The 54,282-nt window shown below is 39.4% G+C and overlaps 6 non-coding genes across 6 annotated transcripts; all 6 read right to left on the reverse strand.

Annotated features, from left to right (window-relative positions):
* Positions 1–9,845: 9,845 nt before the first annotated feature.
* Positions 9,846–10,008, reverse strand: LOC135032012 (U1 spliceosomal RNA). The gene has a single exon (XR_010227580.1). It is a non-coding gene; the product is annotated as a U1 spliceosomal RNA (small nuclear RNA).
* Positions 10,009–10,160: 152 nt separating this feature from the next.
* On the reverse strand, positions 10,161–10,324 carry LOC135032104 (U1 spliceosomal RNA). The gene has a single exon (XR_010227660.1). It is a non-coding gene; the product is annotated as a U1 spliceosomal RNA (small nuclear RNA).
* A 10,994-nt stretch (positions 10,325–21,318) lies between these two features.
* On the reverse strand, positions 21,319–21,482 carry LOC135031988 (U1 spliceosomal RNA). The gene has a single exon (XR_010227559.1). It is a non-coding gene; the product is annotated as a U1 spliceosomal RNA (small nuclear RNA).
* Positions 21,483–21,632: 150 nt separating this feature from the next.
* LOC135032114 (U1 spliceosomal RNA) lies at positions 21,633–21,796 on the reverse strand. The gene has a single exon (XR_010227670.1). It is a non-coding gene; the product is annotated as a U1 spliceosomal RNA (small nuclear RNA).
* Positions 21,797–22,470: 674 nt separating this feature from the next.
* LOC135032017 (U1 spliceosomal RNA) lies at positions 22,471–22,633 on the reverse strand. The gene has a single exon (XR_010227584.1). It is a non-coding gene; the product is annotated as a U1 spliceosomal RNA (small nuclear RNA).
* Positions 22,634–22,785: 152 nt separating this feature from the next.
* Positions 22,786–22,949, reverse strand: LOC135032093 (U1 spliceosomal RNA). The gene has a single exon (XR_010227649.1). It is a non-coding gene; the product is annotated as a U1 spliceosomal RNA (small nuclear RNA).
* Between the last annotated feature and the right edge of the window lie 31,333 nt (positions 22,950–54,282).

Genomic DNA, 54,282 nt, shown 5'->3' on the forward strand with positions numbered 1-54,282 from the left:
TGCGAAATTTTTCACTGTTATTGACCTCTGCTCCGCTTTCTTTTCGGTACCTCTGCACCCTGACAGCCAATATTTGTTTGCATTCACATACAGAGGAGTCCAATACACATGGACTCGATTACCACAAGGTTTCATAGACAGTCCAAGTATATTTTCCCAGGCTTTGCATGATTGTTTACAGTCTTTCCAACCAGAGAGTGGATCAGTATTAATACAGTACGTGGATGATCTACTACTGTGTTCTGATTTATTGGAAGCATCCCTGAAGGATACGAAACAGCTCCTGTTTCATCTTTCAGACACAGGACACAAGGTTTCCAAAGACAAGTTGCAATTATGCCAAACTAAGGTAAAATATTTGGGACACTGTCTAACACAAGGACTGAGACACCTGACCACTGATAGAATTCAAGCAATTAGAGACATGACTCTGCCAAAAACCCAGCAACAGATCAGAACATTTTTAGGAATGTGTGGGTATTGCCGTAACTGGATCCCAGGGTTTTCCATTCTAGCGTTACCTCTGCAGGAGATGGTCTCCTCAAACAAACCTGATCGGATTTCGCATACAGACGAGTCCGAGATGGCATTTGAGAGACTTAAACAGTGCCTAACGCAGGCACCAGCATTAGGTATGCCAGACTATGGGAAACCCTTTGAGCTGTACGGAACAGAAAGTGCTGGTTGCGCGGCAGGCGTCTTAACCCAAAAGCACGGTGATGCCAGCAGGCCAGTAGCATACTACAGCGCTCAGCTAGACACGGTAGCGCGATCCCTCCCCACATGCTTGCGAAGCGTCGCTGCGATAGCATTGCTAGTAACGAAAAGCGAAGATGTAGTGCTAGGTCACAACCTCACAATTCATACACCACATGCAGTGTCAGCCTTGCTAAATTCTGCCCAAACCAGGCACGTCTCATCAGCGCGGTTTACAAGATGGGAATTGGCACTAATGGCCCCCGTAAACATCACCATAAGGAGATGCAGTGCATTAAATCCTGCAACATATCTCCCAGGTGTGCCTGGACAGGCACAAAGGGTGGAGGATGAGAGTGGTGGGGAAGGAGAATTTAACACACAGGAGGACACACATGATTGTATGGAATATTTGACCCAAAATTTTACCGCAAGGCCTGACATCAGTGACAACCCGCTGGAAAATGTAGATCTAACTTTCTACACGGACGGTAGTTGTCACAGACAGTCAGACTCGGGAGACTTGTGTACTGGATACGCAGTCGTAGATGACCAAGGCACCATAGAAGCGGAACCGCTAGGCCCACCTCACTCAGCCCAGGTTGCTGAACTGGTCGCCCTAACCAGAGCATGTGAATTGGCTAAGGGCAAATCAGCCAATATCTACACCGACTCTAGATACGCATTCGGGGTAGTCCATGATTTCGGAGCCCTATGGCGCCTCAGAAATTTCATGACGGCAGCTGGTACACCGGTAGCGCATGCAGCTCACATCAAAAGGCTTCTAACAGCGATACAGGAACCCGACAGAGTGGCTGTTATCAAGTGTAAAGCACACACATATAGCCAGGACCCAGTATCACTTGGTAACAGCCGAGCAGACGAAGCAGCTAAGTTAGCAGCTGGTACCCCCAGACAGACAGACACCACACAACTGATGGTATTTAATACCATCAACACACAGAAGTTGTGTGAAATGCAAAATTTGTGTTCCACACAGGAAAAGGCAGTCTGGAAGGCGAAGGGATATGGCCAGGAGTCCTCAGGACTCTGGACGGATGGACAAGGTAAACCGGTGGCCCCCAGAGCATATCTTCCATGTTTAGCTGAGGCAGCTCACGGGCTGACTCATCTGGGCAAGGAAGGAATGTGCAAATTGGTAAGAGCATATTGGTGCGCCCCAGGATTTTCATCTCATGCAAGTAAGAGAGCAATGTCATGCCTTACCTGTTTGAGAAAGAATATCGGAAAGGCAATACCAACAGAACCATCTCATATCCCACCTGCAGGCGGTCCTTTCCAGGCAATACAGATTGACTTCATTCAATTACCCCCTTGTCGAAATTTGAAATATGTACTTGTTTGTATAGATGTGTTCTCAAATTGGGTTGAAGCATTCCCGGCGGCCACAAATACCGCTATGTTTACTGCTAAGAAAATTGTGCAGGAATTTGTATGTAGATATGGTATCCCTAGAATTATCGAAAGTGATAGGGGTACCCATTTTACAGGTGATGTCTTTCAAGGAATGTGTAAGTTGATGGGAATTGATAGCAAGCTGCACACTCCATACCATCCACAGGCGAGTGCGAAGGTGGAAAGAGTGAATAGCACTATTAAAAATAATTTGAGCAAAGTTATGGCAGAAACAGGATTGACATGGCCAGAAGCTTTACCCATTGTACTGTACAGCATCAGAACCACTCCCAGGTCCCCTCTTAATCTGTCCCCTTTTGAAATCTTGTTTGGTCGACAACCGCATGTTATGATTAACCCTCAGGATGATTTGAAGTGTAACAATGAAGTGACTGTAAAGTACCTGGTTAATATGAGTAAACAGCTAAGGAATCAAAATAATAATTTGAAGTTGGTGATTCCTGATTTACCAGATAGTAATTGTCATGACATTGAACCTGGGGAGTATGTAATGATACGAAATTTTCTACGCTCATGTTGCCTTATTGACAGATGGGAAGGACCATACCAAGTCTTATTGACTAGCACTACAGCATTGAAAGTTGCCGAGAGAGAGACTTGGGTTCATTCGTCCCATTGTAAGAAGGTTGCTGATCCAGAGAGGTCCCGTGATAAGGAACAGACGGTAGAGGACGTTGTATCACTGGAGTGTCTGTTCCAGGAGGACTGAGGCGGCACCTGAGCATTGAAAATCACAAGATCAAAAGCAGTTGTCGATTCCCTGTTCCCTTTTATTGTTTTTCTCCAACTTCCCATCCCCTCTCCCTCAAATTATTTTCCCCCCCTTCTCATTCTTCTTCGTTTCCTCCTATAAGATGGACTTGCCCCAAGAGACTGTGATCCGGATTTTCCTGTTGACCATGATGTTGACCAGAGCAGTCTGTTCCGGCGAGAGTACCATGGAGGTCGAGAGAGGTTCTGGAATGGGTTCTGATGACAGAGATGGAGGCGTAGTTTTCCGAGAACAACATAATCAACAAGCAAAGGCGAGTATCAGAAAACGATCCGATAGCATTGACAATAGAAGGAATTGTGAAGGATTGTTAGCTGAAGAAAACTGTATCTGTAGGCTCTGTGACAACGTAGTCGAGGATGGGTGCATTAAGAAATGCCAATCCAGTTTTAATATCCACATGGACCGGCATCCCTTGAGTGACTATCACTCCTTAGTGGGTAGCGTGTTAAATCAAACAGATTGTTGGGTATGCTCTCAAGTACCTCAAGGTCATAGCAAATCAGGACTAGTACCATTTCCTTTAACGATAGGGGAGGTACTTGAGCTAAGTGGTGGGAGACCGGTGGACAGGAGGTTTAATATCTCCAGTCCTCCTAGTTTGAAGCTCCACCAATATCATGTGGATAGATCCCTCATATGTTTTAACATTTCCAATCCCCGAAAGCCGGGAAATTGGGAAGTGTCATGGAGTAACCAAACCATGACCTTTTCATATAGAGCAGATAGAATGCCGACAGATACAGAGCTTATACGCCACATAGCCAGTAGAGGAAAATCTTTCCGGTATAGGTATACCCTAGGAAGTAGGATTACGAGAGTTGGAGAGGTATCACCAGGATACTGTGCACATATCGTACAAGCTGATACGTGTACTAGACAGATGGGAGAATTAGGGTTAGGAGATTTCACATGGAAAATGTGTAATATGGTTATGTCCTACTCCGTCCCATATGTTCTCCCCGATGATGCATATTTCATATGCGGGAGGAAGGCGTATAAGTGGCTTGCCCCAAACTCTGAAGGATTGTGTTATATTGGAAAAGTATTGCCTGAGGTAATGACTGTATCACATGCCAAAATGAAAGACATACACCGTGTTGCCCAAACTCCTTATACTCACACCCATTACGAGCACGTAGTTAAACGGCACCTGATAGAAAGAACAGAGCACCCGGCCTCTGACATGATCCATGAATCCACCGGGATTCAGTTTCTACTTGCGTTAGACCTCACTCGCACCGCCAGAGGAGTGTTGAATTATAAATACATATCTGCGCTCGCAAATTTGTTAGACAATATCACAGAAATGTATGATGACACGTTTAGGTATACTGGAAGAGAACTTCAAGCTTATAAAACAGAACTAGTTCAGCATAGAATGATTCTCAATTATCTCACAGCAGTAACAGGTGGATATTGTGTCACACTGGCAACGCAGTACGGCGTGAAATGCTGCACATATATAACGAATAGTACCGAGGACCCGGTCGAGGTCATAGACCAAAAGATGGACGATATTCTCCAATTGAAGTGGGAATTTCGCAGGAGACACAATCTCACCCTTGCTGCTGTGAGTAATGAGCTGACTAGTTGGGTGTCATGGTTGAACCCGCGAAATTGGTTCTCCGGTTTAGGAGAATGGGCTCAAGGAGTTATAATGGATGTAGGGAAGTTTCTCCTATGTATCTTAGGTGTTATCATAACGATTGGCTTGATATTTAGATGCGGTCAGGCTTTAACGAAGTGCAAACGAAGTACCAGGGTGATGAGTTTAAGGAGTGAGGAAATTGTAATGCGATTTCTACGGTCCGTTTCTTTCACCTGTTTTTCCGTTTTCCTCTGAGGTAAAAAGACCCACTTGGACGAGGAATTTGATGAGCCGATATACAGACAACAGATGGATTAAAGAAGAAGTTTTGACAACCTTATACACAGATTTTTGATGAACTATGCCATAGATCCCCAGTTTCCCTAGAAATTTTAAAATTACTCTAGCACAACACTTTTGTAAATCTATGGACATTGACAAAGCTTTTTGCTCGCACCTTATGGGCAAAAGCACAAAGAAGACTGCATTCAACAGACACCAAACAAGACCTCAATCGACGAATGTTCATTAACCTGACATAGAATACCACTGCATTTACCGTAACTATGTATTTTCTTCATCTCTACAACCTTCAGGTAATTACACACATAGTATAGGGAATACAGGCACAGATATCAGCAATCACATATTCCCCCATTCATGTATCATCAACTAAAATGTGCTCCCCATTTTTGTTACAACCAAAATCCGAAAAAAGCTCGGTAAAGTTTGACAGCCCATCCACAGACCCGTACCACGGGATAAGAAGGAATTCAAATGTATACTTCGCAATACCTCAAAGCTTGATTTAAAACACGTACGGCACGATGATACATGACCCCCCAAACATGGATTCATACACACATGCTTCTGCTATCTCACTAGGTCATACCCTTTTCCTACCTTCTCCTCTCCTCCCCTACCCAACCATGTAAATGTATTAACCCCTGACATATATTTTTCTCTTTTTGAAATGTTTTAGGAAGTGGCAGTTATTGTTGACTGCCAAAGGGTGGACTGTCAAAGTCAGAAAAATATCACGATGCACACTGCCATATTTGCACCTCATATGTGTCCCTGCTGCGCATGCGTGCGCTCTACCGTGCATGCGCATACTCGCTGTTGCGGGCACCCGCAGGCGCACGGTATGCACATTTACGGTAGAGATTGTGTGCGTCTAGCGGGCGACTCTTTCGTTACATATTTTCACCATATAATGCATTTTGTAGATTATGGTCCCTTTGATAGATTCTGAAAGTTTAGTTAATGTAGTATGTTCCTGGACAGAGAGATCCCTCATTGTTTGATACGAAGGGTCAGACAGGAGTAATACAGTGGTGTTTAGTATCCATCGGAAGAGTATTTAATTAGCAATATTCCGGTGTTGGTTTGAAGCGGATCAATCGCTCGTGCGAATAGTTATGGACATAAGAAGTTTATGAACATTTACTGTATTTGCACTTACTTATCCATGCGGCGGGAAACCCAGTTTCCCTCCCACCTGAGCTGTTGGAAATAGTCACAGCCCACCTGTATGAATCAACCTATGACCTTTTGTTATAATGCGAAGACGAATTCCTGTGTCCAATGAACAATGAGATTGTAGGGACCATTGAATTGTATTGTGTGTGGGGCATAAATAGACAGGCCGATCACATCCAGCACTCACTCTTCATTGGTTATCATTGCTGAAAATCGGGAGCTGGATGTCCAGAGGCGCATGCGATCGTTTCCTTTGTGCGTAAGTTTTCTCCGTAATCATATTGTCTTTTCTTGTTATTATGGGCCATATCTTTCTCTCTCTCTCTTCTCTTTCTCTCATTTTCTCTTAAACGTACTTGTATTGTATTTACTGTGTAGTTACCTGGTTAGTTAGTCTATGTTATATTGTAGTGTATGACTTGTATTGTATTAATTCTTTTGCAAGTATAACATTCATAATATATATATTAGGCGTTGGACCCTAAGCACGGTATTTGTGTATTTCTTATAGTGTTAAGTATTCTCAGAGCGTCGGTGACGCTCGAACAGCTTTTGAGTTAATAAGGTTATACAGTGTTGCATTTACACCCTATCTCTACACTAAGGTTTTACAGCAAATTACATTGTTTGTGGTTTAGACATAAAGGTTTAACATTGTGAGCGTCGGCGCCGCTCGTGATCTCCTCGTGGTCTCGAGCGTCCGCTACGCTGATAGCGTAGCATTACGGTAGTCGCTCACCTATAAGTGTGCCCGATACCAACAGCGTATTCTCGTGAGCGTCTGTATCGCTCGAGCAGCCCGCTCCCGATACAGCGTCCGTTACGCTATAGCGAACCATTACGTTAGTCAGCAGCCAATAGCGTGCCTGCCTGTGATCTCTTGGCCGTGAGCGAACGTGACGCTTGAGCGTCTCGACCACGGCTAAGCGATTGTTACGCAACGAGCGTACCCTTACGGTACTCCATACGCAAATAGCGTACAGTGTTCTTAGACCTCACAAAGGGTTTTAAATAAGATAAATATTTAGCTTTATCAAAGCGCACTGTCAGCAGTGTTCATTCCGGGAGTGGACAACTGGGATGCAGACTTCCTCAGCAGACACGACCTACATCCAGGAGAGTGGGGACTCCATCAGGAAGTCTTCGCACAGATTGCAAGTCTGTGGGGACTGTTCCAGATAGACATGATGGCGTCCCGCCTCAACAAAAAGCTACAGAGGTATTGCAACAGGTCAAGAGACCCTCGGGCAGTAGCTGTAGACGCCCTAGTGACACCATGGGTGTTCCGGTCGGTCTATGTATTTCCTCCTCTACCTCTCATACCCAAGGTGTTGATAATAGTAAGAAAAAGAGGAGCAAGAACAATTCTCATTGTTCCAGATTGGCCGCGAAGGACCTGGTATCCAGATCTGCAGGAAATGCTCACAGAAGATCCGTGGCCACTTCCTCTAAGACAGGACCTGTTGCAACAGGGGCCCTGTCTGTTCCAAGACTTACCGCGGCTGCGTTTGACGGCATGGCGGTTGAACGCCGGATCCTAGCGGAAAAGGGTATTCCAGATGAGGTCATTCCTACGCTAATAAAGGCTAGGAAGGACGTGACATCTAAACATTATCACTGTATATGGCGAAAATATGTTTCTTTGTGTGAGGCCAGGAATGCTCATACGTAAGAATTCCACCTGGGCCACTTCCTTCACTTCCTACAAACTGGAGTGAATTTGGGCCTAAAATTAGGCTCTATTAAGGTTCAGATTTTGGCCTTATCCATTTTCTTTCAAAAGGAATTGGCCTCTCTTCCTGAAGTAAGTACAAACTTTTGTGAAGGGAGTACTGCATATTCAGCCTCCTTTTGTACCTCCGGTGGTCCCTTGGGACCTTAACGTGGTGTTAAGGTTATGGTTTGAACCACTTAAAATGGTGGAGTTTAAATATCTCACTTGGAAGGTGGTCATGTTATTAGCCTTGGCTTCCGCTAGGCGAGTGACGGAATTAGCAGCTTTATCACATAAAATCCCCTATCTGGTTTTCCATATGGATAGAGCGGAATTGCAGACCCGTCCTCAATTCCTGCTAAAAGTGGACTCATCCTTTCATATGAAGCAACCTATTGTGGTGCCTGTGGCTACGCGTGACTTGGAGGATTCCGAGTCCCTTGATGTGGTCAGGGCTTTGAAAATTTACGTGGCCAGAACGGCTAGAGTCAGAAAAACAGAAGCACTGTTTGTCCTGTATGCAGCCAACAAGATTGGCACCCCTGCTTCAAATCAGACTATTGCTCTCTGGATCTGTAACACGATTCAGCAGGCGCATTCTATGGCGGGATTGCCGTTGCCTAATTCAGTCAAGGCCCATTCCACTAGGAAGGTGGGCTCTTCTTGGGCAGCTGCCCGGGGGTCTCGGCACTACAGCTGTGCCGAGCTGCTACTTGGTCGGGTTCAAACACCTTTGCAAAGTTCTATAAGTTTGATACCCTGGCTGAGGAGGACCTCCTGTTTGCTCAATCGGTGCTGCAGAGTCATCCGCAGGAGCCCGTTTGGGAGCTTTGGTATAATCCCCATGGTCCTTACGGAGTCCCCAGCATCTTTTAGGACGTAAGAGAAAATAAGATTTTAAACCTACCGGTAAATCTTTTTCTCGTAGTCCGTAGAGGATGCTGGGTGCCCGTCCCAAGTGCGGACTACTTCTGCAAGACTTGTATATAGTTATTGCTTACATAAGGGTTATATGTTAGTTTTCATCGGTCTTGGACTGATGCTATGTTGTTTTCATACTGTTAACTGGGTAGTATATCACAAGTTATACGGTGTGATTGGTGTGGCTGGTATGAATCTTGACCTTGGATTAACAAAAATCCTTTCCTCGTACTGTCCGTCTCCTCTGGGCACAGTTTCTCTAACTGAGGTATGGAGGAGGGGCATAGAGGGAGGAGCCAGTGCACACCCAGATCTAAAGTCTTTCTTAAAGTGCCCATGTCTGCTGCGGAGCCCGTCTATCCCCCATGGTCCTTACGGAGTCCCCATCATCCTCTACGGACTACGAGAAAAAAAATTTACCGGTAGGTTTAAAATGTTATTTTTTTCTCTGCAACCCACTGCTAAATTGTGCTTCCTAGCTGTTTTTTATAAAATCACTTAATTAAATCTGGGAGAACAATCTTCATGACAATAGTATCTCCTATGCAAAATAAGTATGATTTGGGATAGGGCTGGGGAGGGCCGTTGCTCAGGCACATCTCTGTCAAGTAAAGGAGATTCAACTGAGGCAGCACAAGGGAACTCTCATCTGGGGACAACAACTGCAGGGAGAACACATATTTTCAGATGAACATGGGGTGGCAGAAGGCTGCCTAATACTGAAGCACCCCCAAACAACAAACCAAATGCAACAACTAGTGCAAGCATTCCTGGGGGATGGCCTGCAGCAGATGGATTTGAATATGGTGATGTCATCCAAGCAGTGGGTCAAAGTTGGCTTCAACCCTCGTCTGCATATGAAAAGAGAAAAGGAGCGTGCAGGGCATGGAGGCCTTTTGTGGTGCTTGGATGACCCCTAGTTCGCATTAAGCACCCCCACCCTCCTTCGGTGTGGGGCTCATGTTGGCCATTCCCCAGCCCCTGAAGCATTCAAGCTGATTTCTTGCAGCAGCTGGGCACTGTAACAGCTCCAGAGCTGCTCTGTAAAGCAAGTAAAAGGGTGTGGGCCCTGCAGCACTACCTGTAGTTTGCATTGTGCATTGGGAGGCACAAAGTAAGCAGACGGGAGGAGAAGTCAGGATAGTGCACAAGGGTATAGAAGGGAGGGGCTCAAGAAAAAAGAAGTGGAACCAGACAGCAAACTAGGCTGGAGAGAGACCTGAGACAAAGAGATCTGAATTACATGAGAGCCGACCAGGGAAAACTCAAATTATGCAGTCAAGTTTCCCACATTTGGGGAAATCGCAGGGGCAGCACACCCAGAGTGCAATGGGTGAGCCTTGCCCTGGGAGAAGCAACTTCATGATCATAGTATCTCTCCTGGCAGGTAAGTAGGAGTTGGGCTAGAGCTGGGGAGGGTCGCTGCTCGGGCACCCCCCTGTCAAGTGAAGGAGATCCAACTGAGGCAGCACAAGGGAACTCTCGAAAGAAGAACAAGGCTAGAGGAAGATCTGAGACAAAGAAATCTGACTTTTACCAGAGCTGACCAGAGGAAAGCACAAACACAGTCCCCCACTACCACAAATAATGCAGTCGAGTTTCCCACATTTGGGGAAATCACAGGGGTCAGCATACCCAGAATGCAATGAATGAACCTAACCCTGGGAGAACAATCTTCATGACCATGGTATCTCCTATGCAAAATAAGTATGATTTGGGATAGGGCTGGGGAGGGCCGTTGCTCAGGCACATCTCTGTCAAGTAAGTTGCATTTGATTTGTTGTTTGGGGGTGCTTCAGTATTAGGCAGCCTTCTGCCCTACCATGTTCATCTGAAAATATGTGTTCTCCCTGCAGTTGTTGTCCCCAGATGAGAGTTCCCTTGTGCTGCCTCAGTTGAATCTCCTTTTGGAGAAGACCTCAATAAGATTGTAGCTGATCTGGCTACTGCTAAAACAGCTTGCCTACCTAGTATGACTCCTACCACGCAGAAGGCTAAAAGTACTTTTCTTGGCCCTTTCATCCTCCAGGTAAAGCGTACCCAAGGTCAGGCATACCCAAAGCAAGCTCATGTTTCCAGACCTGCCAAGCCCAGACTGAAGCAATCCTGGGCTGCCCATCAGCCTGCTTCCAAAACGGACAAGCCTGCCGCATGACGGTGCAGGCCTCCCTCTGGGGGATCCCAGGGTGGGGGGCCCGACTTCTAGGTTTGGCAAAGAAAGGTATAATTCTAAGCTAGAGAATTCTGTTTGGAGCTCACCTTGTACTTTGTGAAGAAATAATCAGCATTGTGGCTGAGCAGATACATGTAGTGTGTGGCTGCAAACTGCATGGATCTGCTGCGTTGTAATGCTGATTCTTTTTTTTTGCAAAGTACCAATAGCTTCATATAATGTTCACAATTTTTATGCAGGATCAAATAGCTCAATAGGTAGGGTGTTTGATTAGAATTCAACAGGTTATAGGTTTGAATCCTGGGTATGGTAGTTTGAGATGTGTTATTTAATAAAGTATGTTGTTCTGACTGCCGGCATCCTATCACCTGGGATATCATACTAAATAAATGGAGTTGATAAAAAAAATTTTTTTTTTTTTTAACTAGGGACAATTTCCAGATACTTCTCTTTATAACTGAGATTGCCCCCTGGAACTTCACATCAGTTGACAACTATGCATGAGTGGGCAGTGCTTGCCCTGGATCTGTCCACCCATTTATGTGCCGCCATAAAATAAAGCATGACTAACAGTTATCCTGGGCGTACACTACACAATTATCTGTCAGGCTATCTATCCAGTCTGGATGGATGGAATGAAAATCTGGTAATGTATAGGAGCAAATGTCAATTAACCATTTGCTCCCAAACACTAGAAAAGTGGTCAAAAATGGTCATTACACAAATTGGTTAAACCCAAAATTTAACCAATTTGTTTAGGGGACCATTTTTGTCCATTTTTTAGTGTTTGAGAGTAAATCGTTGATGGTCATTTGCTCACATAGATAACCGGATTTCTATTCCAACCAGCCAGTGTTGGAGAGATGGTCTGCCAGATTACATAATGCATACCAGAGCCATAACTAGACTTTTTGGTGCCCTGTGACAGAGAATTATATGCCCTCCCCCCCATTTTTGCAATATGGACAAAAGGCGCATGCCTTGTGGGGAAGGGGCATAACAAGATTGGTCTCAGAGAAAGCACATGAGATATGAAGATATATCTAGTATACTTGACACTCAATGGTTTGTGGTATTGCAGGGGTGCCCTCCTTAAATGCATATACAGTCACACATGGCATGTTTGTGTAAATGGCATATCAGCAGTCAGCACTAACTGGTGACATGCCATTTGTACAAGTAAGCCATGTGTGACTAATATATAAACATACTTTATTAAATAACACCTCAAACTATCATACCCAGGATTCAAACCTATAACCTGTTAAATTCTAATCAAACACCCTACCCATTGAGCTACTTGATCCTGCATCTATTCTAACCTCCAAAAACAGATTCAGTTGCATTTTCCAGCGTGTTTTGTTTGCGCCTTTGCAAATGTCTTACATCGACAAACTTATTTAGTACTATTTTGCAAATAGGGTTACATTGTCGCAACATTGTGTTCCCTAATTGCTTGATTTTTTCAATGCAAAAATTGATAAAGACACCTGATAATTGCTCTGTGGAGTCTTCTTTTGTGTCTACTTCTTATCTACATTTAATTCCCTACCTATAATCAAGGCATTTTTAAATGCTGGGTGCTGCCAGGACGTGAGGCCTACCTAGTCTTTAGATCTGAATTTGAATGTACTTGTGAACTAACTTAATTTCCTACTTCTAAACTCATTCCTAAATTCACTACTTACATTAATCCTGTAGTTGGGCATTTTGAGCCTTCAATTGTGGGCATTGTTTTGTGTCCAGACCAGCAGCTGGTGGTGTGCATTTGCTGGAAAGGCATCGAAGACCTCCGATATGCTGCATCTCCTGATGTGTGTCTGCCTCAAGTGGCTGTCAGCAAATGCATGCTAGACACCCCATTCCAAGCTGATTGTGACATCACGGAACATGCATCATAGAACAGGCATGCTAGAACATGGGTCTTCAACCTGCGACCCTCCAGCTGCTGTGGAACTACATATCCCAGCATGCCCTGCCTCAGTTTTAGCATACCTTAATAGCAAAACTGTGGCAGGGCATGCTGGGATGTGTAGTTTCACAGCAGCTGGAGGGCCACAGGATGAAGACCCATGTGCTAGAACCAAACCGCAGGTACATTGAATGCTAGCAAGCTGAATGTTTAAATCCTTTTTGTTCCGCAGCATTCCAATGCGGAAGATTCCATGGAACCAGAGATTATTCCATTGAGAAGGACATGCTGCCTGGATGACTGCACTGTGCAAATTAAATCACGGAGCCAGTTGGCTTGTGGGTGGCTCTGGTGACTGGGTGGTTGGGTGGGCGGTGTGTCGGAGGTGGAGCACATGCAAATGAATGTGTATCATCCAGCTAGTGAGAGAGAAAACTCATGCCGGAGTGTGCCTGCTTGTCAGTGAGTTATGCACCTTGCCAGACGTCAAATCTACATGGAGCAACTGGAGGGGACAAGAGCAGGTTTGGAAAATATACACAGAAGAGCATATATGCTGGCGCATTCTCCATGATTGTGTCAGCTTATGTTTTGGTGCACTGCACTTTCCTCCACTAAGTTTTAGCCATTTTGTTTAAACGCAAGTGTAGTTGCTTCTCGCTCTTTTGGCTGTGATATTGTATTGTGGTTGAAGAGTCTGCTGGAGGGATTGTTTTCTTCATTGGCGAGAGACTGAAGATATTCCAGGATGGAAGGCTTGGGAACACTATCCGTTTTTCAGTTGTGGAAGAGTTGAAAGACCGGATTGGACTACATTCTATAGTAAAGGGTATCTTTGTATTTATTAATCCTCCCTTTATATGTGTCTGTCTTTCAATAAAGCTTTGGGCTTGTGATTCCGTCACCCTCTTACACTCCACACCCATAGCCTTATTAACTATTGTATTGTTTAAATGTATAGTGCAGTTCATGATTTATAGTGTAGGCTGACCTGTACTGTAGTTCTTGAACTGTACTATACCGACAGCATTTGTATTGTGTTTTGGCTGTGCTGCAACACAGTACTTATGTGTGTAATGTTTATGTATGTTTTTTTGCTTCTTTATGTCAATAAAGACTGCTTTTTCAATCCAATATCTGAAAACAATCAATGTTTATCTTTGATGGCAATAGAAGTGGTATGATATTTGCTGCTTTTGAAAGGCAATATCTGATATGTCCCCTATCTGGGAACCATATATTAAATGGCTTTTCAGAAAAGGGAGATGGGAGAAGAGCTTTCAGTACTTGTAGGACCGATGCACATTTCCTATTCTAGCCTCCAAAAACAGATTCAGTTGCATTTTCCAGCGTGTTTTGGATGCGCCTTTGCAAATGTCTTACATCGACAAACTTATTTAGTACTATTTTGCAAATAGGGTTACATTGTTGCAACATTGTGTTCCCTAATTGCTTGATTTTTTAAATGCAACAATTGATAAAAACACCTGATAACTGCTCTGCGGAGTCTTATTTTGTGTCTACTTCTTATCTACATTTAATTCCGTACCTCTAATCAAGGCATTTTTAAATGCTGGCGGCTGCCAGGACGTGAGGCCTACCTAGACTTTAGATCTGAATTTGAATGTACTTGTGAACTAACTTAATTTCCTACTTCTAAATTCATTCCTAAATTCACTACTTACATGAATCCTGTAGTTGGGCATTTTGGGACTTCGATTGTGGGCATTGTTTTGTGTCCAGACCAGCAGCAGGTGGTGTGCATTTGCTGGAAAGGCATCGAAGACCTCCGATATGCTGCATCTCCTGATGTGTGTCTCCCTCAAGTGGCTGTCAGCAAATGCCTGCTAGACACCCCATTCCAAGCTGATTGTGACATCACGGAACATGCATCATAGAACAGGCATGCTAAAACATGGGTCTTCAACCTGCGACCCTCCAGCTGCTGTGGAACTACACATCCCAGCATGCCCTGCCTCAGTTTTAGCATACCTTATAGCAAAACTGTGGCAGGGCGTGCTGGGATGTGTAGTTTCACAGCAGCTGGAGGGCCACAGGATGAAGACCCATGTGCTAGAGCCAAGCCGCAGGTACATTGAATGCTAGCAAGCTGAATATTTAAATCCTTTTTGTTCCGCAGCATTCCAATGCGGAAGATTCCATGGAACCAGAGATCCTTCCATTGAGAAGGACATGCTGCCTGGATGACTACACTGTGCAAATTAAATCACGGAGCCAGTTGGTTTGTGGGTGGCTCTGGTGACTGGGTGGTTGGGTGGGTGGTGTGTCGGAGGTGGAGCACATGCAAATGATTGTGTATCATCCAGCTAGTGAGAGTGAAAACTCATGCAGGAGTGTGCCTGCTTGTCAGTGGGTTATGCACCTTGCCAGACGTTAAATCTACATAGAGCAGCTGGAGGGGACAAGAGCATGTTTGCAAAATATAGATAGAAGAGCATATATGCTGGCGCATTCTCCATGATTGTGTCAGCTTATGTTTTGGTGCACTGCACTTTCCTCCACTAAGTTTTAGCCATTTTTGTTAAGCTCAAGTGTAGTTGCTTTTCGGCCTTTTGGCTGTGATCTTGTATTGTGGTTGAAGGGTCTGCTGGAGGGAGGGATTGCTTTCTTCATTGGCGAAAGACCAAAGATATTCCAGGATGGAAGGCTTGGGAACACTATCTGTTTTTCAGTTGTGGAAGAGCACAGAGGTCGGATTGGACTACATTCTATAGTAAAGGATGTCTTTCTATTTATTAAACCTCCCCTTATATGTGTCAGTCTTTCAATAAAGCTTCGGGCTTGTGATTCCCTCACCCTCTTACACTCCACACCCATAGCCTTATTAACTGTTGTATTATTGTACAGTTTAAATGTATAGTGCAGTTCATGATTTATAGTGTAGGCTGGCCTGTGCTGTAGTTCTTGAACTGTACTATACCATCAGCATTTCTATTGTGTTTTGGCTGTGCCGCAACGCGGTACTTATGTGTGTAATGTTTATGTATGTTTTTTTGCTTCTTTATGTGCATCGGTCCTACAAGTAATGAAAGCTCTTCTCCCATCTCCCTTTTCTGAAAAGCCATTTAATATATGGTTCCCAGATAGGGGACATATCAGATATTGGATTTCAAAAGCATCAAATATCATACCACTTTTATTGCCATCAAAGATAAACATTGATTGTTTTCAGATATTGGCTTGAAAAAGCAGTCTTTATTGACATAAAAAAAAAACATACATAAACATTGCACACATAAATACAGTGTTGCAGCACAGCCAAAACACAATACAAATGCTGACGGTATAGTACAGTTCAAGAACTACAGCACAGGCCAGTCTACACTATAAATCATGAACTGCACTATACATTTAAAGTATACAATAATACAACAGTTAATAAGGCTATGGGTGTGGAGTGTAAGAGGGTGAGGGATTCACAAAACCGAAGCTTTATTGTAACACAGACACATATAAGGGGAGGGTCAATAAATAGAAAGATATCCTTTACTATAGAATGTAGTCCAATCCGACCTCTGTGCTCTTCCACAACTGAAAAACAGATAGTGTTCCCAAGCCTTCCATCCTGGAATATCTTTGGTCTTTCGCCAATGAAGAAAACAATCCCTCCCTCCAGCAGACCCTTCAACCACGATACAAGATCACAGCCAAAAGGCCGAGAAGCAACTACACTTGAGCTTAACAAAAATGGCTAAAACTTAGTGGAGGAAAGTGCAGTGCACCAAAACATAAGCTGACACAATCATGGAGAATGCGCCAGCATATATGCTCTTCTATCTATATTTTGCAAACCTGCTCTTGTCCCCTCCAGCTGCTCTATGTAGATTTAACGTCTGGCAAGGTGCATAACCCACTGACAAGCAGGAACACTCCTGCATGAGTTTTCTCTCTCACTAGCTGGATGATACACAATCATTTGCATGCGCTCCACTTCCGACACACCACCCACCCAACCACCCAGTCACCAGAGCCACCCACAAGCCAACTGGCTCCGTGATTTAATTTGCACAGTGTAGTCATCCAGGCAGCATGTCCTTCTCAATGGAAGGATCTCTGGTTCCATGGAATCTTCCGCATTGGAATGCTGCGGAACAAAAAGGATTTAAATATTCAGCTTGCTAGCATTCAATGTACCTGCGGCTTGGCTCTAGCACATGGGTCTTCATCCTGTGGCCCTCCAGCTGCTGTGAAACTACACATCCCAGCATGCCCTGCCACAGTTTTGCTATTAAGGTATGCTAAAACTGAGGCAGGGCATGCTGGGATGTGTAGTTCCACAGCAGCTGGAGGGTCGCAGGTTGAAGACCCATGTTTTAGCATGCCTGTTCTATGATGCATGTTCCATGATGTCACAATCAGCTTGGAATGGGGTGTCTAGCAGGCATTTGCTGACAGCCACTTGAGGGAGACACACATCAGGAGATGCAGCATATCGGAGGTCTTCGATGCCTTTCCAGCAAATGCACACCACCTGCTGCTGGTCTGGACACAAAACAATGCCCACAATCGAAGTCCCAAAATGCCCAACTACAGGATTCATGTAAGTAGTGAATTTAGGAATGAATTTAGAAGTAGGAAATTAAGTTAGTTCACAAGTACATTCAAATTCAGATCTAAAGACTAAACACAAAACACAGAATAAGACTCCACAGAGCAATTATCAGGTGTCTTTATCAATTGTTGCATTTAAAAAATCAAGCAATTAGGGAACACAATGTTGCGACAATGTAACCCTATTTGCAAAATAGTACTAAATAAGTTTGTCGATGTAAGACATTTGCAAAGGCGCAAACAAAACACGCTGGAAAATGCAACTGAATCTGTTTTTGGAGGTTAGAAAAGATGCAGGATCAAGTAGCTCCATGGGTAGGGTGTTTGATTAGAATTCAACAGGTTATAGGTTTGAATCCTGGGTATGATAGTTTGAGGTGTTATTTAATAAAGCATGTTTATATATTAGTCACACATGGCTTACTTGTACAAATGGCATGTCACAAGTTAGTGCTGACTGCTGATATGCCATTTGCACTAAAACAAATTAAAATGGTAAAAGTTATTGTACTTTAAGTAAAAATAAAAGCTAAAATATCTATCCCAGTTTTGGATTACTTTAATGAACAAAAAAAAAATGCATATAGCAAAGGATAGTTTCAATCTGCCTACCTATGGGTTATGGACCCAGCATGCTTCCATTACAGTACTCTGCTGCACATGTAAGTGCAAGAGATCCTGAAGCACTCACTCATCATGGGAAAGTACCAATGTGTTTCTTCATTGGTTGATGGAAGAAACATCTTACAAAAACTCTCCACATTATTGACTTTTTAAAATGTTTCTAGGAATCGTTCTAGATGAATGCTTATTAGCCTTTGTCAGTATGGACTTTTACAAAGTGTTGCTGTGGCGCAATCAGTTACTGTGTAAGGCTATTAACTAAAAGGTTGGTGGTTCAATCCCACCCAGGGACGTAATTGAACTTGTTATCAGATTTTGGTGATCTTTATGTAGACAAGTGAAAATTTCAAACCCCCTCTTATGGTGTAGGGTACCTGGCCTTCTCTGATGTAATCAGAGTTAGATTTGATTAAGTGATTTTATAAAAACAGCTAGGAAGCACAATTTAGCAGTGGGTTGCAGAGAAAAAGAAATATGCTGGCAAAAAAATCCAATTGAGTGATTAAACAGCTTTTCATTTTCTGGCTTTATTTTTATGCTAACAAATTTGTTCTCTGAAAAGTGTCCACAAAGCCAAGTTTCTGATTAACACATTTGTAGGGATAGTTTTTAACCTATTACTAAATTAAACTTGCTTCATTGGAAAGGCAGCAAGATGCATCCTCATTTCAATATCTACTGAAATAATACAGGTTGACACCAGGAAACATTAACGCCACTGCATCCTTTGTGCTTTCTCATGTGGAAGTCTGTTTAATGTGAAAACAAGGTGATATCTAATTAGCACACAGGTAAGGAATTAAGAAAATCTTTATTTAAGGGTGAAGATGTTTCTCACAAAATCGTTGCCCCAATGCATCATTGAAATTCAAGCTGGAAAGATGATTTTAATATATCACTTGTACATTTTGTATTGCTCTTCTGGTGACAATGTAGTTTGTTTTTGTCAATTACCATTTTAATAATCGGGTAAAGAAAATTAAGTGGATTTTTGAAAGAAAACAATACTGTCAATATACTATTAAAACAAATGAAAATGGTAAAAGTTATTGTACTTTAAGTAAAAATAAAAGAGCAAAAATATCAATCCCAGTTTTGGATTACTTTAATTAACAAAAAAAAAACGCATATAGCAGAGGATAGTTTCAATCTGCCTACCTCTGGGCTATGGACCCAGCATGCTTCCATTACAGTACTCTGCTGCACATGTAATTGCAAGAGATCCTGAAGCACTCACTCATCATGGGAAAGTACCAATGTGTTTCTTCATTGGTTGATGGAAGAAACATCTTACAAAAACTCTCCAGATTATTGACTATTTAAAGTTTTTCTAGGAAACGTTCTAGATGAATGCTTATTAGCCTTTGTCAGTATGTACTTTTGCAAAGTGTCGCTGTGGCGCAATCAGTTAGTGTGTACAGCTATTAACCAAAAGGTTGGTGGTTCAATCCCACCCAGGGATGTAATTGACCTTGTTATCAGATTTTGGTGATCTTTAAGTAGACAAGTCAAAATTTCAAAAACCCCTGTTATGGTGTAGGGTACCTGGCCTTCTCTGATGTAATCAGAGTTAGATTTGATTCAGTGATTTTATAAAAACAGCTAGGAAGCACAATTTAGCAGTGGTTTGCAGAGAAAAAGAAATATGCTGGCAAAAAAATCAAATTGAGTGATTAAACAGCTCTTCATTTTCTGGCTTTATTTTTATGCTAACAAATTTGTTCTCTGAAAAGTGTCCACAAAGCCAAGTATCTGATTAACATCTTTGTAGGGATGGTTTTTCACCTATTACTAAATTAAACTTGCTTCATTGGAAAGGCAGCAAGATGCATCCTCATTTCAATATCTACTGAAATAATACAGGTTGACACCAGGAAACATTAACGCCACTGCATCCTTGCTGCTTTCTCATGTGGAAGTCTGTTTAATGTGAAAACAAGGTGATATCTAATTAGCACACAGGTAAGGAATTAAGAAAATCTTTATTTAAGGGTGAAGATGTTTCTCACAAAATCGTTGCCCCAATGCATCATTGAAATTCAAGCTGGAAAGATGATTTTAATATATCACTTGTACATTTTGTATTGCTCTTCTGGTGACAATGTAGTTTGTTTTTGTCAATTACCATTTTAATAATAGGGTAAAGAAAATTAAGTGGATTTTTGAAAGAAAACAATACTGTCAATATACTATTAAAACAAATTAAAATGGTAAAAGTTATTGTACTTTAAGTAAAAATAAAAGAGCAAAAATATCAATCCCAGTTTTGGATTACTTTAATTAACAAAAAAAAAAATGCATATAGCAGAGGATAGTTTCAATCTGCCTACCTCTGGGTTAAGGGGCCCAGCATGCTTCCATTGCAGTACTCTGCTGCACATGTAAGTGCAAGAGATCCTGAAGCACTCACTCATCATGGGAAAGTACCAATGCGTTTCTTCATTGGTTGATGGAAGAAACATCTTACAAAAACTCTCCAGATTATTGACTTTTTAAAGTTTTCTAGGAAACGTTCTAGATGAATGCTTATTAACCTTTGTCAGTATGTACTTTTGCAAAGTGTCTCGGTGGTGCAATCGGTTAGTGTGTTTGGTTATTAACCAAAGGGTTGGTGGTTCAATCCCACCCAGGGATGTTATTGACCTTGTCATCAGATTTTGGTGATCTTTAAGTAGACAAGTCAAAATTTCAAACCCCCTCTTATGGTGTAGGGTACCTGGCCTTCTCTGATGTAATCAGAGTTAGATTTGATTAAGTGATTTTATAAAAGAACAGCTAGGAAGCACAACTTAGCAGTGGGTTGCAGAGAAAAAGAAATACGCTTGCAGAAAAATCCAATTGAGTGATTAAACAGCTCTTCATTTTCTGGCTTTATTTTTATGCTAACTAATTTGTTCTCTGAAAAGTGTCCACAAAGCCAAGTATCTGATTAACACCTTTGTAGGGATGGTTTTTCACCTATTACTAAATTAAACTTGCTTCATTGGAAAGGCAGCAAGTGATGTCATCCAAGCAGTGGGTCAAAGTTGGCTTCAACCCTCGTCTGCTTATGAAAAGAGAAAAGGGATATGCAGGGCATGGCGGCCTTTTGCGACGCTTGGATGACCCCTAGTTCGCATTAAACACCCCCACCCTCCTTCGGTGTGGGGCTCATGTTGGCCATGCCCCAGCCCCTGAAGCATTCAAGCTGATTTCTTGCAGCAGCTGGGTACTGTAACAGCTCCAGAGCTGCTCTGTAAGGCAAGTAAAAGGGTGTGGGCCCTGCAGCACTACCTGTAGTTTGCATTGTGCATTGGAAGGCACAAAGTAAGCAGACGGGAGGAGAAGTCAGGATAGTGCACAAGGTTATAGAAGGGAGGGGCTCAAGAAAAGAGAAGTGGAAACAGACAGCATACTAGGCTGGAGAGAGACCTGAGACAAAGAGATCTGAATTATACGAGAGCCGTCCAGGGGAAACACAAATTATGCAGTCAAGTTTCCCACATTTGGGGAAATCGCAAGGGGCAGCACACCCAGAGTGCAATGGGTGAGCCTTGCCCTGGGAGAAGCACCTTCATGATCATAGTATCTCACCTGGCAGGTTAGTAGGAGTTGGGCTAGAGCTGGGGAGGGTCGCTGCTCGGGCACTACCTTTCAAGTGAAGGAGATCCAACTGAGGCAGCACAAGGGAACTCTCAAAAGAAGAACAAGGCTAGAGGAAGATCTGAGACAAAGAAATCTGACTTTACCAGAGCTGACCAGAGGAAAGCACAAACACAGTCCACCACTACCACAAATAATGCAGTCGAGTTTCCCACATTTGGGGAAATCACAGGGGTCAGCATACCCAGAATGCAATGAATGAACCTCACCCTGGGAAAACAATCTTCATGACAATAGTATCTCCTATGCAAAATAAGTATGATTTGGGATAGGGCTGGGCAGGGCCGCTGCTCAGGCACATCTCTGTCAAGTAAAGGAGATTCAACTGAGGCAGCACAAGGGAACTCTCATCTGGGGACAACAACTGCAGGGAGAACACATATTTTCAGATGAACATGGGGTGGCAGAAGGCTGCCTAATACTGAAGCACCCCCAAACAACAAACCAAATGCAACAACTAGTGCAAGCATTCCTGGGGGATGGCCTGCAGCAGATGGATTTGAATATGGTGATGTCATCCAAGCAGTGGGTCAAAGGTGGCTTCAACCCTTGTCTGCATATGAAAAGAGAAAAGGAGCGTGCAGGGCATGGAGGCCTTTTGTGGTGCTTGGATGACCCCTAGTTGGCATTAAGCACCCCCACCCTCCTTCGGTGTGGGGCTCATGTTGGCCATTCCCCAGCCCCTGAAGCATTCAAGCTGATTTCTTGCAGCAGCTGGGCACTGTAACAGCTCCAGAGCTGCTCTGTAAAGCAAGTAAAAGGGTGTGGGCCCTGCAGCACTACCCGTAGTTTGCATTGTGCATTGGGAGGCACAAAGTAAGCAGACGGGAGGAGAAGTCAGGATAGTGCACAAGGGTATAGAAGGGAGGGGCTCAAGAAAAAAGAAGTGGAACCAGACAGCAAACTAGGCTGGAGAGAGACCTGAGACAAAGAGATCTGAATTACATGAGAGCCGACCAGGGAAAACTCAAATTATGCAGTCAAGTTTCCCACATTTGGGGAAATCGCAGGGGCAGCACACCCAGAGTGCAATGGGTGAGCCTTGCCCTGGGAGAAGCAACTTCATGATCATAGTATCTCACCTGGCAGGTAAGTAGGAGTTGGGCTAGAGCTGGGGAGGGTCGCTGCTCGGGCACCCCCCTGTCAAGTGAAGGAGATCCAACTGAGGCAGCACAAGGGAACTCTCGAAAGAAGAACAAGGCTAGAGGAAGATCTGAGACAAAGAAATCTGAATTTTACCAGAGCTGACCAGAGGAAAGCACAAATACAGTCCCCCACTACCACAAATAATGCAGTCGAGTTTCCCACATTTGGGGAAATCACAGGGGTCAGCATACCCAGAATGCAATGAATGAACCTAACCCTGGGAGAACAATCTTCATGACCATGGTATCTCCTATGCAAAATAAGTATGATTTGGGATAGGGCTGGGGAGGGCCGTTGCTCAGGCACATCTCTGTCAAGTAAGTTGCATTTGATTTGTTGTTTGGGGGTGCTTCAGTATTAGGCAGCCTTCTGCCCTACCATGTTCATCTGAAAATATGTGTTCTCCCTGCAGTTGTTGTCCCCAGATGAGAGTTCCCTTGTGCTGCCTCAGTTGAATCTCCTTTTGGAGAAGACCTCAATAAGATTGTAGCTGATCTGGCTACTGCTAAAACAGCTTGCCTACCTAGTATGACTCCTACCACGCAGAAGGCTAAAAGTACTTTTCTTGGCCCTTTCATCCTCCAGGTAAAGCGTACCCAAGGTCAGGCATACCCAAAGCAAGCTCATGTTTCCAGACCTGCCAAGCCCAGACTGAAGCAATCCTGGGCTGCCCATCAGCCTGCTTCCAAAACGGACAAGCCTGCCGCATGACGGTGCAGGCCTCCCTCTGGGGGATCCCAGGGTGGGGGGCCCGACTTCTAGGTTTGGCAAAGAAAGGTATAATTCTAAGCTAGAGAATTCTGTTTGGAGCTCACCTTGTACTTTGTGAAGAAATAATCAGCATTGTGGCTGAGCAGATACATGTAGTGTGTGGCTGCAAACTGCATGGATCTGCTGCGTTGTAATGCTGATTCTTTTTTTTTGCAAAGTACCAATAGCTTCATATAATGTTCACAATTTTTATGCAGGATCAAATAGCTCAATAGGTAGGGTGTTTGATTAGAATTCAACAGGTTATAGGTTTGAATCCTGGGTATGGTAGTTTGAGATGTGTTATTTAATAAAGTATGTTGTTCTGACTGCCGGCATCCTATCACCTGGGATATCATACTAAATAAATGGAGTTGATCAAATTTTTTTTTTTTTTTTAACTAGGGACAATTTCCAGATACTTCCCTTTATAACTGAGATTGCCCCCTGGAACTTCACATCAGTTGACAACTATGCATGAGTGGGCAGTGCTTGCCCTGGATCTGTCCACCCATTTATGTGCCGCCATAAAATAAAGCATGACTAACAGTTATCCTGGGCGTACACTACACAATTATCTGTCAGGCTATCTATCCAGTCTGGATGGTTGGAATGAAAATCTGGTAATGTATAGGAGCAAATGTCAATTAACCATTTGCTCCCAAACACTAGAAAAGTGGTCAAAAATGGTCATTACACAAATTGGTTAAACCCAACATTTAACCAATTTGTTTAGGGGACCATTTTTGTCCATTTTTTAGTGTTTGAGAGTAAATCGTTGATGGTCATTTGCTCACATAGATAACCGGATTTCTATTCCAACCAGCCAGTGTTGGAGAGATGGTCTGCCAGATTACATAATGCATACCAGAGCCATAACTAGACTTTTTGGTGCCCTGTGACAGAGAATTATATGCCCTCCCCCCCATTTTTGCAATATGGACAAAAGGCGCATGCCTTGTGGGGAAGGGGCATAACAAGATTGGTCTCAGAGAAAGCACATGAGATATGAAGATATATCTAGTATACTTGACACTCAATGGTTTGTGGTATTGCAGGGGTGCCCTCCTTAAATGCATATACAGTCACACATGGCATGTTTGTGTAAATGGCATATCAGCAGTCAGCACTAACTGGTGACATGCCATTTGTACAAGTAAGCCATGTGTGACTAATATATAAACATACTTTATTAAATAACACCTCAAACTATCATACCCAGGATTCAAACCTAAAACCTGTTAAATTCTAATCAAACACCCTACCCATTGAGCTACTTGATCCTGCATCTATTCTAACCTCCAAAAACAGATTCAGTTGCATTTTCCAGCGTGTTTTGTTTGCGCCTTTGCAAATGTCTTACATCGACAAACTTATTTAGTACTATTTTGCAAATAGGGTTACATTGTCGCAACATTGTGTTCCCTAATTGCTTGATTTTTTAAATGCAAAAATTGATAAAGACACCTGATAATTGCTCTGTGGAGTCTTCTTTTGTGTCTACTTCTTATCTACATTTACTTCCCTACCTATAATCAAGGCATTTTTAAATGCTGGGTGCTGCCAGGACGTGAGGCCTACCTAGTCTTTAGATCTGAATTTGAATGTACTTGTGAACTAACTTAATTTCCTACTTCTAAATTCATTCCTAAATTCACTACTTACATTAATCCTGTAGTTGGGCATTTTGAGCCTTCAATTGTGGGCATTGTTTTGTGTCCAGACCAGCAGCTGGTGGTGTGCATTTGCTGGAAAGGCATCGAAGACCTCCGATATGCTGCATCTCCTGATGTGTGTCTGCCTCAAGTGGCTGTCAGCAAATGCATGCTAGACACCCCATTCCAAGCTGATTGTGACATCACGGAACATGCATCATAGAACAGGCATGCTAGAACATGGGTCTTCAACCTGCGACCCTCCAGCTGCTGTGGAACTACATATCCCAGCATGCCCTGCCTCAGTTTTAGCATACCTTAAAAGCAAAACTGTGGCAGGGCATGCTGGGATGTGTAGTTTCACAGCAGCTGGAGGGCCACAGGATGAAGACCCATGTGCTAGAACCAAACCGCAGGTACATTGAATGCTAGCAAGCTGAATGTTTAAATCCTTTTTGTTCCGCAGCATTCCAATGCGGAAGATTCCATGGAACCAGAGATTATTCCATTGAGAAGGACATGCTGCCTGGATGACTGCACTGTGCAAATTAAATCACGGAGCCAGTTGGCTTGTGGGTGGCTCTGGTGACTGGGTGGTTGGGTGGGCGGTGTGTCGGAGGTGGAGCACATGCAAATGAATGTGTATCATCCAGCTAGTGAGAGAGAAAACTCATGTAGGAGTGTGCCTGCTTGTCAGTGAGTTATGCACCTTGCCAGACGTCAAATCTACATGGAGCAACTGGAGGGGACAAGAGCAGGTTTGGAAAATATAGACAGAAGAGCATATATGCTGGCGCATTCTCCATGATTGTGTCAGCTTATGTTTTGGTGCACTGCACTTTCCTCCACTAAGTTTTAGCCATTTTGTTTAAACGCAAGTGTAGTTGCTTCTCGCTCTTTTGGCTGTGATATTGTATTGTGGTTGAAGAGTCTGCTGGAGGGATTGTTTTCTTCATTGGCGAGAGACTGAAGATATTCCAGGATGGAAGGCTTGGGAACACTATCCGTTTTTCAGTTGTGGAAGAGTTGAAAGACCGGATTGGACTACATTCTATAGTAAAGGGTATCTTTGTATTTATTAATCCTCCCTTTATATGTGTCTGTCTTTCAATAAAGCTTTGGGCTTGTGATTCCGTCACCCTCTTACACTCCACACCCATAGCCTTATTAACTATTGTATTGTTTAAATGTATAGTGCAGTTCATGATTTATAGTGTAGGCTGACCTGTGCTGTAGTTCTTGAACTGTACTATACCGACAGCATTTGTATTGTGTTTTGGCTGTGCTGCAACACAGTACTTATGTGTGTAATGTTTATGTATGTTTTTTTGCTTCTTTATGTCAATAAAGACTGCTTTTTCAATCCAATATCTGAAAACAATCAATGTTTATCTTTGATGGCAATAGAAGTGGTATGATATTTGCTGCTTTTGAAAGGCAATATCTGATATGTCCCCTATCTGGGAACCATATATTAAATGGCTTTTCAGAAAAGGGAGATGGGAGAAGAGCTTTCAGTACTTGTAGGACCGATGCACATTTCCTATTCTAGCCTCCAAAAACAGATTCAGTTGCATTTTCCAGCGTGTTTTGGATGCGCCTTTGCAAATGTCTTACATCGACAAACTTATTTAGTACTATTTTGCAAATAGGGTTACATTGTTGCAACCTAATTGCTTGATTTTTTAAATGCAACAATTGATAAAAACACCTGATAACTGCTCTGCGGAGTCTTATTTTGTGTCTACTTCTTATCTACATTTAATTCCGTACCTCTAATCAAGGCATTTTTAAATGCTGGCGGCTGCCAGGACGTGAGGCCTACCTAGACTTTAGATCTGAATTTGAATGTACTTGTGAACTAACTTAATTTCCTACTTCTAAATTCATTCCTAAATTCACTACTTACATGAATCCTGTAGTTGGGCATTTTGGGACTTCGATTGTGGGCATTGTTTTGTGTCCAGACCAGCAGCAGGTGGTGTGCATTTGCTGGAAAGGCATCGAAGACCTCCGATATGCTGCATCTCCTGATGTGTGTCTCCCTCAAGTGGCTGTCAGCAAATGCCTGCTAGACACCCCATTCCAAGCTGATTGTGACATCACGGAACATGCATCATAGAACAGGCATGCTAAAACATGGGTCTTCAACCTGCGACCCTCCAGCTGCTGTGGAACTACACATCCCAGCATGCCCTGCCTCAGTTTTAGCATACCTTATAGCAAAACTGTGGCAGGGCATGCTGGGATGTGTAGTTTCACAGCAGCTGGAGGGCCACAGGATGAAGACCCATGTGCTAGAGCCAAGCCGCAGGTACATTGAATGCTAGCAAGCTGAATATTTAAATCCTTTTTGTTCCGCAGCATTCCAATGCGGAAGATTCCATGGAACCAGAGATCCTTCCATTGAGAAGGACATGCTGCCTGGATGACTACACTGTGCAAATTAAATCACGGAGCCAGTTGGTTTGTGGGTGGCTCTGGTGACTGGGTGGTTGGGTGGGTGGTGTGTCGGAGGTGGAGCACATGCAAATGATTGTGTATCATCCAGCTAGTGAGAGTGAAAACTCATGCAGGAGTGTGCCTGCTTGTCAGTGGGTTATGCACCTTGCCAGACGTTAAATCTACATAGAGCAGCTGGAGGGGACAAGAGCAGGTTTGCAAAATATAGATAGAAGAGCATATATGCTGGCGCATTCTCCATGATTGTGTCAGCTTATGTTTTGGTGCACTGCACTTTCCTCCACTAAGTTTTAGCCATTTTTGTTAAGCTCAAGTGTAGTTGCTTCTCGGCCTTTTGGCTGTGATCTTGTATTGTGGTTGAAGGGTCTGCTGGAGGGAGGGATTGCTTTCTTCATTGGCGAAAGACCAAAGATATTCCAGGATGGAAGGCTTGGGAACACTATCCGTTTTTCAATTGTGGAAGAGTTGAAAGACCGGATTGGACTACATTCTATAGTAAAGGATGTCTTTCTATTTATTAATCCTCCCCTTATATGTGTCAGTCTTTCAATAAAGCTTCGGGCTTGTGATTCCCTCACCCTCTTACACTCCACACCCATAGCCTTATTAACTGTTGTATTATTGTACAGTTTAAATGTATAGTGCAGTTCATGATTTATAGTGTAGGCTGGCCTGTGCTGTAGTTCTTGAACTGTACTATACCGTCAGCATTTCTATTGTGTTTTGGCATTGCCGCAACGCGGTACTTATGTGTGTAATGTTTATGTATGTTTTTTTGCTTCTTTATGTGCATCGGTCCTACAAGTACTGAAAGCTCTTCTCCCATCTCCCTTTTCTGAAAAGCCATTTAATATATGGTTCCCAGATAGGGGACATATCAGATATTGCCTTTCAAAAGCATCAAATATCATACCACTTTTATTGCCATCAAAGATAAACATTGATTGTTTTCAGATATTGGCTTGAAAAAGCAGTTTTTATTGACATTAAAAAAACATACATAAACATTACACACATAAGTACAGTGTTGCAGCACAGCCAAAACACAATACAAATGCTGACGGTGTAGTACAGTTCCAGAACTACAGCACAGGCCAGCCTACACTATAAATCATGAACTGCACTATACATTTAAACTATACAATAATACAACAGTTAATAAGGCTATGGGTGTGGAGTGTAAGAGGGTGAGGGATTCACAAAACCGAAGCTTTATTGTAACACAGACACATATAAGGGGAGGGTCAATAAATAGAAAGATATCCTTTACTATAGAATGTAGTCCAATCCGACCTCTGTGCTCTTCCACAACTGAAAAACAGATAGTGTTCCCAAGCCTTCCATCCTGGAATATCTTTGGTCTTTCGCCAATGAAGAAAACAATCCCTCCCTCCAGCAGACCCTTCAACCACGATACAAGATCACAGCCAAAAGGCCGAGAAGCAACTACACTTGAGCTTAACAAAAATGGCTAAAACTTAGTGGAGGAAAGTGCAGTGCACCAAAACATAAGCTGACACAATCATGGAGAATGCGCCAGCATATATGCTCTTCTATCTATATTTTGCAAACCTGCTCTTGTCCCCTCCAGCTGCTCTATGTAGATTTAACGTCTGGCAAGGTGCATAACCCACTGACAAGCAGGCACACTCCTGCATGAGTTTTCTCTCTCACTAGCTGGATGATACACAATCATTTGCATGCGCTCCACTTCCGACACACCACCCACCCAACCACCCAGTCACCAGAGCCACCCACAAGCCAACTGGCTCCGTGATTTAATTTGCACAGTGTAGTCATCCAGGCAGCATGTCCTTCTCAATGGAAGGATCTCTGGTTCCATGGAATCTTCCGCATTGGAATGCTGCGGAACAAAAAGGATTTAAATATTCAGCTTGCTAGCATTCAATGTACCTGCAGCTTGGCTCTAGCACATGGGTCTTCATCCTGTGGCCCTCCAGCTGCTGTGAAACTACACATCCCAGCATGCCCTGCCACAGTTTTGCTATTAAGGTATGCTAAAACTGAGGCAGGGCATGCTGGGATGTGTAGTTCCACAGCAGCTGGAGGGTCGCAGGTTGAAGACCCATGTTTTAGCATGCCTGTTCTATGATGCATGTTCCATGATGTCACAATCAGCTTGGAATGGGGTGTCTAGCAGGCATTTGCTGACAGCCACTTGAGGGAGACACACATCAGGAGATGCAGCATATCGGAGGTCTTCGATGCCTTTCCAGCAAATGCACACCACCTGCTGCTGGTCTGGACACAAAACAATGCCCACAATCGAAGTCCCAAAATGCCCAACTACAGGATTCATGTAAGTAGTGAATTTAGGAATGAATTTAGAAGTAGGAAATTAAGTTAGTTCACAAGTACATTCAAATTCAGATCTAAAGACTAAACACAAAACACAAAATAAGACTCCACAGAGCAATTATCAGGTGTCTTTATCAATTGTTGCATTTAAAAAATCAAGCAATTAGGGAACACAATGTTGCGACAATGTAACCCTATTTGCAAAATAGTACTAAATAAGTTTGTCGATGTAAGACATTTGCAAAGGCGCAAACAAAACACGCTGGAAAATGCAACTGAATCTGTTTTTGGAAGTTAGAAAAGATGCAGGATCAAGTAGCTCCATGGGTAGGGTGTTTGATTAGAATTCAACAGGTTATAGGTTTGAATCCAGGGTATGATAGTTTGAGGTGTTATTTAATAAAGTATGTTTATATATTAGTCACACATGGCTTACTTGTACAAATGGCATGTCACCAGTTAGTGCTGACTGCTGATATGCCTTTTGCACTAAAACAAATTAAAATGGTAAAAGTTATTGTACTTTAAGTAAAAATAAAAGCTAAAATATCAATCCCAGTTTTGGATTACTTTAATGAACAAAAAAAAATGCATATAGCAAAGGATAGTTTCAATCTGCCTACCTCTGGGTTATGGGCCCAGCATGCTTCCATTGCAGTACTCTGCTGCACATGTAAGTGCAAGAGATCCTGAAGCACTCACTCATCATGCGAAAGTACCAATGTGTTTCTTCATTGGTTGCTGGAAGAAACATCTTACAAAAACTCTCCAGATTATTGACTTTTTAAAGTTTTTCTAGGAAACGTTCTAGATGAATGCTTATTAATCTTTGTCAGTATGTACTTTTTGCAAAGTGTCTCTGTGGCGCAATCGGTTAGTGTGTTCAGCTATTAATCAAAAGGTTGGTGGTTCAATCCCACCCAGGGACGTAATTGACCTTGTAATCAGATTTTGGTGATATTTAAGTAGACAAGTCAAAATTGCAAACCCCCTCTTATGGTGTAGGGTACCTGGCCTTCTCTGATGTAATCAGAGTTAGATTTGATTAAGTGATTTTATAAAAAAAACAGCTAGGAAGCACAATTTAGCAGTGGGTTGCAGAGAAAAAGAAAAATGCTGGCAGAAAAATCCAATTGAGTGATTAAACAGCTCTTCATTTTCTGGGTTTATTTTTATGATAACAAATTTGTTCTCTGAAAAGTGTCCACAAAGCCAAGTATCTGATTAACATCTTTGTAGGGATGTTTTTTCACCTATTACTAAATTAAACTTGCTTCATTGGAAAGGCAGCAAGATGCATCCTCATTTCAATATCTACGGAAATAATACAGGTTGACACCAGGAAACATTAACGCCACTGCATCTTTGCTGTTTTCTCATGTGGAAGTCTGTTTAATGTGAAAACAAGGTGATATCTAATTAGCATACAGGTAAGGAATTAAGAAAATCTTTATTTAAGGGTGAAGATGTTTCTCACAAAATCGTTGCCCCAATGCATCATTGAAATTCAAGCTGGAAAGATGATTTTAATATATCACTTGTACATTTTGTATTGCTCTTCTGGTGACAATGTAGTTTGTTTTTGTCAATTACCATTTTAATAATCGGGTAAAGAAAATTAATTGGATTTTTGAAAGAAAACAATACTGTCAATATACTATTAAAACAAATTAAAATGGTAAAAGTTATTGTACTTTAAGTAAAAATAAAAGAGCAAAAATATCAATCCCAGTTTTGGATTAATTTAATTAACAAAAAAAATGCATATAGCAGAGGATAGTTTCAATCTGCCTACCTCTGGGTTATGGACCCAGCATGCTTCCATTACAGTACTCTGCTGCACATGTAAGTGCAAGAGATCCTGAAGCACTCACTCATCATGGGAAAGTACCAATGTGTTTCTTCATTGGTTGATGGAAGAAACATCTTACAAAAACTCTCCACATTATTGACTTTTTAAAATGTTTCTAGGAATCGTTCTAGATGAATGCTTATTAGCCTTTGTCAGTATGTACTTTTGCAAAGTGTCGCTGTGGCGCAATCAGTTAGTGTGTAAGGCTATTAACCAAAAGGTTGGTGGTTCAATCCCACCCAGGGACTTAATTGACCTTGTTATCAGATTTTGGTGATCTTTAAGTAGACAAGTCAAAATTTCAAACCCCCTGTTATGGTGTAGGGTACCTGGCCTTCTCTGATGTAATCAGAGTTAGATTTGATTCAGTGATTTTATAAAAACAGCTAGGAAGCACAATTTAGCAGTGGGTTGCAGAGAAAAAGAAATATGCTGGCAGAAAAATCCAATTGAGTGATTAAACAGCTCTTCATTTTCTGGCTTTATTTTTATGCTAACTAATTTGTTCTCTGAAAAGTGTCCACAAAGCCAAGTATCTGATTAACATATTTGTAGGGATGGTTTTTCACCTATTACTAAATTAAACTTGCTTCATTGGAAAGGCAGCAAGATGCATCCTCATTTCAATATCTACTGAAATAATACAGGTTGACACCAGGAAACATTAACGCCACTGCATCCTTGCTGCTTTCTCATGTGGAAGTCTGTTTAATGTGAAAACAAGGTGATATCTAATTAGCACACAGGTAAGGAATTAAGAAAATCTTTATTTAAGGGTGAAGATGTTTCTCACAAAATCGTTGCCCCAATGCATCATTGAAATTCAAGCTGGAAAGATGATTTTAATATATCACTTGTACATTTTGTATTGCTCTTCTGGTGACAATGTAGTTTGTTTTTGTCAATTACCATTTTAATAATAGGGTAAAGAAAATTAAGTGGATTTTTGAAAGAAAACAATACTGTCAATATACTATTAAAACAAATTAAAATGGTAAAAGTTATTGTACTTTAAGTAAAAATAAAAGCTAAAATATCAATCCCAGTTTTGGATTACTTTAATGAACAAAAAAAAAATGCATATAGCAAAGGATAGTTTCAATCTGCCTACCTCTGGGTTATGGGCCCAGCATGCTTCCATTGCAGTACTCTGCTGCACATGTAAGTGCAAGAGATCCTGAAGCACTCACTCATCATGCGAAAGTACCAATGTGTTTCTTCATTGGTTGCTGGAAGAAACATCTTACAAAAACTCTCCAGATTATTGACTTTTTAAAGTTTTTCTAGGAAACGTTCTAGATGAATGCTTATTAGTCTTTGTCAGTATGGACTTTTTGCAAAGTGTCTCTGTGGCGCAATCGGTTAGTGTGTTCAGCTATTAGTCAAAAGGTTGGTGGTTCAATCCCACCCAGGGACGTAATTGACCTTGTGATCAGATTTTGGTGATATTTAAGTAGACAAGTCAAAATTGCAAACCCCCTCTTATGGTGTAGGGTACCTGGCCTTCTCTGATGTAATCAGAGTTAGATTTGATTAAGTGATTTTATAAAAAATCAGCTAGGAAGCACAATTTAGCAGTGGGTTGCAGAGAAAAAGAAAAATGCTGGCAGAAAAATCCAATTGAGTGATTAAACAGCTCTTCATTTTCTGGCTTTATTTTTATGATAACAAATTTGTTCTCTGAAAAGTGTCCACAAAGCCAAGTATCTGATTAACATCTTTGTAGGGATGGTTTTTCACCTATTACTAAATTAAACTTGCTTCATTGGAAAGGCAGCAAGATGCATCCTCATTTCAATATCTATGGAAATAATACAGGTTGACACCAGGAAACATTAACGCCACTGCATCTTTGCTGTTTTCTCATGTGGAAGTCTGTTTAATGTGAAAACAAGGTGATATCTAATTAGCACACAGGTAAGGAATTAAGAAAATCTTTATTTAAGGGTGAAGATGTTTCTCACAAAATCGTTGCCCCAATGCATCATTGAAATTCAAGCTGGAAAGATGATTTTAATATATCACTTGTACATTTTGTATTGCTCTTCTGGTGACAATGTAGTTTGTTTTTGTCAATTACCATTTTAATAATCGGGTAAAGAAAATTAATTGGATTTTTGAAAGAAAACAATACTGTCAATATACTATTAAAACAAATTAAAATGGTAAAAGTTATTGTACTTTAAGTAAAAATAAAAGAGCAAAAATATCAATCCCAGTTTTGGATTACTTTAATTAACAAAAAAAATGCATATAGCAGAGGATAGTTTCAATCTGCCTACCTCTGGGTTATGGACCCAGCATGCTTCCATTACAGTACTCTGCTGCACATGTAAGTGCAAGAGATCCTGAAGCACTCACTCATCATGGGAAAGTACCAATGTGTTTCTTCATTGGTTGATGGAAGAAACATCTTACAAAAACTCTCCACATTATTGACTTTTTAAAATGTTTCTAGGAATCGTTCTAGATGAATGCTTATTAGCCTTTGTCAGTATATAGTTTTGCAAAGTGTCGCTGTGGCGCAATCAGTTAGTGTGTAAGGCTATTAACCAAAAGGTTGGTGGTTCAATCCCACCCAGGGACTTAATTGACCTTGTTATCAGATTTTGGTGATCTTTAAGTAGACAAGTCAAAATTTCAAACCCCCTGTTATGGTGTAGGGTACCTGGCCTTCTCTGATGTAATCAGAGTTAGATTTGATTCAGTGATTTTATAAAAACAGCTAGGAAGCACAATTTAGCAGTGGGTTGCAGAGAAAAAGAAATATGCTGGCAGAAAAATCCAATTGAGTGATTAAACAGCTCTTCATTTTCTGGCTTTATTTTTATGCTAACTAATTTGTTCTCTGAAAAGTGTCCACAAAGCCAAGTATCTGATTAACATATTTGTAGTGATGGTTTTTCACCTATTACTAAATTAAACTTGCTTCATTGGAAAGGCAGCAAGATGCATCCTCATTTCAATATCTACTGAAATAATACAGGTTGACACCAGGAAACATTAACGCCACTGCATCCTTGCTGCTTTCTCATGTGGAAGTCTGTTTAATGTGAAAACAAGGTGATATCTAATTAGCACACAGGTAAGGAATTAAGAAAATCTTTATTTAAGGGTGAAGATGTTTCTTACAAAATCGTTGCCCCAATGCATCATTGAAATTCAAGCTGGAAAGATGATTTTAATATATCACTTGTACATTTTGTATTGCTCTTCTGGTGACAATGTAGTTTGTTTTTGTCAATTACCATTTTAATAATCGGGTAAAGAAAATTAATTGGATTTTTGAAAGAAAACAATACTGTCAATATACTATTAAAACAAATTAAAATGGTAAAAGTTATTGTACTTTAAGTAAAAATAAAAGCTAAAATATCAATCCCAGTTTTGGATTACTTTAATGAACAAAAAAAAAATGCATATAGCAAAGGATAGTTTCAATCTGCCTACCTCTGGGTTATGGGCCCAGCATGCTTCCATTGCAGTACTCTGCTGCACATGTAAGTGCAAGAGATCCTGAAGCACTCACTCATCATGCGAAAGTACCAATGTGTTTCTTCATTGGTTGCTGGAAGAAACATTTTACAAAAACTCTCCAGATTATTGACTTTTTAAAGTTTTTCTAGGAAACGTTCTAGATGAATGCTTATTAGTCTTTGTCAGTATGGACTTTTTGCAAAGTGTCTCTGTGGCGCAATCGGTTAGTGTGTTCAGCTATTAGTCAAAAGGTTGGTGGTTCAATCCCACCCAGGGACGTAATTGACCTTGTGATCAGATTTTGGTGATATTTAAGTAGACAAGTCAAAATTGCAAACCCCCTCTTATGGTGTAGGGTACCTGGCCTTCTCTGATGTAATCAGAGTTAGATTTGATTAAGTGATTTTATAAAAAATCAGCTAGGAAGCACAATTTAGCAGTGGGTTGCAGAGAAAAAGAAAAATGCTGGCAGAAAAATCCAATTGAGTGATTAAACAGCTCTTCATTTTCTGGCTTTATTTTTATGATAACAAATTTGTTCTCTGAAAAGTGTCCACAAAGCCAAGTATCTGATTAACATCTTTGTAGGGATGGTTTTTCACCTATTACTAAATTAAACTTGCTTCATTGGAAAGGCAGCAAGATGCATCCTCATTTCAATATCTATGGAAATAATACAGGTTGACACCAGGAAACATTAACGCCACTGCATCTTTGCTGTTTTCTCATGTGGAAGTCTGTTTAATGTGAAAACAAGGTGATATCTAATTAGCACACAGGTAAGGAATTAAGAAAATCTTTATTTAAGGGTGAAGATGTTTCTCACAAAATCGTTGCCCCAATGCATCATTGAAATTCAAGCTGGAAAGATGATTTTAATATATCACTTGTACATTTTGTATTGCTCTTCTGGTGACAATGTAGTTTGTTTTTGTCAATTACCATTTTAATAATCGGGTAAAGAAAATTAATTGGATTTTTGAAAGAAAACAATACTGTCAATATACTATTAAAACAAATTAAAATGGTAAAAGTTATTGTACTTTAAGTAAAAATAAAAGAGCAAAAATATCAATCCCAGTTTTGGATTACTTTAATTAACAAAAAAAATGCATATAGCAGAGGATAGTTTCAATCTGCCTACCTCTGGGTTATGGACCCAGCATGCTTCCATTACAGTACTCTGCTGCACATGTAAGTGCAAGAGATCCTGAAGCACTCACTCATCATGGGAAAGTACCAATGTGTTTCTTCATTGGTTGATGGAAGAAACATCTTACAAAAACTCTCCACATTATTGACTTTTTAAAATGTTTCTAGGAATCGTTCTAGATGAATGCTTATTAGCCTTTGTCAGTATATAGTTTTGCAAAGTGTCGCTGTGGCGCAATCAGTTAGTGTGTAAGGCTCTTAACCAAAAGGTTGGTGGTTCAATCCCACCCAGGGACTTAATTGACCTTGTTATCAGATTTTGGTGATCTTTAAGTAGACAAGTCAAAATTTCAAACCCCCTGTTATGGTGTAGGGTACCTGGCCTTCTCTGATGTAATCAGAGTTAGATTTGATTCAGTGATTTTATAAAAACAGCTAGGAAGCACAATTTAGCAGTGGGTTGCAGAGAAAAAGAAATATGCTGGCAGAAAAATCCAATTGAGTGATTAAACAGCTCTTCATTTTCTGGCTTTATTTTTATGCTAACTAATTTGTTCTCTGAAAAGTGTCCACAAAGCCAAGTATCTGATTAACATATTTGTAGTGATGGTTTTTCACCTATTACTAAATTAAACTTGCTTCATTGGAAAGGCAGCAAGATGCATCCTCATTTCAATATCTACTGAAATAATACAGGTTGACACCAGGAAACATTAACGCCACTGCATCCTTGCTGCTTTCTCATGTGGAAGTCTGTTTAATGTGAAAACAAGGTGATATCTAATTAGCACACAGGTAAGGAATTAAGAAAATCTTTATTTAAGGGTGAAGATGTTTCTCACAAAATCGTTGCCCCAATGCATCATTGAAATTCAAGCTGGAAAGATGATTTTAATATATCACTTGTACATTTTGTATTGCTCTTCTGGTGACAATGTAGTTTGTTTTTGTCAATTACCATTTTAATAATAGGGTAAAGAAAATTAAGTGGATTTTTGAAAGAAAACAATACTGTCAATATACTATTAAAACAAATTAAAATGGTAAAAGTTATTGTACTTTAAGTAAAAATAAAAGCTAAAATATCAATCCCAGTTTTGGATTACTTTAATGAACAAAAAAAAATGCATATAGCAAAGGATAGTTTCAATCTGCCTACCTCTGGGTTATGGGCCCAGCATGCTTCCAGTGCAGTACTCTGCTGCACATGTAAGTGCAAGAGATCCTGAAGCACTCACTCATCATGCGAAAGTACCAATGTGTTTCTTCATTGGTTGCTGGAAGAAACATCTTACAAAAACTCTCCAGATTATTGACTTTTTAAAGTTTTTCTAGGAAACGTTCTAGATGAATGCTTATTAGTCTTTGTCAGTATGTACTTTTTGCAAAGTGTCTCTGTGGCGCAATCGGTTAGTGTGTTCAGCTATTAATCAAAAGGTTGGTGGTTCAATCCAACCCAGGGACGTAATTGACCTTGTGATCAGATTTTGGTGATATTTAAGTAGACAAGTCAAAATTGCAAACCCCCTCTTATGGTGTAGGGTACCTGGCCTTCTCTGATGTAATCAGAGTTAGATTTGATTCAGTGATTTTATAAAAACAGCTAGGAAGCACAATTTAGCAGTGGGTTGCAGAGAAAAAGAAATATGCTGGCAGAAAAATCCAATTGAGTGATTAAACAGCTCTTCATTTTCTGGCTTTATTTTTATGCTAACTAATTTGTTCTCTGAAAAGTGTCCACAAAGCCAAGTATCTGATTAACATATTTGTAGTGATGGTTTTTCACCTATTACTAAATTAAACTTGCTTCATTGGAAAGGCAGCAAGATGCATCCTCATTTCAATATCTACTGAAATAATACAGGTTGACACCAGGAAACATTAACGCCACTGCATCCTTGCTGCTTTCTCATGTGGAAGTCTGTTTAATGTGAAAACAAGGTGATATCTAATTAGCACACAGGTAAGGAATTAAGAAAATCTTTATTTAAGGGTGAAGATGTTTCTCACAAAATCGTTGCCCCAATGCATCATTGAAATTCAAGCTGGAAAGATGATTTTAATATATCACTTGTACATTTTGTATTGCTCTTCTGGTGACAATGTAGTTTGTTTTTGTCAATTACCATTTTAATAATCGGGTAAAGAAAATTAATTGGATTTTTGAAAGAAAACAATACTGTCAATATACTATTAAAAAAAATTAAAATGGTAAAAGTTATTGTACTTTAAGTAAAAATAAAAGCTAAAATATCAATCCCAGTTTTGGATTACTTTAATGAACAAAAAAAAATGCATATAGCAAAGGATAGTTTCAATCTGCCTACCTCTGGGTTATGGGCCCAGCATGCTTCCAGTGCAGTACTCTGCTGCACATGTAAGTGCAAGAGATCCTGAAGCACTCACTCATCATGCGAAAGTACCAATGTGTTTCTTCATTGGTTGCTGGAAGAAACATCTTACAAAAACTCTCCAGATTATTGACTTTTTAAAGTTTTTCTAGGAAACGTTCTAGATGAATGCTTATTAGTCTTTGTCAGTATGTACTTTTTGCAAAGTGTCTCTGTGGCGCAATCGGTTAGTGTGTTCAGCTATTAATCAAAAGGTTGGTGGTTCAATCCCACCCAGGGACGTAATTGACCTTGTGATCAGATTTTGGTGATATTTAAGTAGACAAGTCAAAATTTCGAAAACCCCTGTTATGGTGTAGGGTACCTGGCCTTCTCTGATGTAATCAGAGTTAGATTTGATTCAGTGATTTTATAAAAACAGCTAGGAAGCACAATTTAGCAGTGGGTTGCAGAGAAAAAGAAATATGCTGGCAAAAAAATCCAATTGACTGATTAAACAGCTCTTCATTTTCTGGCTTTATTTTTATGCTAACAAATTTGTTCTCTGAAAAGTGTCCACAAAGCCAAGTATCTGATTAACATCTTTGTAGGGATGGTTTTTCACCTATTACTAAATTAAACTTGCTTCATTGGAAAGGCAGCAAGATGCATCCTCATTTCAATATCTACTGAAATAATACAGGTTGACACCAGGAAACATTAACGCCACTGCATCCTTGCTGCTTTCTCATGTGGAAGTCTGTTTAATGTGAAAACAAGGTGATATCTAATTAGCACACAGGTAAGGAATTAAGAAAATCTTTATTTAAGGGTGAAGATGTTTCTCACAAAATCGTTGCCCCAATGCATCATTGAAATTCAAGCTGGAAAGATGATTTTAATATATCACTTGTACATTTTGTATTGCTCTTCTGGTGACAATGTAGTTTGCTTTTGTCAATTACCATTTTAATAATCGGGTAAAGAAAATTAATTGGATTTTTGAAAGAAAACAATACTGTCAATATACTATTAAAACAAATTAAAATGGTAAAAGTTATTGTACTTTAAGTAAAAATAAAAGAGCAAAAATATCAATCCCAGTTTTGGATTACTTTAATTAACAAAAAAAAAATGCATATAGCAGAGGATAGTTTCAATCTGCCTACCTCTGGGTTATGGACCCAGCATGCTTCCATTACAGTACTCTGCTGCACATGTAAGTGCAAGAGATCCTGAAGCACTCACTCATCATGGGAAAGTACCAATGTGTTTCTTCATTGGTTGCTGGAAGAAACATCTTACAAAAACTCTCCAGATTATTGACTTTTTAAAGTTTTTCTAGGAAACGTTCTAGATGAATGCTTATTAGTCTTTGTCAGTATGGACTTTTTGCAAAGTGTCTCTGTGGCGCAATCGGTTAGTGTATTCAGCTATTAGTCAAAAGGTTGGTGGTTCAATCCCACCCAGGGACGTAATTGACCTTGTGATCAGATTTTGGTGATATTTAAGTAGACAAGTCAAAATTGCAAACCCCCTCTTATGGTGTAGGGTACCTGGCCTTCTCTGATGTAATCAGAGTTAGATTTGATTAAGTGATTTTATAAAAAATCAGCTAGGAAGCACAATTTAGCAGTGGGTTGCAGAGAAAAAGAAAAATGCTGGCAGAAAAATCCAATTGAGTGATTAAACAGCTCTTCATTTTCTGGCTTTATTTTTATGATAACAAATTTGTTCTCTGAAAAGTGTCCACAAAGCCAAGTATCTGATTAACATCTTTGTAGGGATGGTTTTTCACCTATTACTAAATTAAACTTGCTTCATTGGAAAGGCAGCAAGATGCATCCTCATTTCAATATCTACGGAAATAATACAGGTTGACACCAGGAAACATTAACGCCACTGCATCTTTGCTGTTTTCTCATGTGGAAGTCTGTTTAATGTGAAAACAAGGTGATATCTAATTAGCACACAGGTAAGGAATTAAGAAAATCTTTATTTAAGGGTGAAGATGTTTCTCACAAAATCGTTGCCCCAATGCATCATTGAAATTCAAGCTGGAAAGATGATTTTAATATATCACTTGTACATTTTGTATTGCTCTTCTGGTGACAATGTAGTTTGTTTTTGTCAATTACCATTTTAATAATCGGGTAAAGAAAATTAATTGGATTTTTGAAAGAAAACAATACTGTCAATATACTATTAAAACAAATTAAAATGGTAAAAGTTATTGTACTTTAAGTAAAAATAAAAGAGCAAAAATATCAATCCCAGTTTTGGATTACTTTAATTAACAAAAAAAATGCATATAGCAAAGGATAGTTTCAATCTGCCTACCTCTGGGTTATGGGCCCAGCATGCTTCCAGTGCAGTACTCTGCTGCACATGTAAGTGCAAGAGATCCTGAAGCACTCACTCATCATGCGAAAGTACCAATGTGTTTCTTCATTGGTTGCTGGAAGAAACATCTTACAAAAACTCTCCAGATTATTGACTTTTTAAAGTTTTTCTAGGAAACGTTCTAGATGAATGCTTATTAGTCTTTGTCAGTATGTACTTTTTGCAAAGTGTCTCTGTGGCGCAATCGGTTAGTGTGTTCAGCTATTAATCAAAAGGTTGGTGGTTCAATCCCACCCAGGGACGTAATTGACCTTGTGATCAGATTTTGGTGATATTTAAGTAGACAAGTCAAAATTTCGAAAACCCCTGTTATGGTGTAGGGTACCTGGCCTTCTCTGATGTAATCAGAGTTAGATTTGATTCAGTGATTTTATAAAAACAGCTAGGAAGCACAATTTAGCAGTGGGTTGCAGAGAAAAAGAAATATGCTGGCAAAAAAATCCAATTGACTGATTAAACAGCTCTTCATTTTCTGGCTTTATTTTTATGCTAACAAATTTGTTCTCTGAAAAGTGTCCACAAAGCCAAGTATCTGATTAACATCTTTGTAGGGATGGTTTTTCACCTATTACTAAATTAAACTTGCTTCATTGGAAAGGCAGCAAGATGCATCCTCATTTCAATATCTACTGAAATAATACAGGTTGACACCAGGAAACATTAACGCCACTGCATCCTTGCTGCTTTCTCATGTGGAAGTCTGTTTAATGTGAAAACAAGGTGATATCTAATTAGCACACAGGTAAGGAATTAAGAAAATCTTTATTTAAGGGTGAAGATGTTTCTCACAAAATCGTTGCCCCAATGCATCATTGAAATTCAAGCTGGAAAGATGATTTTAATATATCACTTGTACATTTTGTATTGCTCTTCTGGTGACAATGTAGTTTGCTTTTGTCAATTACCATTTTAATAATCGGGTAAAGAAAATTAATTGGATTTTTGAAAGAAAACAATACTGTCAATATACTATTAAAACAAATTAAAATGGTAAAAGTTATTGTACTTTAAGTAAAAATAAAAGAGCAAAAATATCAATCCCAGTTTTGGATTACTTTAATTAACAAAAAAAAAATGCATATAGCAGAGGATAGTTTCAATCTGCCTACCTCTGGGTTATGGACCCAGCATGCTTCCATTACAGTACTCTGCTGCACATGTAAGTGCAAGAGATCCTGAAGCACTCACTCATCATGGGAAAGTACCAATGTGTTTCTTCATTGGTTGCTGGAAGAAACATCTTACAAAAACTCTCCAGATTATTGACTTTTTAAAGTTTTTCTAGGAAACGTTCTAGATGAATGCTTATTAGTCTTTGTCAGTATGGACTTTTTGCAAAGTGTCTCTGTGGCGCAATCGGTTAGTGTATTCAGCTATTAGTCAAAAGGTTGGTGGTTCAATCCCACCCAGGGACGTAATTGACCTTGTGATCAGATTTTGGTGATATTTAAGTAGACAAGTCAAAATTGCAAACCCCCTCTTATGGTGTAGGGTACCTGGCCTTCTCTGATGTAATCAGAGTTAGATTTGATTAAGTGATTTTATAAAAAATCAGCTAGGAAGCACAATTTAGCAGTGGGTTGCAGAGAAAAAGAAAAATGCTGGCAGAAAAATCCAATTGAGTGATTAAACAGCTCTTCATTTTCTGGCTTTATTTTTATGATAACAAATTTGTTCTCTGAAAAGTGTCCACAAAGCCAAGTATCTGATTAACATCTTTGTAGGGATGGTTTTTCACCTATTACTAAATTAAACTTGCTTCATTGGAAAGGCAGCAAGATGCATCCTCATTTCAATATCTATGGAAATAATACAGGTTGACACCAGGAAACATTAACGCCACTGCATCTTTGCTGTTTTCTCATGTGGAAGTCTGTTTAATGTGAAAACAAGGTGATATCTAATTAGCACACAGGTAAGGAATTAAGAAAATCTTTATTTAAGGGTGAAGATGTTTCTCACAAAATCGTTGCCCCAATGCATCATTGAAATTCAAGCTGGAAAGATGATTTTAATATATCACTTGTACATTTTGTATTGCTCTTCTGGTGACAATGTAGTTTGTTTTTGTCAATTACCATTTTAATAATCGGGTAAAGAAAATTAATTGGATTTTTGAAAGAAAACAATACTGTCAATATACTATTAAAACAAATTAAAATGGTAAAAGTTATTGTACTTTAAGTAAAAATAAAAGAGCAAAAATATCAATCCCAGTTTTGGATTACTTTAATTAACAAAAAAAATGCATATAGCAGAGGATAGTTTCAATCTGCCTACCTCTGGGTTATGGACCCAGCATGCTTCCATTACAGTACTCTGCTGCACATGTAAGTGCAAGAGATCCTGAAGCACTCACTCATCATGCGAAAGTACCAATGTGTTTCTTCATTGGTTGCTGGAAGAAACATCTTACAAAAATTCTCCAGATTATTGACTTTTTAAAGTTTTTCTAGGAAACGTTCTAGATGAATGCTTATTAGTCTTTGTCAGTATGTAATTTTTGCAAAGTGTCTCTGTGGCGCAATCGGTTAGTGTGTTCAGCTATTAATCAAAAGGTTGGTGGTTCAATCCCACCCAGGGACGTAATTGACCTTGTGATCAGATTTTGGTGATATTTAAGTAGACAAGTCAAAATTTCGAAAACCCCTGTTATGGTGTAGGGTACCTGGCCTTCTCTGATGTAATCAGAGTTAGATTTGATTCAGTGATTTTATAAAAACAGCTAGGAAGCACAATTTAGCAGTGGGTTGCAGAGAAAAAGAAATATGCTGGCAAAAAAATCCAATTGACTGATTAAACAGCTCTTCATTTTCTGGCTTTATTTTTATGCTAACAAATTTGTTCTCTGAAAAGTGTCCACAAAGCCAAGTATCTGATTAACATCTTTGTAGGGATGGTTTTTCACCTATTACTAAATTAAACTTGCTTCATTGGAAAGGCAGCAAGATGCATCCTCATTTCAATATCTACTGAAATAATACAGGTTGACACCAGGAAACATTAACGCCACTGCATCCTTGCTGCTTTCTCATGTGGAAGTCTGTTTAATGTGAAAACAAGGTGATATCTAATTAGCACACAGGTAAGGAATTAAGAAAATCTTTATTTAAGGGTGAAGATGTTTCTCACAAAATCGTTGCCCCAATGCATCATTGAAATTCAAGCTGGAAAGATGATTTTAATATATCACTTGTACATTTTGTATTGCTCTTCTGGTGACAATGTAGTTTGTTTTTGTCAATTACCATTTTAATACTCGGGTAAAGAAAATTAATTGGATTTTTGAAAGAAAACAATACTGTCAATATACTATTAAAACAAATTAAAATGGTAAAAGTTATTGTACTTTAAGTAAAAATAAAAGCTAAAATATCAATCCCAGTTTTGGATTACTTTAATGAACAAAAAAAAAATGCATATAGCAAAGGATAGTTTCAATCTGCCTACCTCTGGGTTATGGGCCCAGCATGCTTCCAGTGCAGTACTCTGCTGCACATGTAAGTGCAAGAGATCCTGAAGCACTCACTCATCATGCGAAAGTACCAATGTGTTTCTTCATTGGTTGCTGGAAGAAACATCTTACAAAAACTCTCCAGATTATTGACTTTTTAAAGTTTTTCTAGGAAACGTTCTAGATGAATGCTTATTAGTCTTTGTCAGTATGTACTTTTTGCAAAGTGTCTCTGTGGCGCAATCGGTTAGTGTGTTCAGCTATTAATCAAAAGGTTGGTGGTTCAATCCCACCCAGGGACGTAATTGACCTTGTGATCAGATTTTGGTGATATTTAAGTAGACAAGTCAAAATTTCGAAAACCCCTGTTATGGTGTAGGGTACCTGGCCTTCTCTGATGTAATCAGAGTTAGATTTGATTCAGTGATTTTATAAAAACAGCTAGGAAGCACAATTTAGCAGTGGGTTGCAGAGAAAAAGAAATATGCTGGCAAAAAAATCCAATTGACTGATTAAACAGCTCTTCATTTTCTGGCTTTATTTTTATGCTAACAAATTTGTTCTCTGAAAAGTGTCCACAAAGCCAAGTATCTGATTAACATCTTTGTAGGGATGGTTTTTCACCTATTACTAAATTATACTTGCTTCATTGGAAAGGCAGCAAGATGCATCCTCATTTCAATATCTACTGAAATAATACAGGTTGACACCAGGAAACATTAACGCCACTGCATCCTTGCTGCTTTCTCATGTGGAAGTCTGTTTAATGTGAAAACAAGGTGATATCTAATTAGCACACAGGTAAGGAATTAAGAAAATCTTTATTTAAGGGTGAAGATGTTTCTCACAAAATCGTTGCCCCAATGCATCATTGAAATTCAAGCTGGAAAGATGATTTTAATATATCACTTGTACATTTTGTATTGCTCTTCTGGTGACAATGTAGTTTGCTTTTGTCAATTACCATTTTAATAATCGGGTAAAGAAAATTAATTGGATTTTTGAAAGAAAACAATACTGTCAATATACTATTAAAACAAATTAAAATGGTAAAAGTTATTGTACTTTAAGTAAAAATAAAAGAGCAAAAATATCAATCCCAGTTTTGGATTACTTTAATTAACAAAAAAAAATGCATATAGCAGAGGATAGTTTCAATCTGCCTACCTCTGGGTTATGGACCCAGCATGCTTCCATTACAGTACTCTGCTGCACATGTAAGTGCAAGAGATCCTGAAGCACTCACTCATCATGGGAAAGTACCAATGTGTTTCTTCATTGGTTGATGGAAGAAACATCATACAAAAACTCTCCACATTATTGACTTTTTAAAATGTTTCTAGGAATCGTTCTAGATGAATGCTTATTAGCCTTTGTCAGTATGTACTTTTGCAAAGTGTCGCAGTGGCGCAATCAGTTAGTGTGTAAGGCTATTAACCAAAAGGTTGGTGGTTCAATCCCACCCAGGGACTTAATTGACCTTGTTATCAGATTTTGGTGATCTTTAAGTAGACAAGTCAAAATTTCAAACCCCCTGTTATGGTGTAGGGTACCTGGCCTTCTCTGATGTAATCAGAGTTAGATTTGATTCAGTGATTTTATAAAAACAGCTAGGAAGCACAATTTAGCAGTGGGTTGCAGAGAAAAAGAAAAATGCTGGCAGAAAAATCCAATTGAGTGATTAAACAGCTCTTCATTTTCTGGCTTTATTTTTATGCTAACTAATTTGTTCTCTGAAAAGTGTCCACAAAGCCAAGTATCTGATTAACATATTTGTAGGGATGGTTTTTCACCTATTACTAAATTAAACTTGCTTCATTGGAAAGGCAGCAAGATGCATCCTCATTTCAATATCTACTGAAATAATACAGGTTGACACCAGGAAACATTAACGCCACTGCATCCTTGCTGCTTTCTCATGTGGAAGTCTGTTTAATGTGAAAACAAGGTGATATCTAATTAGCACACAGGTAAGGAATTAAGAAAATCTTTATTTAAGGGTGAAGATGTTTCTCACAAAATCGTTGCCCCAATGCATCATTGAAATTCAAGCTGGAAAGATGATTTTAATATATCACTTGTACATTTTGTATTGCTCTTCTGGTGACAATGTAGTTTGTTTTTGTCAATTACCATTTTAATAATCGGGTAAAGAAAATTAATTGGATTTTTGAAAGAAAACAATACTGTCAATATACTATTAAAAAAAATTAAAATGGTAAAAGTTATTGTACTTTAAGTAAAAATAAAAGCTAAAATATCAATCCCAGTTTTGGATTACTTTAATGAACAAAAAAAAATGCATATAGCAAAGGATAGTTTCAATCTGCCTACCTCTGGGTTATGGGCCCAGCATGCTTCCAGTGCAGTACTCTGCTGCACATGTAAGTGCAAGAGATCCTGAAGCACTCACTCATCATGCGAAAGTACCAATGTGTTTCTTCATTGGTTGCTGGAAGAAACATCTTACAAAAACTCTCCAGATTATTGACTTTTTAAAGTTTTTCTAGGAAACGTTCTAGATGAATGCTTATTAGTCTTTGTCAGTATGTACTTTTTGCAAAGTGTCTCTGTGGCGCAATCGGTTAGTGTATTCAGCTATTAATCAAAAGGTTGGTGGTTCAATCCCACCCAGGGACGTAATTGACCTTGTGATCAGATTTTGGTGATATTTAAGTAGACAAGTCAAAATTTCGAAAACCCCTGTTATGGTGTAGGGTACCTGGCCTTCTCTGATGTAATCAGAGTTAGATTTGATTAAGTGATTTTATAAAAAATCAGCTAGGAAGCACAATTTAGCAGTGGGTTGCAGAGAAAAAGAAAAATGCTGGCAGAAAAATCCAATTGAGTGATTAAACAGCTCTTCATTTTCTGGCTTTATTTTTATGATAACAAATTTGTTCTCTGAAAAGTGTCCACAAAGCCAAGTATCTGATTAACATCTTTGTAGGGATGGTTTTTCACCTATTACTAAATTAAACTTGCTTCATTGGAAAGGCAGCAAGATGCATCCTCATTTCAATATCTACGGAAATAATACAGGTTGACACCAGGAAACATTAACGCCACTGCATCTTTGCTGTTTTCTCATGTGGAAGTCTGTTTAATGTGAAAACAAGGTGATATCTAATTAGCACACAGGTGAGGAATTAAGAAAATCTTTATTTAAGGGTGAAGATGTTTCTCACAAAATCGTTGCCCCAATGCATCATTGAAATTCAAGCTGGAAAGATGATTTTAATATATCACTTGTACATTTTGTATTGCTCTTCTGGTGACAATGTAGTTTGTTTTTGTCAATTACCATTTTAATAATCGGGTAAAGAAAATTAATTGGATTTTTGAAAGAAAACAATACTGTCAATATACTATTAAAACAAATTAAAATGGTAAAAGTTATTGTACTTTAAGTAAAAATAAAAGAGCAAAAATATCAATCCCAGTTTTGGATTACTTTAATTAACAAAAAAAATGCATATAGCAAAGGATAGTTTCAATCTGCCTACCTCTGGGTTATGGGCCCAGCATGCTTCCAGTGCAGTACTCTGCTGCACATGTAAGTGCAAGAGATCCTGAAGCACTCACTCATCATGCGAAAGTACCAATGTGTTTCTTCATTGGTTGCTGGAAGAAACATCTTACAAAAACTCTCCAGATTATTGACTTTTTAAAGTTTTTCTAGGAAACGTTCTAGATGAATGCTTATTAGTCTTTGTCAGTATGTACTTTTTGCAAAGTGTCTCTGTGGCGCAATCGGTTAGTGTGTTCAGCTATTAATCAAAAGGTTGGTGGTTCAATCCCACCCAGGGACGTAATTGACCTTGTGATCAGATTTTGGTGATATTTAAGTAGACAAGTCAAAATTTCGAAAACCCCTGTTATGGTGTAGGGTACCTGGCCTTCTCTGATGTAATCAGAGTTAGATTTGATTCAGTGATTTTATAAAAACAGCTAGGAAGCACAATTTAGCAGTGGGTTGCAGAGAAAAAGAAATATGCTGGCAAAAAAATCCAATTGACTGATTAAACAGCTCTTCATTTTCTGGCTTTATTTTTATGCTAACAAATTTGTTCTCTGAAAAGTGTCCACAAAGCCAAGTATCTGATTAACATCTTTGTAGGGATGGTTTTTCACCTATTACTAAATTAAACTTGCTTCATTGGAAAGGCAGCAAGATGCATCCTCATTTCAATATCTACTGAAATAATACAGGTTGACACCAGGAAACATTAACGCCACTGCATCCTTGCTGCTTTCTCATGTGGAAGTCTGTTTAATGTGAAAACAAGGTGATATCTAATTAGCACACAGGTAAGGAATTAAGAAAATCTTTATTTAAGGGTGAAGATGTTTCTCACAAAATCGTTGCCCCAATGCATCATTGAAATTCAAGCTGGAAAGATGATTTTAATATATCACTTGTACATTTTGTATTGCTCTTCTGGTGACAATGTAGTTTGTTTTTGTCAATTACCATTTTAATACTCGGGTAAAGAAAATTAATTGGATTTTTGAAAGAAAACAATACTGTCAATATACTATTAAAACAAATTAAAATGGTAAAAGTTATTGTACTTTAAGTAAAAATAAAAGCTAAAATATCAATCCCAGTTTTGGATTACTTTAATGAACAAAAAAAAATGCATATAGCAAAGGATAGTTTCAATCTGCCTACCTCTGGGTTATGGGCCCAGCATGCTTCCAGTGCAGTACTCTGCTGCACATGTAAGTGCAAGAGATCCTGAAGCACTCACTCATCATGCGAAAGTACCAATGTGTTTCTTCATTGGTTGCTGGAAGAAACATCTTACAAAAACTCTCCAGATTATTGACTTTTTAAAGTTTTTCTAGGAAACGTTCTAGATGAATGCTTATTAGTCTTTGTCAGTATGTACTTTTTGCAAAGTGTCTCTGTGGCGCAATCGGTTAGTGTGTTCAGCTATTAATCAAAAGGTTGGTGGTTCAATCCCACCCAGGGATGTAATTGACCTTGTGATCAGATTTTGGTGATATTTAAGTAGACAAGTCAAAATTTCGAAAACCCCTGTTATGGTGTAGGGTACCTGGCCTTCTCTGATGTAATCAGAGTTAGATTTGATTCAGTGATTTTATAAAAACAGCTAGGAAGCACAATTTAGCAGTGGGTTGCAGAGAAAAAGAAATATGCTGGCAAAAAAATCCAATTGACTGATTAAACAGCTCTTCATTTTCTGGCTTTATTTTTATGCTAACAAATTTGTTCTCTGAAAAGTGTCCACAAAGCCAAGTATCTGATTAACATCTTTGTAGGGATGGTTTTTCACCTATTACTAAATTATACTTGCTTCATTGGAAAGGCAGCAAGATGCATCCTCATTTCAATATCTACTGAAATAATACAGGTTGACACCAGGAAACATTAACGCCACTGCATCCTTGCTGCTTTCTCATGTGGAAGTCTGTTTAATGTGAAAACAAGGTGATATCTAATTAGCACACAGGTAAGGAATTAAGAAAATCTTTATTTAAGGGTGAAGATGTTTCTCACAAAATCGTTGCCCCAATGCATCATTGAAATTCAAGCTGGAAAGATGATTTTAATATATCACTTGTACATTTTGTATTGCTCTTCTGGTGACAATGTAGTTTGCTTTTGTCAATTACCATTTTAATAATCGGGTAAAGAAAATTAATTGGATTTTTGAAAGAAAACAATACTGTCAATATACTATTAAAACAAATTAAAATGGTAAAAGTTATTGTACTTTAAGTAAAAATAAAAGAGCAAAAATATCAATCCCAGTTTTGGATTACTTTAATTAACAAAAAAAAAATGCATATAGCAGAGGATAGTTTCAATCTGCCTACCTCTGGGTTATGGACCCAGCATGCTTCCATTACAGTACTCTGCTGCACATGTAAGTGCAAGAGATCCTGAAGCACTCACTCATCATGGGAAAGTACCAATGTGTTTCTTCATTGGTTGATGGAAGAAACATCATACAAAAACTCTCCACATTATTGACTTTTTAAAATGTTTCTAGGAATCGTTCTAGATGAATGCTTATTAGCCTTTGTCAGTATGTACTTTTGCAAAGTGTCGCGGTGGCGCAATCAGTTAGTGTGTAAGGCTATTAACCAAAAGGTTGGTGGTTCAATCCCACCCAGGGACTTAATTGACCTTGTTATCAGATTTTGGTGATCTTTAAGTAGACAAGTCAAAATTTCAAACCCCCTGTTATGGTGTAGGGTACCTGGCCTTCTCTGATGTAATCAGAGTTAGATTTGATTCAGTGATTTTATAAAAACAGCTAGGAAGCACAATTTAGCAGTGGGTTGCAGAGAAAAAGAAAAATGCTGGCAGAAAAATCCAATTGAGTGATTAAACAGCTCTTCATTTTCTGGCTTTATTTTTATGTTAACTAATTTGTTCTCTGAAAAGTGTCCACAAAGCCAAGTATCTGATTAACATATTTGTAGGGATGGTTTTTCACCTATTACTAAATTAAACTTGCTTCATTGGAAAGGCAGCAAGATGCATCCTCATTTCAATATCTACTGAAATAATACAGGTTGACACCAGGAAACATTAACGCCACTGCATCCTTGCTGCTTTCTCATGTGGAAGTCTGTTTAATGTGAAAACAAGGTGATATCTAATTAGCACACAGGTAAGGAATTAAGAAAATCTTTATTTAAGGGTGAAGATGTTTCTCACAAAATCGTTGCCCCAATGCATCATTGAAATTCAAGCTGGAAAGATGATTTTAATATATCACTTGTACATTTTGTATTGCTCTTCTGGTGACAATGTAGTTTGTTTTTGTCAATTACCATTTTAATAATAGGGTAAAGAAAATTAAGTGGATTTTTGAAAGAAAACAATACTGTCAATATACTATTAAAACAAATTAAAATGGTAAAAGTTATTGTACTTTAAGTAAAAATAAAAGCTAAAATATCAATCCCAGTTTTGGATTACTTTAATGAACAAAAAAAAAATGCATATAGCAAAGGATAGTTTCAATCTGCCTACCTCTGGGTTATGGACCCAGCATGCTTCCATTGCAGTACTCTGCTGCACATGTAAGTGCAAGAGATCCTGAAGCACTCACTCATCATGCGAAAGTACCAATGTGTTTCTTCATTGGTTGCTGGAAGAAACATCTTACAAACACTCTCCAGATTATTGACTTTTTAAAGTTTTTCTAGGAAACGTTCTAGATGAATGCTTATTAGTCTTTGTCAGTATATACTTTTTGCAAAGTGTCTCTGTGGCGCAATCGGTTAGTGTGTTCAGCTATTAATCAAAAGGTTGGTGGTTCAATCCCACCCAGGGACGTAATTGACCTTGTGATCAGATTTTGGTGATATTTAAGTAGACAAGTCAAAATTGCAAACCCCCTCTTATGGTGTAGGGTACCTGGCCTTCTCTGATGTAATCAGAGTTAGATTTGATTCAGTGATTTTATAAAAACAGCTAGGAAGCACAATTTAGCAGTGGGTTGCAGAGAAAAAGAAATATGCTGGCAGAAAAATCCAATTGAATGATTAAACAGCTCTTCATTTTCTGGCTTTATTTTTATGCTAACTAATTTGTTCTCTGAAAAGTGTCCACAAAGCCAAGTATCTGATTAACATATTTGTAGGGATGGTTTTTCACCTATTACTAAATTAAACTTGCTTCATTGGAAAGGCAGCAAGATGCATCCTCATTTCAATATCTACTGAAATAATACAGGTTGACACCAGGAAACATTAACGCCACTGCATCCTTGCTGCTTTCTCATGTGGAAGTCTGTTTAATGTGAAAACAAGGTGATATCTAATTAGCACACAGGTAAGGAATTAAGAAAATCTTTATTTAAGGGTGAAGATGTTTCTCACAAAATCGTTGCCCCAATGCATCATTGAAATTCAAGCTGGAAAGATGATTTTAATATATCACTTGTACATTTTGTATTGCTCTTCTGGTGACAATGTAGTTTGTTTTTGTCAATTACCATTTTAATAATCGGGTAAAGAAAATTAATTGGATTTTTGAAAGAAAACAATACTGTCAATATACTATTAGAACAAATTAAAATGGTAAAAGTTATTGTACTTTAAGTAAAAATAAAAGAGCAAAAATATCAATCCCAGTTTTGGATTACTTTAATTAACAAAAAAAAAATGCATATAGCAGAGGATAGTTTCAATCTGCCTACCTCTGGATTATGGACCCAGCATGCTTCCATTACAGTACTCTGCTGCACATGTAAGTGCAAGAGATCCTGAAGCACTCACTCATCATGGGAAAGTACCAATGTGTTTCTTCATTGGTTGATGGAAGAAACATCATACAAAAACTCTCCACATTATTGACTTTTTAAAATGTTTCTAGGAATCGTTCTAGATGAATGCTTATTAGCCTTTGTCAGTATGTACTTTTGCAAAGTGTCGCGGTGGCGCAATCAGTTAGTGTGTAAGGCTATTAACCAAAAGGTTGGTGGTTCAATCCCACCCAGGGACTTAATTGACCTTGTTATCAGATTTTGGTGATCTTTAAGTAGACAAGTCAAAATTTCAAACCCCCTGTTATGGTGTAGGGTACCTGGCCTTCTCTGATGTAATCAGAGTTAGATTTGATTCAGTGATTTTATAAAAACAGCTAGGAAGCACAATTTAGCAGTGGGTTGCAGAGAAAAAGAAAAATGCTGGCAGAAAAATCCAATTGAGTGATTAAACAGCTCTTCATTTTCTGGCTTTATTTTTATGCTAACTAATTTGTTCTCTGAAAAGTGTCCACAAAGCCAAGTATCTGATTAACATATTTGTAGGGATGGTTTTTCACCTATTACTAAATTAAACTTGCTTCATTGGAAAGGCAGCAAGATGCATCCTCATTTCAATATCTACTGAAATAATACAGGTTGACACCAGGAAACATTAACGCCACTGCATCCTTGCTGCTTTCTCATGTGGAAGTCTGTTTAATGTGAAAACAAGGTGATATCTAATTAGCACACAGGTAAGGAATTAAGAAAATCTTTATTTAAGGGTGAAGATGTTTCTCACAAAATCGTTGCCCCAATGCATCATTGAAATTCAAGCTGGAAAGATGATTTTAATATATCACTTGTACATTTTGTATTGCTCTTCTGGTGACAATGTAGTTTGTTTTTGTCAATTACCATTTTAATAATAGGGTAAAGAAAATTAAGTGGATTTTTGAAAGAAAACAATACTGTCAATATACTATTAAAACAAATTAAAATGGTAAAAGTTATTGTACTTTAAGTAAAAATAAAAGCTAAAATATCAATCCCAGTTTTGGATTACTTTAATGAACAAAAAAAAATGCATATAGCAAAGGATAGTTTCAATCTGCCTACCTCTGGGTTATGGACCCAGCATGCTTCCATTGCAGTACTCTGCTGCACATGTAAGTGCAAGAGATCCTGAAGCACTCACTCATCATGCGAAAGTACCAATGTGTTTCTTCATTGGTTGCTGGAAGAAACATCTTACAAACACTCTCCAGATTATTGACTTTTTAAAGTTTTTCTAGGAAACGTTCTAGATGAATGCTTATTAGTCTTTGTCAGTATAGACTTTTTGCAAAGTGTCTCTGTGGCGCAATCGGTTAGTGTGTTCAGCTATTAATCAAAAGGTTGGTGGTTCAATCCCACCCAGGGACGTAATTGACCTTGTGATCAGATTTTGGTGATATTTAAGTAGACAAGTCAAAATTGCAAACCCCCTCTTATGGTGTAGGGTACCTGGC

The sequence above is a fragment of the Pseudophryne corroboree genome, unplaced genomic scaffold (assembly GCF_028390025.1).
Source record: "Pseudophryne corroboree isolate aPseCor3 unplaced genomic scaffold, aPseCor3.hap2 scaffold_539, whole genome shotgun sequence".
NCBI classification, from domain to species: domain Eukaryota; kingdom Metazoa; phylum Chordata; class Amphibia; order Anura; family Myobatrachidae; genus Pseudophryne; species Pseudophryne corroboree.